General features: G+C 41.3%; 2 protein-coding genes across 2 annotated transcripts; one reads left to right on the top strand and one right to left on the bottom strand.

The window, feature by feature from the left end:
* The first annotated feature begins 35218 nt into the window (after window positions 1-35218).
* HNF1A (HNF1 homeobox A) lies at window positions 35219-68772 on the top strand. Its single transcript, XM_074296011.1, has 10 exons — window positions 35219-35652; window positions 57100-57299; window positions 59208-59394; window positions 60631-60866; window positions 60983-61146; window positions 63132-63333; window positions 65211-65402; window positions 65753-65874; window positions 65966-66059; window positions 66356-68772. The coding sequence occupies exons 1-10, from the start codon at window positions 35336-35338 to the stop codon at window positions 66481-66483; spliced, it is 1842 nt and encodes a 613-aa protein (XP_074152112.1). The 5' UTR covers window positions 35219-35335; the 3' UTR covers window positions 66484-68772.
* Window positions 68773-68780: 8 nt separating this feature from the next.
* C1H12orf43 (chromosome 1 C12orf43 homolog) lies at window positions 68781-71833 on the bottom strand. The gene is given in 7 exon segments (XM_074295997.1): window positions 68781-69504; window positions 69765-69858; window positions 69959-70032; window positions 70642-70691; window positions 70693-70741; window positions 70840-70885; window positions 71680-71833. Coding segments are annotated over 7 exon segments (765 nt in total). The 5' UTR covers window positions 71810-71833; the 3' UTR covers window positions 68781-69182.
* Window positions 71834-72089: the final 256 nt, after the last annotated feature.

Raw genomic sequence — 72089 nt, 5'->3', positions numbered from 1 at the left:
ACAATGTTTGTCTCAGTTTGCTCATCTATAAAATGAACAAGAGAAGGAAATGGCCAACCACTCCAGTGTCTTTGTCAAGAACTCCAAATGGGGTCTTGAAGAAATTGACATGATTTGACTGAGCAACAAATATTTCAATATTTCTATAGCACCCTAAGATTTGCAGAAATTTCATTTGAGCCTCAAAACAAACCCTAGGTTATTATTATCATTATTATTCCCATTTTATAGATGAGGAAACTGAGACAGAAAGAGGTTAAATTACTTGCCCAAGGTCACACAAAGTAAGGCAATATTGGAGCTTGGTCTTTCTCACCCCTTAAGTCCCATACACTATCACTTTTGTCACCTAGTGGCCCAGTCGAAGATATGAACAGATATGTATAAATAAGCTGCTTTCAAAGGAAAAAATTCAAGTTATCAGCAACAATCTTAAAAAAACTCTGAGTTATTTGGAACAGGGCTTTTGTTCTGCTTGGGGGGAGGAAGGGGACGCATAACAGAAAGAGGATCTCTTTAAAAATAAAATAAAGATTATTTAGCAAATTTTTTAAAAAGCAGAAGGGAAGGAAAATAAAAAGAGAAATATAAATCAAAACATTTTAAGGTTCTAGCTCATATTCATCAGATTGGCAAAGACTACAAAAAAGGAAAATAATAATTGTTGCAGAGCAGGTAGGAGGACATGTAAAATAATGCTACGTTGGTAGAGTTGGTGGACTGGTCCAGTCATTCTTTGGAAAGCAAATTGGAATTATGCCCAAAAAGCTATTAAACTGTGTATGCCCTTTGATCCAATGATACCACTACTAAGTCTATACCTCAAAGAGATCAAAGAAAGAGGAAAAGGAACTATATGTATAAATATATACAGTAGCTCTTTTCATGATGGCAAAGAAATGGGAAACTGAGGAGGCTGCCCATTAAGTGAGGGAATGGATGAACAAGTTGAGGGTATATGAAGGTAATGGAATATTACTGGGCCATTAGAAATGATAGATGGAATTTTTCCATAAAAATCTGGAAAGATTTGTTTAAGCTGTGGGAAAGATTTGTTTGAATTGTGGTAGTGGAGTGAAGTGGGTAGAAATAAGAGAATATATTATATAACGAGAATATTGCAAAGAGAAACAACTCTGAAAAACTTAGTTAATCTGATCAGCACAATGACCCACTACAATTCCAAAGGACTCATGATGAAACATGCTGATGAACTCAAGGTGCAGATCGAGTCATATTTCTTTTGGACATAGCCCTTGCAGGTATTTAGTTTGCTTGACCAGACATGTTTGTAACAGGGTTTTTATTTTACATCTTTTCTCAGTGGGAGGAGAAGGGGAGTTTAGAGGTACACAGAGAGGAGTTTTTTGAAAAATACATAAAAGTAAGGGAGGGGAAAGACAAAAATATGTTTTAATAGAATTTTTCATCATAGCAAAGAATTGAAAACAAAGTAGTTGTCTATCAACTATTGAACACATTAGAGTATATGAATTTAATGGAGTAATATTGTGGCTTAAGAAATGACAAAGTGGGGTAGTTAGGTGGGAAAAAGTATCATCTCTGGAGTCAGGAGAATCTGAATTCAAATTGGGCCTCAGATATTTACTAGTTGTGTGACCCTAGGCAAGTCTACTAATCCCAATTGCCTCCCTGCAGGCCAAATCTAGCCCACTATTTGTTCTTGTATGACCAACCAAAAAAATGTGATTAAAGGGATGGATTCAGAGAAATCATGAATGCCATATTTAATTTTCTTCTAGGTTCTGCTTCTGACTTCTTGGTACCTTCTTCCTCCCTCCTCCTTCAGTTCTTTTTTAAGTATTCCACCCCCCCCCCCCCCCCAGGCTTGCCCAGGGTCACACAGCTAGGAAGTGTTAAGTGTATGAGACCAAATTTGAACTCGTGTCCTCCTGAATTCAGGGCTGGTGCTCTATCCACTGCGCCCCCTAGCTGCCCCTTTTTTAAGTATTAAAAAATTTTTAAACATTAGAACATAAGCTCCTTGAAGAGATAGAATGTCTTTATTTTTGCACTTAATACAGTCCCTGGCACACAGAAAGTGACTAGTAAATGACAATTGCCTATTGCTGACTATCTTCCCCTTGAGAACAGAAGTTCCTTAAAAGTAGGTATTTTTTTTCTTCCTTCCTTCCTTCCTTCCTTCCTTCCTTCCTTCCTTCCTTCCTTCCTTCCTTCCTTCTTCCTTCCTTCCTCCTTCCTTCCTTCCTTCCTTCCTTCCTTCCTTCCTTCCTTTCTTTCTTTCTTCTTTCTTTCTTTCTTTCTTTCTTTCTTTTCTTTCTTTCTTTCTTTCTTTCTTTTTTCTTTCTTTCTTTCTTTTCTTTCTTTCTTTCTTTCTTTCTTCTTTCTTTCTCTTTCTTTCTTTCTTTCTTTCTTTCTCTTCTTTCTTTCTCTTTCTTCTCTCTTTCTTTTCTCTCTTTTCTCTCTCTCTTTCTTTCTCTCTTCTTTCTCTCTTTCTTTCTCTCTTTCTTTCTTTTCTTTCTTTCTTTCTTTCTTTCTTTCTTTCTTTCTTTTTTCTTTTTTTTTTGCACACAGCAAAGGCACACAGTAACTGCTTACTTAAATAAACGCTTTACCTAGCTATCTCTTGGAAGAGAGTTGGAGTAGACCAGGTAGTGCTTCTTAACTTTTTCCAATCTTGGCCCCCTTTTCATCAAGAAATTTTTCTGTGATTCCAGGTATATAGGCATATAAAGTAGGTACCAAATGTTTACTGATAATAAATCACAGTTTCATGCCACCCACATTCAGTTTAAGTTTGTTTAAGATTGTTTAACTTTAAGAAACTTTAGACTAGAGCAGGGATTGGCAAATTATAACTAGTGCCAAATGCTGCCTGCTACCCTTTAATTATTTGTTTATTTATTTTGTGTGAACTGTGAGGTAAGAATAGTTTTCATATTTTAAAATAACTTTAAAAATAGTTCACTGGTCATATAAGAACAAATTGTGGGCCAGATTTGCCCTGCAGGCTATGACCTCTATTTTTGGCATGTCACTGTGCAAATTTGTTTTGCTTGACTATTCCTTATTTGTTATAAGGGAGGGACTTTATTTGAGGAAGGAAGAATCGATGATTAGGGGCCAAGTAGTGGCAGAGATACAAAAAAGAAAGAAAAAGAAATATATCATAGAAATATCAAAGAAACACACAGAAGAGTGAAGAAGGGGACAGTGACAAACAAGGCAATTCTGATACTACCATGTTAAATTTAATATATATATATATATTATATATATATATATATATAAAATAAATCACTTATATACAATGTTTAATATTTCATATCAGTCTCCCTCCCTCTCTTCCTCCTTCCTTCTCTCCCTCCTTCCTTCCCACCTTCCTTTCCCTCCTTCCCTTCCTTCCCTCCTTCCTTCCCTCCTTCCTTCCTTCTCTTCCTTCCTTCCTTCCTTCCTTCCTTCCTTCCTTCCTTCCTTCCTTCCTCCTTCCTTCCTTCCTTCCTTCCTTCCTTCCTTCCTTCCTTCCTTCCTTCCTTCCTTCTTTCCTTCCTTCCTTCCTTCCTTCCTTCCTTCTCTCTTCCTTCCTTCCTTCCTTCCTTCCTTCCTTCCTTCCTTCCTTCCTTCCTTCCTTCCTTCCTTCCTTCCTTCCTTCCTTCCTTCCTTCCTTCCTTCCTTCCTTCCTTCCTTCCTTCCTTCTTCCTTCCTTCCTTCCTTCCTTCCTTCCTTCCCTTCCTTCCTTCCTTCCTTCTTTCCTTCCTTCCTTCCTTCCTTCTCTTCCTTCCTTCCTTCCTCTCAAATTAATATAAGGGAGAATATTCCTGCTACCCCCACGCACAATCGATACTCTCAGAAAGCCCAGAAAAAAAATCAAAATTTGTTAATGAGGTATTAGATTGTAGGGATGCTTTTATTATGTTGATTCCTTTATGAGGTGTGAATACTTCTTTGAAAGAACCGAGAAAGAGAAAGGAATAATTCAATTAGTTGAGCAAACAAATTAGTCCAAACCATTGATAAGCCCAAGTGCAAGTGTGAGAGGAGTTAGCTGTTGCTTTGGGGAATTTTTTTTTTTCCTATTTCCTCAGGTGATAGTTATCTAGCAACACTTTAGGAAGAGCCAGGTTTAAATCTTGATTCGGATGCTTAACTGATCAAGTCACTTGGCTTAAGTATCTTAGTTTCCTAATCTGTAAAACAAAGGGATTGGATTCCATGGCTTTTGAATTCACTTTTAGCTGGGAATCATTTTATTCGACAGCTTGAGAGGTCCTTGGTTGGAGAAGATTTAAAGCTTATTTAAAGGAGTAGAGAAACTTACTCCATATAGATAAAATATAGAGAAATAGTTGAGTAAAGAACGAAGCAGCTTCAAGGAATAGGATCCCAGCAACAGAGAAATTGTCTCCTGAAAGGTGAGAACCAGATGAGCTTTGTAGCCCAAGCTCAGCAGGTAAGTTGTGTAAAGTGACATAGAAACAAGATTTGTGACTTGTCTGAATTACACACTGCTACTACACATGAGCTGTACTACCAATGAATTCTCACTTTCAACCCACTCTTTCTTTCTTTCTTTCTTTTTTTTTTTTTAAATTATAGCTTTTTATTGACAAAACATATTCATGGGTAATTTTTCAACATTGACCCATGCAAAAACTTCTGTTCCCACTTTCCCCTTCCTCCCCATCCTCCCCTAGATGGCAGGTAGTACCACACATGTTAAATATGTTAACATATACGTTAAATACAATATATGTATACGTATTTATACAATTGTCTTGCTGCACAAGAAAAATTGGATTTAGAAAGAAGGTAAAAATAACCTGGGAAGAAAAACAAAAATGCAAACAAACTATAACAGAAAGAGTGGAAATGATATGTTGAGGTCCACGCTCATTTCCCAGAGTTCTTTCTCTGGGTGTAGCTGGCTCTGTTCATTACTGATCAATTGGAACTGATTTGGATCCTCTCTTTGTTGAAGAGAGCCACTTCCATTAGAATTGATTTTCATATAGTATTGTTGAAGTGTATAATGATCTCCTGGTCCTGCTCATTTCACTCAGCATCAGTTCATGCAAGTCTCTCCAAGCCTCTCTGTATTCCTCCTGCTGTTCATTTCTTACAGAACAATAATATTCCATAATATTAATATACCATAATTTACCCAACCATTCTCCAATGCTGGGCATCCATTCAATTTCCAGTTTCTGGCCACTACAAAGAGGGCTGCCACAAACATTTTTGCACATACAGGTCCCTTTCCCTCCTTTAATATCTCTTTGGAATATAAGTTGTATACTACAAAGTATTCTTTGACCCAGTAGTAACACTACTGTTATGCACAGTTTGATAACTTTTTGCGTATAGTTCCAAATTGGTCTCCAGAAGGGTCCACCAACAATGTATCAGTGTCCCAATTTTTTTCACATCTCCTTCAATAATTGTCATTATCTTTTCCTGTCATCTTAGCCAATGTGAGACGTGTATAGTGGTATCTCAGATCAACCCATTTTTTCTATGGATGCTCTATATATTTATGTCAGATTGGGACTCAGGTTTGGGTCAGGGAATGTTTTGTAACTATTTTTCCCCATTTTCTTCGACTCAGCTTCTTGTCATGGAGTAGGAGGAGGTAGATAGGAAAAAAGGGACCTATAAAGGATTTATTTCATCATCTTAAAGTGTGAGACTGAAGTTTGAAGTTTAAATTACTAGCTGTGTGACCCTGGACAAATCATTGGGTCTCAGTTTCCCCATGTGTAAAATGGGAATGATGAAAAGGATAGTACCTATTTCAGAATTTTGCTGTGAGGATCACATGGGATCATGTGTCTAGAGAGTTTAACAAACATGAGACATCTCATTGAGGGCTGAAGAATTTAGGGAAAGCTTCTTAGGAGAGGTTGACTTAAAATGGGCCAAGTTTGGACCAATGGAAGAAAGGATACCGGAAAGAGATGGTAGGGAGTATGAGCAAAAGATGAACCTGGAATTCATGAGAAACCAGCAGCCAAGAACTCATTTGAAAATCATCAGAATAAAATGAGGTAATAGTGTGAAAATGCTATACTAGTGTCAGGCATTGTTAAATAAATCTTGGTGGAGGGGTCCCCAAAGATGATTTTCATATTTCAAAATATCTCAAGGTATTGCTTCTTCTGACAATAATTTCCCCAAATCTTTTTAGTTTTAAGGTACTCTTCTTCCTCAAATTTTTATGTATTTCTTTCTTTGGGCACATGCTTTTCCCTTAGTAGACTATATGCTTCTTGAAGTCAGGGACTGATTTCAATTCTTTTCCCATATTTTTTTTTTCCTTTAAATTGCTACAGCCCTGAACATAGTAAATGCTAAATAAATCTGTCAACAAATTGATTTGATTCAAAGAAGTGATATGATGAAAGATAGTTTAATTTCATCAGATTTCATCAGCAATTTTGGAGTTACTCCCTCTACCTACATAGTCAAATACCTCCAGGCTAAAGGAAGATCATATAATCATAGTATTTAGAGCTTGGAAGGACCTTAAGAATCATGTCATCCTTATTTGACAGTAGGGGTGGGGTGGATGAGAGGGAGGTTCAGCGATTAAACATTTTTCACATGTTGTTGTAATACCCCAAATTAATCAACCAGTGGCCAACCCTTGGGGGTTGAGCCTCTTGGAATTTGGATAAATTAATCAGATAGACAAAGACTCCATCTGTGATTTGCACTCAAAATCTTTCCAGTGTGTTTGGACTTGTCAAAGATTCTGCTGTTCTGGCAGAGTCTTGGAAAACAGGGGGCCAGAAAAAAAGAAAATAAAGCATTAAATGAAGCATTGAAATCAATGAAGCATTAAAAAGGAAAATACACATAAGAGAGAAGAAGGAAATTAAAGAGTGCAGACACTTCTTTTTCTCTTCCCCCTCTCTTTCTTTTAGTAACAAACATTATTTTCTCATCCCCTTGCCCTCCCCGTTGTGACCACCTCTTCCCCTCCCTCTCTCACCAAAAAAAAAGCAAACCAAAAAAAGCAATCTTCTAACAATATACATGATTAAGCAACACAGATTCCAGCATTGGCCATGTCTAAAAATATATGTCTCAATCTGTACTCTGAATCCATAATCTCTCTGTCAGGAGGTGGGAAACATGTTTCATCCTGGCTTCTTTGGAATTATGGTTGGTCATTGCATTGATGAGAATTAAGTCTCTTAAAGTTGTCTTTACAAGTGTAATCCTTGGCTCAGAAGTCCATGCGTATAAAACTTTCTTCACTGATGGAGAATGATTACTCAGTGCTCCTTGCTTTGAGGTGTGAGGGATAGAGGTGGTGAGAGCTGGAGAAAAGAAAAACCTTAATCTTTTGGCTTCTAGTTTCTTTTCTTTTCTTTTCTTTTTAAAATTACTTTTATAATTATAACTTTTTTTTGACAGTACATATGCATAGCTAATTTTTTTTTTACAACATTATACCTTGTACTCCCTTCTGTTCTGAATTTTCCCTTCCTTCCCTCCACCCCCCCCCCCAAAGGCAGGCATTCCCATACATATTAAATATGTTATAGCATATCCTAGATACAATATATATGTGCAGAACCGAATTTTGTTGTTGTTGTTGCAAAGGAAGAATTGGATTCGGAAGGTGGCTTCTAGTTTCTAGAGAAAAAACAGAATTCCAGAATCTCTTTAGATCCCTGAAGGGAAAGAAAGACTCTTGGGAAAAGTTGACATTCTGAGGGGCAGCTAGGTGGTGCAGTGGATAGAGCAGCAGCCCTGAATTCAGGAGGACCCAAGTTCAAATCTGATCTCAGACACTTAACACTTCCTAGCTATGTGACCCTGGGCAAGTCACTTAACCCCAGCCTCAGGAAAAAAAAAACAAAAAAAAACACACAAAAAAACAAAACAAAACAACAAAAAAAACAAAGACATTCCGAACCTACCTCTCTCTTCTCTCCAAGGTAGAAGCCAGAAAAGCTGGATCTCTGTTCTCAGCTCTCATTAATTTCCCCCTTCATGAAAGCTTGGAACCTTGAGTAATCAACCTCTGCCAATGAATAGGTCTTACACAAATGGGTTCCTCAATATTTGTTTGACAAACAAGTTACCCAGTAAAATATATACTTTATAAACAAACTGTTCAGAGCTAGAAACTTGAAGTTTCCTGTATGTTTCTGTGTTCTTTGTATATTGAGATTTTCATATTTGTTGATATTTAAAGTCATAATAAAAAAAAGAAGGAAAGAATAGAAAATTCAGATCCACTCTTGGTCATAGTGGGACATTAACAGAAGATAATAATAACAATGAGAATTATGGAGCATAATGGCCAGAAAGTCAGAAAATCCTCGATTCAAGGCTCATTTTTGTCACATGTTAGCTACAGGACTCTGGCCAAGTCTCAGTATCCTAAGAGGTAGAAGTGGAAGAACAATTGCTGACCTTTTTTTTTTTTTTAATAGAGGGATTTTTCCTCACTGGGACTTCCCTATACCTAGAAATCACAAGCCAGTCAGTCAACAAGCATTTACTCGGGGCAGCCATGTCCAGTTGTCCTGATCTATATCTTGCCATTGGATCCAGATGGTTCCCGAGGAAAGAGTGACTCTGGTGATCTTACATAGCCCTTCCTTACATCATTCCAATTCACTTGCATGTGTCAGGACATTACTTTCTGAAACTAATGATGTTACTCTGAAATCAGAGGGAAGAAAGAGATACTAATGGAAGATGTCTGAAAAAAAATTAAAATAGCTGACATCATGTAGAGTTTTAAGATTCTCAAAGTGATTTATACACATCCTCTCATTTGGAGCCCTGTTTTAATTCTGGGAAGATGAAAAAAAAAAAAGCAAAACACAGTCCCAGTCCTCAAGTAACACTTCATCTAATTGGGGAGATTGTATATAAATAACAAGATGTATAAAACATATACAGAGTAGGTGAGGACAATCTGAAAGGGAAAGCAGTGCCGTTGGGGACAACTGGGAAAGGCCCCTGGACAAGGAAGGATTTGAGATGAATCTTGAAGGGAAACTCCAAGGGGAAGAGGAGAAGGGGCAGAGGGTTCCAGACAAGATAAATAGCCAGAGCAAAATCATGGAGTTGGAAGATGGACAGTTGAGTTCAAGGTGCTGGAACTTAGAGTTTGTGGAGCTTAAAGTATAAAAAGACTGGAAAAGTAGAAAACAGCCAAACTAGGAAGAGCCTGAAATGCCAGAGGACTTTATATTTCATCTTGGAGGTAATAGGGAACTCCTGGAGGAGAGCCAATAGAGAGCAGTGCCATGAGAACCTGGAAAGGACACACTATCCAAGATGAGAAACTGATTGACAAGTGTTAAAGACTACAGAGAAACTCAGAAATATAATTGAGCAAAGGACCGTAAAGGTGACATTGAAGAGATCATTAGTAACATTGGAGGGTCCCATTCCAGTAGAATGCTGAAGTTAGAAGCCAAATTGCAGAGAATTGAGGAGTGAGAGAAGAGATGATGTATGAAAGTTAATGAACATGGTCAGATCAAATAAGGATGTTTTCAAGGATAGAGGAGACAAGGGAATATTTGTAGATCTCGGAAAAGGAGTCTTTAGACAGGGAGAGATTTAAGATAAAGGTAGAGAATGGAGGTGAGAGTGGAGATAGTTTATTGGAGAAATTAAGAGGAGATGGGGGTCATATAGATGAATCTGTCTTCTTAAATAGAAAGGCTTCCTCTGATACCAGAGTGAAGAAGAAGATAGTGGAGGGCAATATCTAAAAATTAGCTGATGTCATTTCAAGGCTTGCAAAGAGAGTCACACACCTTCTCTCATTTGAGTCTCATAAGAACTCTCCCAAGTAAATCTTATAAATATTGTACCCATTTTATAGATGAGGACACTGAAGTCGCAGAATGGGAAAGTGACTTGCTCAGCTAATAAGTGTCAGAGGCAGAATTCAAATCCAATTCCTTACTATCTCCCAGTCTAGCCCTCTGCTTACCATCCCATGAAATAATAGAAATGATGATGATGCTAAAGAAGAATGAATATTGGCTCACATTTACTAAGATGTTTTAGAGTTTAAAAAATACTCTCTCAGAAAGGAAAAGTTGGAACAGAAGTGAGTGCAAGGGATAATGTTGTAAAAAATTACCCATGCATATGTACTGTCAATAAAAAGATATAAAAAAAAAATACTCTCTCAAAACAGCCCTTTGAGGTAGGTAAAAAGTGTCGCAGGGCCTGATGTAATTGGAAGAGCTTCTTGGAGTCCTGAAAGGTGAGAACTTAAAAAGAGACCTTATCAGTCTGTCTTTAGAATTGGCAAGGGGAGAAGGTAACCAGATTGGAGCCCCTGGTCAGCAGCTTGAGAAGTTTAACTTGCTAAGATTTCCCTGATTTTGATTCTACAGAAGCCTTTGAGTCAGCTTAATTCAATAAAGACTTAATTGTCTACTAAATAGATAATAGATAAATAAATCTAGTATATAGACAGATCTATCTATAGATATAATAGATACAGATCTATTACATATATGTAAATAGAAAATAGATAGATAAAGCATTTATTAAGCACCTCCTGTATACCTGAAAATATGTTAAGCACCAAGGAGACAGAGATAAAACAAGACAGTCCCTGCCCTCTGGGAACTTACGTTCTTCTTTTTTAATTTATTTATTTTTATTATTATTATAGCTTTTTGATTGACAAAATATATGCATGGGTAATTTTTCAACAGTGACCCTTGCAAAAACTTCTGTTCCAACTTTTCTCCTCCTTCCCTCCACTCCATCCCCTAGATGGCAGGTAGTCCAATACATGTTAAATATGTTAACTTTTTAAAAAATGCTTTTTATTTTTCAAAACATATACACGAATAATTTTTCAACATTGATCCTGGCATAACCTTGTGCTTCAGATTTTCCCCTCCTTCCCCTCCTTCCCTTCCCTAGATGGCAAGCATAGTATATGTATGTTATACATATACTATATATATCATGTTATACATGTTAAAATATATGTTAAATTCAATATGTGTAAGCATATTTATACATTTTTTTGATGCACAAGAAAAATCAGATCAAAAAGGAAATAAAATGAGTAAGAAAACAAAATACAAGTGAACAACAACAAAAAGAGTGAAAATGTTAGGTTGTGATCCACGTTCAGTACCACATTCAGTTCCCACAGTTCTCTCTCTGGATGTAGATGGCTCTCTTCATCACAAGATCATTGGAATGGGCATCAGTCATCTCATTATTGGAAAGAGTCACGTTTTCATCAGAATTGATCATCATATAGTATTGTTGTTGAAGTATATTAGGATCTCCTGGTTTTGCTCATTTCACTCAGCATCAGTTCATGTAAGTCTCTCCAGGCCTCTCTGAAATCATCCTGCTGGTCGTTTCTTACAAAACAATAATATTCCATAACATTCATATACCACAATTTACTCAGCCATTCTCCAACTGATGGGCATCTACTTAGTTTCCAGTTCCTTGTCACTACAAAAAAAGCGGCTACAAACATTTTGCACATGTGGGTCACTCTCCCTTCTTTAAGATCTCTTTGGGATATAAGCCCAGTAGTAACACTGCTGAAACACTGCACAGTTTGATAACTTTTTGAGCATAGTTCCAAATCGCTCTCCAGAATGGCTGGATGTATTCACAACTCCACCAACAATGTATCAGTGTCCCAGTCTTCTCCCATCCCCTCCAACATTTGGCATTATCTTTTAGGAACTTACATTTAATGAATAAAGGCAATATATAAAGGGGAACTAGAAAGGGATGAAAGAAATAAACATTGATTAAACTATTCTGTGCCAAGTACTGTACTAATCATTTTACAATTATTTATCTCATTTGATTCTTATAATAATTTTGGGAAGTAGGTGCTGTTATTATCCCCATTTTACAGTTGAGGAAACTGAGGTAGAGGTAGATTAAGGGACTAGGCCAAGGCAAATACATTTAGAGTTAGTAAGTGTCTGAGGCTGGATTTGAACTCGGGACTTCCTGACTTCAAACTGCACAGTTTTGTCCATCATGGATAGGATGGGATGTGGAGACCTGGATGCTGACATGTTGAGTCACTCACTAATCTGAACTGGGGGACTAGGGGGAGAGTTCAAGATTGCAGTGAGAGAAGTTTCAGTGGGGAAGGGGAAATGACGATGAAAGTCCCCAATGTGATACATATAAAATATAAATAAGTATTTCTGCCCTTAAAGCTATCCCTTCTGTCTGCAGTTGGACAGCATGTTTCTTTTTTAATTAATTTTATAATTATAACATTTTTTGACAGTAATATGCAGAGATAATTTTTTACAACATTATCCCTTGCACTCCCTTCTGTTCCGAATTTTTCCCCTCCTTCCCTCCACCTCGTCCCCTACATAGCAGGCATTCCCATACATATTAAATATGTTGAACATTGATTTAAAAATTTTATTTTTTGGTTCTAAATTCGGTTCCTCCTTCCCTCTTCTGGGCCTTTCTGATGCAATAAGCAATTTGATATAGGTTATACATGTGCAGTCATGCAAAAGATATTTCCTTACTAGTCATGTTCTAACAGAAGACACAAACCAAAAAAAGAATCCATGAAAAAAATGACAAAAGTGAAAAATAATATGCTTCAATCTGCATTTAGACTCCATCCGTTCTTTCTCTAGGGACGGATAGTTTTTGTTTGTTTGTTTGTTTGTTTGTTTTTTGTTTTTGTTTTCATCATGAATCCTTTGGAATTGTCTTAGATCATTGTATTGTGGAGAAGAACAAAGTCACTGTTGATCTACATACAACGTTGCTGTTTCTTTGTAAAATCTTCTGGTTTTGCTCATTTTATTTTACATCAGATCATGTAAGTCTTTCCAGATTTTTTCCCCCTGAAATCATCCTATTAGTCATTTCTTAAAGCACTATACTATTCCATCACAATCATATACCATAGATTATTCAGCCATTCCCCTATTGCTGGGTATTTCCTCACAAAAAGAGCTGCTATAAATATTTTTGTACAAATAATCTTTCCACCTTTTCCCTTATTAGTTTTTTTTGGTAATATAGACCTAATAGTGATATTGATAGGTCAAAGGCCATGCACAGCTTCATATTTTGGGCACAGTTCCAAATTGCTTTTCAGAATGGTTGGATTGGTCTGTTTATTCCTTAAAAGCTTCTCATAATTGGGTTCCTTCTTACCTCTTCATTCTTCTCATAACTTACTCTCCCTCATATATTCTATGAGTCAGGGCTACTGGCCACCATACTGTCTCTTGAACAAGATATTCCATTTCCCAACCCGGTTTTTTAAATTGGCCGTCTCCCTTGCCTAGAATTCTCTTCTTCCTCATCTTTACCCTCTGGCTTCCATCATATCTCAGGTAAAATCCTGCCTTTTATAATTAGCCTTTCCTTTATTCCTTTAAGCACTATTGCCTTCCTCTGAGATCATCCCCACTCATCCTGTATGTCTTCTGTATATAGTTGTTTTTATATGTCTGTATTTTCTGTTTCTACATAGTTATTTGCTATTATCTCCTTCATTAATCTTTGAGCTGCTTGAAAGCAGGAACTGTCTTGCCTTTTCTAATAATCTCAATATATATTTTTAAATATATTATTTTCATTTTATTTTTTTCATGGCTTTTTCCTTTTATTCTAGGTTTTTTTTTTTGGCTGAGGCAATTGGGGTTAAGTGACTTGCCCAGGGTCACACAGCCAGGAAGTATTAAGTGTCAGAGTTCAGATTTGAACTCAGATCCTCCTGACTTCACAGGGCTGGTGCTCTATCCACTGTACCACCAGCTGCCCCTTAATCTCAATATTTAACACAGTATCTGGAGCAAAGTAAATACTTTAAGAATATTTATTAATAAATTGACTTGAAAAATAAGTGTACAAACCAAAAATCCTGATGAGTGACCCCAAAATTGGTATGATTGCCATCAGAACACCTACTCTTCCATTGGCATATGAGCATCAATCGACCACCATGATCAGTTTTTAAAAAAATTAACATATGCTAATATTATTTTTTTTTGTTGAAGATGTGCAATTCTTCTAAATATTTCCACATTTATCATGCTGCACACAAATAATCAGACCAAAAAAGGGGGGAAAATGAGAAAGAAAACCCCCCAAGCAAACAACAATAAAAAAGTGAAAATACTACGTGGTGATCTATGTTTAATCCCCATAGTTCTTACTCTGGATGCAGATGACTCTCTCCATCACAAGTCTATTAGAATTAACCTGATTCACCTCATTGTTGAAAAGAGCCATGTCTACCATGATCAGATTTTGATATTCAAGAGACACTGAAATGACCATTCTTTTAAAAATTACTTGCTACCTATAATTATAAAATGATTATCTAGAAATTATCTCTCTCGAATTTTTGATGAATCATACATCTAAATTATTATTTTAGCACACCTGTGACAAATAAAACCCGTTGTATGAATAAAGTATTTCTGAAAATGAATACGTTTATAGATATGAGGGGAAAGGGATCAAGTGGGTATAATCTCCACTGGTCTTGGTCAATTCTTATTCTTTCAGTGTGTGACCATAGCACAGTACCCTGATTGCTGGTTTCCTTCCTCCTAAACACCTCTGGTTTGTGGAGGTGTTCAGAGGAGAGGAGAGAATTGGATGAGGGAAGCTTGATAATGGGGACCCAAAGGAGCTTTTCTTGTTTGTTTGTTTGTTTTTAAGAGACAACAGGGCATAATGGATGGAGCACTGAGCTTGAAGTCAGAAAGATTGGTGTTAAAATCCCACCTCAAGTGTTTATTAGCTATGTAATACTACACTAGTCACTATTTTTCTAACCTATAAAATGTGGATAATAATAACACCTAACTCACAAGGCAGTTGTTACAATTGATGAGATTATGTTAAGGGATTTGAGAATCTCTGTAGAATCATAGAATTTGACATCTGGAAAGGACTTCAGGGACCATGACGTCCCTGACAAGGGGTCAATTAGCTGTTGCTTATATAAACTTGGAACATCTTTATCCCTATTCCCAAATCATGATTCCTTTTTTTCATTCTATCAGCTCTAATGTGTGAAATCTGATAGGGATCACTTCAGACCCAGTGTGATGCTCATGCTCACTAAGCCTCTCACTGACTAGTCCCTTGTTACACTCACAAGGAAGGGAACCCACCACCTTCCAAAGCAGCCTATTTCATTTTTGTACAGTTCTTCTCATCAGGAAGTTCTTTTTTTAAATGAAATTTTATTTTTAAAAATTTAATGATACTCTACCTTTTTTCCCCTTCTCTTTTTTTCCTAATTGAAAGAGAAAGAAAAACAAAATCATTAAAACAAATATGTAAAGTTAGCAAAAAAAAAAAAGTCATATCCAAAATCCCCTCAGTTTGAAATTTGTCTCTTTTAAGATTTGCATTATGACTTCCTTTGTGCTCAGTATGCCTTGTGTGTGTGGGAGAACCAAAGTATTTGTGAATATTGTCTCTATTCATTGGTTCTTTGTGAGCTTGGAGTTCAAGTTGCAGCAAGACAGAGTCAAAAAGACTTGACCTCAGTCATTTACTGAGTGATCCTGGGTAAGTCATATATGTTTCTCAGTTTTCTTCTCTGTAAAATGGGAATAGCTTCTATTTCCTAGGGTTATTATGAAAATAAAATGAGATTACTTTATTATTATTATTATTATTATTATTATTAAAATTACGATTATAACTTTAAAGCACTATATAAATCACCACCATCACCACCACCACCACCATCATCCTTACAACACTTTTTTCAATTTCCATCTTTCCTTTTTGCTGATCAAGAATTTTATACTGAGTGAATCCAAATGTTATTTTGATATCACCACAGAAAAATTACATGAGATGAAGGAGACGTTGAATTTGTGTGGGTAATCAAAGTTTGATTAAGAAGGAGCTAGGTGGTACAGTGGATAGGGTGCTGGGTCTAAATCAGGAATCAGAAAGGCTCATCTTCCTATGTTCAAATTGGCCTCAGACACTAGCTGTATGACACTGGACATGTCACTGAATCCTATTTGTCTCATTTTCCTTATCTGTAAAAATGAACCAGAGAAGTAAATGGCAAGCTACTCCAGCATCTTTGCCAAGAAAACCTCAGATGGGGTCATGAAGGGTCAGAAATGACACTGAATGATATGTTTTGAAATGATTCCTTTAATTTGGACTCCATACTAAGCTCTTTTTAGGAGATTTGATATTGGGCTTATGGCTAGATGTGAATCTCAATGGACTAAAATAGTCCCTGAAAAGTGTTCCATTTCATATTAATTTTTTGACATTATTATATTGATGGCATGTATTAAATAAAGAACAGTTTTCTATGTGTATATCAAATACGAGTTCCCACTATGCTTGGGTCTATTTTATAGATTTGTGGTATGTGAAGAAACTATGAGTGTGGACTTGAATGAAAGGCTTTGTGATAATTATCAAAGATGTCATATATGTTTATGGGGCTTTTGGCTATCTTGTTTAATAATTCGTTGGTCAGTCATTTTCAGTATGTCTGACTCTTTGTGACCTGATTTGGGATTTTCTTGGCAAAGTTACTGGAGTGGTTTACCATTTCTTTCTCTGGTTCATTTTTACAGGAAAGGCAGCAGTAAGTGTCTGAGGCTGGATTTGAACTCATGAAGATGATCTGCCTGACTGAGTTTGGTGCTCTATCCACCGTGCCATTTGTGCCACCTAGATTTTACATTGTTGTAAATGTTCCATTATTCTATTACATGTAGAAATGTTCTTATTTACTGAGCTTTTCTTTAGGTCTTTTTTCTCCTTGCAGCATATTCACTCCCTGAAATGTTCTCACATTTTCCATCAACTTAAAGGTTAAGGAAAGAGCAGAACAGATCTCACAGTTTTCCTAAAACCACCAAATATTTCATGACTTTGTTTCCTTGGATTAAATGCTTGTTTTATGTAAAAACAACACCTGGCATTTCATTGGACTGCAAGGTAAAACAAAATCAATTAATCAATAAACATTTATACAATTCCTCAGGGAATTTACATCCCAATACTGGACAACAGGGACATAGGAAATATAGGAATAGGTGGCTGTGTGTGCATGGCTTTAAAAGTAGATCTGTAGGGTCCACAGAAAGACTGGAGCTCCATCTTTGTGGGAAGCCTGCAGGGGATGACCTTAACTAATTAATCACTCTCAGTCTCGTGTCTCCAAGAAATACATGGGGTGTAGAACAATAGCTATCTTTCACTGTCAGAAGTTGTACTCTAGGGATGTCACACTTTTTGGGGTTGAAAATAAAAACCACTTTCTAGTAGGCCTCAAACCTGGAAGGTAACAGCTGAATCACAGTCTGCTCAGCTCCACTTCTACTAATACTTAATAAACAAAAGACAATTATGTAGAGCTAGGAAGCATATTTATTAAAGCTAGCAAATAAAACAGCAACTGGGGAAGCTACACAAGTGTAAGTAAAGGAATATACAAAATTAAAGGAAGGCTTTGTGGCCTGGGATTGAGATGAAATGTCAGCTCAACTGGGTAGTTAATGATCTTGGAAACACTTAAGACACCAAAGACAAACTTGGAGAGCAAGCAAACACATTTATCAAAACAAGCAAGTAAAACAATAACTGAGGAAGCTACCCAGAAGAATTTGGGTCATAGAATACACAAGATTAAAGAGGGGCTTTGTGAATTGGGGTTTAAATGAAATCTTAACTCAACCAGGTTGAAAATGATCTCATCTGAGAAGGCTTTTCTTGGTAGTAGCTGGAGGTACAGGCACTATTAAACAAGGGACATGTTAGCTGCTAGATTTCCCTCCTATTCTGGGAAGTCCAGGAATTTCCAATTCATGATTTGAATAGTATATGGTACTTTCACTGTCTTCTCTGCCTGTCTCCCCAACTCGTCTCTCTCCCCCTTCTTTCCCCCCATTCACCCTCTTTTTCCCCTTCTCTTTCCCTCTTCCCTTCTCCCTCCCCTTCTCTCTCTCATTCTCTCTCTCTCTTTTTCTCTCTCCTCTCTCTTTCTCCTTTTCTCTCTTTCTGTCCCTCTTTCTCTCTCCTTCCCTCTCTTTTCTTTCCTCTCTCTGTTTCTCCTTTTCTCTTTCTCTCTTTTTCTCTCTCCTTCTCTCTCTCTTTTCTTTCCTCTCTGTTTCGCCTTTTCTCTCTCTCCTTTTCTCTCTTTTTCTCTCTTCTCTTTCTCCTTTTCTCTCTCTCTCCTTCTCTCTCTTTTTTCTCTCCTTTCTCTCTTTCTCCTTTTCTCTCTTTCCCTCTCTCTCTTTTTCTCTCTCTTTTTTCTCTCCTTTCTCTCTTTCTCCTTTTCTCTCTTTCCCTCTCTCTTTTTCTCTCTCATTTTCCCTCTTTTTCTCTCCTCTCTTTCTCCTTTTCTCTTTTTCTTTCTCTCTCTTTTTTTCTCTTCTTCTCTATCTCTTTTTTTCTCTCTCCTTGTCTCTCTCTTTCTTTCTCTTTCTCTTTCCTTCTGCTGTCTGAAGCCCTTTCCCATCCCCCTTGGTATCTTCCTTCTATTGATTATCTCTGATTTATTCTGGATGTCTTATTAGTTGTCTCCTCCATTAGGCTGTGAGCTCCTGGAGAACAGAGACTCTTTACCTAGGGCCAGACACAAAGTGGGTCTCTATGTTTGTTGAGTGACTGTTATCTCATTGAAAATATCCTAATCCCATCTCTCCACGGGGGACAAATGACTCTTTTGGAGAGAGATGGTGATGTAGCGCCCTCTGCTGTCAGACAGGCCTAATAAATAGAATTGTTTTTTAAGCGTAAGAATCCAAGGCCATCTAGCCCCAACCTCTCTCTTTTTACAGAGGAAGACACTGAGTCTCAGAGAGGTTAATTAACTGGTCCCAGGTCACAGAGCTCCAGCCTCTCCACACAGCTCTTACCTCACTTTAATGAATCAGTATTTACCCAACACCTGGAAGATGCTTTCCTTGCCATTTCTGGTACAGACACCTTCCAGTCTCATGTTCCAAGCTTTGGTTACTTTGCCCCTTCCCTTCTCATACACTAGAGTCACATGACTTGAAGTAGTAGCGAGGCAAGGCGATTTATTGGATAGAACTGTACTTAGGGTCCGGAAAACCTGGGTTCTAATTCTGCCTTAGTCATAAACCAGACGAGGACCCTAGATAACCCCCCTTAACCTTAGTTTCATTAACTGTAAAATGGGGACAATAATATTTCCAATACTTCCCCCACTGAGCTCTTGTGAGGATCAAATGAAACAACATAAGTAAAGCACTTAGGAAATATTAGCACCATAGAAACGTGAGCTATTTGACTTTTCTCCATGGAACTCTAGGATTTTAAGGTTTATATTTATACATTATATCATATTTATATTTATTATAAGGCATATATTTTAAGGTTCTCATCCAACAGTCCTGAGTTAAGTATGTAATTAATTACACACTTAAGACCTGACTTTAAATGCAGCCTTAGACCTTTAGCAACTATGAGACCCCTGGTCAGTTAGTTATCTCCCCCAGCCTTAATTTCCTTTTCTGTAAAATGGAGATCTAAGAGTACTTAACTCCCAATATTGTTGTGAGGAAAAAACGAGGTCATATTTGCACTTTGTAAATCTGAAGAAATTATACAAATGCGATCACCATGTTTTTGTTGCCGTTACAGATGAAGACGTTGAAATCCAAGCAATTACAAAGTCCTGTAGGTAGCACCTTATTCACACCCTTGCCAGGTATGTTTTCTTGTCATTTCTCTAGGATGGACACTATTCATCATGTGGTGGGGTCTGGCAGGAGATCCTTAATGGTGTATCCTTTTGTGACCTGGCTGGTAGGGAGCTCACTCATGGGAGACATGTAAGGAAAGTGCTTTGGCTAGATACTAGAACATGTTTAGAAATAGTTCCGATGTGCTAACCACATGGTGAATAGGAGGCCGAGGGCTGTGGGAACATTCATAAAGGACTAGGGACCAGAGCTTTGGTTATCTTCTCTTGAGCTCTTTCATTTTCTCTTGGGTTTTCTGTTCTTCATTGGACTCCTTTGGTGACAATTCTAAAGATATACTATTATAAGGGAAGAGGTTTCGAGCCTTCTCCATTGAGATCAATATATGATGTCATGGAAATGTGTCTTAGTCCCTTTGCATCCCCATTTATTCTTTTCCATTTTAAGAGAAGGAGATTGGAAACTATGACTTTGTAAATTTGGAAAGATCAGGAGAAAAAGTGTCTGGACATGGCAGCATCCTAGTATCCCACTATCTGGATTTTCTAATTAGCTTGACATTGGTTTCCTGAGGACTAAGGAATATAGTCCTTAGCTGAGATAAGGATTCATGTGGCAGCCATGCTACATCAGGATGTGAACTTGGTGGGTGTTAGGATTACCAGGTGAGAACTCACCTTGTCACTGTCCAGACAACCTGAGTTCTCACCTGGTAATCCTAACAGGTGGGCCCAAGACTGAGACTGATTTAAATTTGTGCTCAACCTCAAGAGACCAAAGTGGAATAGGAGAGAGTATAACTCTGAGGCACTGGGCGGAAATGTTCATATTCTTTATTTCTTTATCTTTGGAAAAAATATCCCTTTGTAAAAATGAGCAGATGTTAAGAAGTTAAATGGAACGGGTGCATTAGTTGCTGGCACTTAATATTGAAAGGAACACCACCAGTGGAAATTTGAGCCAATGATGGTAGAAAAGAGATGCTCCTAAACCTTTCAGGATAGCCCTAGGGATCCTTTATGGGTAGATGTCAGTCACACTGGGAGAAGGAGCCAGAGTAAACTCCCCACAGTTAGAATTCGTCAGATTTTGGCTGTTTAATGTTAGATTATTTTAGTCATTGTACCTATTATTCTCTTGCTTCTGTTTTCTTCAGTTTGTGGCACTTAATATAAGTTTAAAAATATTTCTGTGAGTTCTTTATATTTATCATTTTCCTCCTTCTCTTCCCACCATCACTACCCTAAGGCAGACATTCACTATCATTGTTTGGACCAGGATAATAGTCATATTTCAGATCTTCTCCCATCCACCATTTTTCTGCCTTGAATCCATCTCTCAGACTACCGCCAGTCTGATCTTGTTGGTGGCATTGGGGCAACAATTGGTGACAAGACGGAGGACTTCCTGAACAAGCAAAAGAATTATTAGTCTGAGCTTCTGGGACATAGGACAGGAGCTTCTGGACAGCACTGAGTTCTTTGATCAAGTGGGAACTGGAGCAAGGGGCTATGGTTTGGTCTATTATTCAGCCTTCAAGAAGCTACTAAGCACTTACTAGGTGCCAGGCACTGTGTTAAAATAATATAACTAACATTAAGATCTCACAGTCTAAGGGGGAGACAACATGCAAGCAGCTTTGTATAAACATGATATAGACAGGATATCCTGGGGACAATTAATAGAGGGAAAGTGCTCGCAATAAGAGGAATTGGGAAGAATTTACAACAATATAGAAGGTGGGGTTTTTGAAGGAAACCAGTGAAATCAGGAGGAAAAGAAAGAAGAGAGAGAGTTCTAAGCAGAGGGGAAACAGCCAGTGAAAATGCTCAGCATGGGGCAACTAGGGGTCATAGTGGAGAGGACTGATATTAAGTCAGGAGGACCTGAGCTCTAATATAGCCTCAGACACTTGGTATCTATGTGGCTCTGGGCAAGTCACTTAATCCCGATCGCCATCCCCCAGCTCAGAGCTGGGAAGACATCAGTGCAATAGAGCTCCTTTCCCCTCCCCCTCCCCTAGATGGCAAGTAATCTAATCTATGTTAAACATGAGCAATTCTTCTATACATATTTCCACATTTATCATACAACGTAAGAAAAATCAGAACAAGAAGGGAAAAAAATGAGAAAGAAAACCAAAAAAGCAAGCAAACAACAACAAAAAAGTGAAAATATCATGTTGCGATCCACACTCTGTCCCCTCAATCTTCTCTCTAGATCAAGATGGCTCTCTCCATCACAAGACTATTGGAACTGGCCTGAATCACTTCATTGTTGAAAAGAACTACATCCATCACAGTTAATCATCCTATAATTTTGCTCTTGCTGTATACAATGTTCTCCTGGTTCTACTCACTTCCTTTAGCACCAGTTCCTGTAAGCCTCCCCAGGCCTCTCTGAAATCAACCAAGCTGACCGTTTCTTACAGAATAATAATATTCCATAACCTTCATATATCTCATTCAGCCATTCTCCAGCTGATGGGCATCCACTCCACTTCCAGTTCCTTGCCACTACACAAAGGGCTGCCACGAACATTTTTGCACATGTGAGTCCTTTTCCCTTTTTTTTTTTTTTTTTATCTCTTTGGGATACAGACCCCGTAGAGACACTGCTGGATCAAAGGGTGTGCACAATTGGATAGCCCTTTGGGCGTATGAACTCTGCTTTCTTGAGTCTGCTTCCCTTCATACAAATCTATGATTTCTATTCATTCCTCATATGTATCATTTCTTATGGCCCAGTGATATTCCATTACATCTAGATACTGTGATTCATTCAGCTGTTCTCCGGGAGTTGGAGAGGACTTGTAATAGAAATCCTTAGGAGAGATATTGGATTATGTTTAGACATTCCACTTTGCTGACTACATGGTAAATAGGAGGCTGTTTGATTGGCTGTGGAGGCATTCCTATTTGCTTTCTATTTTTTTTTTCCGCTCCCACAAAGAGCTATGAAAAAGATTTGTTATGGAAAAGACCCATTAACTGACCTATGGCATGCACTAGGTAACAGGATCACGTTCTTTGCATAATTCTCAGTTGTTTTCCACAATTTGCAGCTTTATCAGGAGTATATTAGTGCGCCTATCTTCCTACAATCTCGCCAATATTAACTATTGCCATTTTGACTGAAATGAGTTCAAACTTTGGCGTTGTTTAGTGAACATTAGTGATCATTTCTCTTATTATTAATTACTGATTATAATGGATATTATCATTGGTAATATTAACATTGTTATTGGGGTATAGGTTTTGGTCAGGGAAAACTAGGGCTGTTGACCCTTTTCAGGGGGTACTCCCAACTTTGGTGTCTACCTAATTCACCTGACTACGAGAAGTTCAATATGTAGGGCCACACTCTGGTAAACCATTTTTGTTCAGGGAAAACTAGTACTTCTGGTACTAGGGCTACTGACCCTTTTCACAGATACTTTCACCTCTGGTATCTACCTGATTCACCTGACTCTCACATGACTAGAAGTTCAATATGCAGGGGCCACACTCTGGTAAACCATTTTTGTAGACAGGTTAACCCAGGTTGAGGGTAATCAAGGGAGTTCAAACCCATTGGTGAGTTAGGAGAGTGTCTGTCCCAAGTTTGTAAAGACTTCCCCTGGTTGAATGGGCAAATGAGAACAATTTGCTCCAATAGCCAGAAAGACAGCTGAAGCAGATGCTGTGGAGTGCTTAGAGCTTGGTTAGATATTGAAGACCCTAAGGTCATTTATTGTAGCTCAAGCCATCTTGAGTCTGTCCTGCTACTGGTCATTGATGACTCTGGAAGAGAGAGGTCAATAACTGGGCAATTCTGCTTCATTGAAATCCAATTTATGCACAAATCAAAAGATGTCATTCATACTATTTCTGCCATTTTTTCACATGGACTATTTGTGCAAGATGTGCACGTCCCAAACATTCATAGAGTCAATTTGTGTCTTACCTGTGGTAAAGCATTCCAAGCTCATATTGGTCTGATCACCCATGGTTGGACACACTGTAACTTGACTCTGATATGAGGATATCATTTTGGTCCTCTTTGAGAATGAAGGACAACAACCAATCAAAATATGATTATTCTCTTTTTCTTCTCTTGTAATTTCTTTCCATGGTTGTTCATCATTTTTGTTTCTTCAGAAAATAATACCCTTGGATGTTGGATGGATCTGTTGTGAAATGGTTCATACATACATATATGTATCTATTGGCACACACACATGCCAATTTCTATTATTCCTTAGATGCCGGACTTTTATCAAATGTAATTAATGCAAGAATTTTTCCTCACTCAATAGTTTCTCTTTTTACTATGGCTGCATTGATTTTATTCATGCTAAAGCTTCTAAACCATAAGTGACTGAAATTGTCTATTTTATCTTTTATCATCATTAAGATTTAGTCATTTGATTCTTCTGCTCAAAATCCTTCACTGTTTATAGAGTGCTTTTTTTTGTTTGTTTATTTTACCTTTATATTTATCTTTATTTTTTTATTATAGCTTTTTATTTACAAGATTTGTGCATGGACAATTTTCCAGCATTGACAATTGCCAATTGTTCCTATTTTTCCCTTCCTTCCTCCCACCCCCTCCCCCAGATGGCAGGTTGACCAATACATGTTACATGTGTTAAAGTATAAATTAAATACAATATATGTACATAGTCCAAACAGTTATTTTGTACAGATTGATTTTGAAAGAAAACATATCGATCAATCCAATGATTAATTGACTTCAGAAGACAAATGATGGGGACATACCTGCTTCCTCTTCATAGGGAAGTGGTGGCTATAGATGTGGAATGAGATACATATTTTCAGGTATGACCTTTGAATGACATTCAAGGCTTTCCCAATCTCTCTTCTTCTGTATTATATTGCTTCCCTTAAGTTTTTCTATGGTGCAGGCAAATAGACATTTATTGTTTTCCTACTCCCCCTCAAGAGTAGGGTACCAGGTCTGGAGTTAGGAAGATCTGAGTTCAAATCTGACCTTGGATACTTACTAGCTGTGGAAAGTCACTTCATGGATGAAGTTTGCCTCAGTTTTCTCATGTGTAAAGTGAGCTGAAGAAGGAAATGGCATCCTATTCTAGCATGCCAAGAAAACCCTAAAAGAGGTTACGGAGTCAGACATGATGAAAAATGACTTGATAATAAAACTCTTTCCTAATATACATCCTGGAGCTAATTGCTTCATAAATTTGACTCATGGTATTCCATGGCTTTGAGTATTCTCTGTCTCTCTAGCTTTCTCCATTCCCCAGTAGGTGGTGTAGTGGACAGATCACTGGATTTGGAGTCAAGGACATCTGAATTCCATTTCTGTCCCAGAGAAGTGGCTGATCCAGGGAAGTTACTTAACATCTATTTGCCTCAGTTGTCTCATCTGTAAAATGGGGATATCAATAGCATCTACCTCCCAGAGTTGTTGTAAGGATCAAATGAGGTAATATTTGTAAAATCCCTGGCACATACTAATTACTTATATAAATATTTGCTTGCTTGCTTGCTTGCTTCCTTCCTTATTCTTTAAAATTCTTTAAGGTAAAACTCAAATGTCACATTTTTGGGGTATGTTTTTTCCCCATATTAGCCATGACCATTTATCCCTTGCTCCCTACCCTGACCTTACATAGCACTTGTTTTGCACTTATCTATTATTTGTTCCTCAAATTAATTATCTGAATATTTTTCAATTATGGTATAGGGTGATTATTTGGAATCAGGAAAACCTGAGTTCATATCTGGCCTGTGACACTTAATAGCTTGATGACTCTGGTTATATCACTTCACCTCTATGTTTTCACATTTGTAAAATGAAGATAATCAAAGTACCCAAATCCTGGGGTTGTTAGGAAGACCAAATGAAATGATATTTATAAAGTGCTTTGCAAATCTTAAATTGCTATCTAAACACTACCTATAAAATAATTATTAAAATAATACTCTTATTAATTACTAAAATAATATCACAATTATATTAATATGTTCTTGTCAGTATTAATATTGACAATAGTAAAATAATATCATATGATATGATAATTACCATATTAACATGTCATTAATAATAATATATTATTATTTCTTCATTGTCATAAACAAAAGAGAGGTTCTTAGTGGACACAAGTTCGTAACGTCATATGACAAACAAGATTTGAATGAGGGAAATAGCATAAAGCATTGGTCCTCAAAGTTTTTAAATAGGGGGCCAGTTCACTGTCCCTCAGACTGTTGGAGGGCAGGACTAGAGTAAAAACAAAAGCTCACACTCTGTCTCCGCCCCTCAGCCCATTTGCCATAACCCGGTGGGCTGCATAAACATCCTCAGTGGGCCGCATCTGGCCCACGGGCCGTAGTTTGAGAACTCCTGGCATAAAGGATGTCATTAAGGGAGATTTTTGAGCAGAAAGGAAGGTGAGCTGATCATAAGGTGACAGCAAGAGCTGAACAATAGACATTCCCCAGGGGGTTCCATCAATGTTGTACAATATCAGGAGATCTAGAGGAGGCTCCCAGATTACTGGCAGATTTACAGGTAGACATAGACAAGTATTTCAAAGGATTAGAGGGTACAGATGGGTTAAGATCTGGGTTGGTGGGGTACAAACACTGATGAGCTCCCAATCCAATCCAGTGTATCTATTCATTTACTGATTCTAAGCTCTGTGAGGGAAAGCACCCGACTATTCCAAGATCTGGCCAGTGCTCAGGGCCCTGATGAGTCTTGAAAAATTTTAATTTCATGGAATTGATTATGGATGATAGGAATATAACTGAGAACTGGCAGGGACCTTAGAAACCATACAATTCAACCTGCATATTTTACAGATGAGGAAACTGAGTCACAGAGAATTAAATGACTTTCTCACTGTCACACAGGTTTATAGTTTCATAGATTTAGAGCTAGAAGGGGTTTTAGGAGTCACTGAATCTTTGCTAAAGATCACAGTGACCCTCTGAGGTAGGATTTGATTTTCTGACCCAAAGTCTAGGTCCTTCTCTATTATGCTATGCTATCTCATCTGGAGTTACATTATTAATGGAGCCTATACATCACAGAATAGAAGTGATAGGGACTTCAGTGGTCACTTAGTCCAACCTAGATCTAAATATCCTCTACAACATTCTAGCCTTTGCAGTAAAGTGGCACAGAAAATAAAGTGTGGGACATGGAATCAGGAAAAACTGAGTTCAAATTTCACTTCAGATTCTTATTAGCTATCTGAGTCTGGTAGAATTTACTTAAGTCACTTTTGGCCTCAATTTCCTTATCCATAAATGGAATAATAATAGTGGTTATCCTAGAGTTGTTGTGAGAATCAAATGAAGTAATTTGTTTTTTTTTTCAAATCTTAAAATGCTCTATGAATGTTAGCTATTACTGTGATGATTATTATTAGCTTGGTGATCACCAAGGGAAGCCACTATCTCCTAAAGCAGTCAATGAGTCAGTCAACTAATGAGCATTTATTAAGCATCTACTTTGTGCAACCACTGTGCTAAGCATCGGGAATATAATCACAGGATTGCCTCTATAATGAGAGAGATAGTTCACTGCGTAACTTGGCACATACCACACAGTGGTAGATGGAGGGAAATCTGAAAGGGGAAAGCATTAATGGTCTGGGGGGGACTATGAATACCCCTCAAAAATGAGGGTTTTGAGATGAATCTTATAGAAAACTACTAGATGGAGATGAGGGTGGAAGGTATGTGGGCATGAGAAATGGTCAATGTAAAGTGGGGAATGCTGTGTTGGAGGAATTACAAGCAGACTGGCATGGCTTGAATGTAGACTATACAGAGAGCAGAAAAGAGCAAGAAAACTAAAACTGGTAGGGAGGAGCTGGTTATGAAAGACTTTATTTTATTTTTTCTAGGTTATACATATATATTCTTTTTTTTACATATGAATCAGGTTGGAAGAATAAAATCAGAACAAAAGGGAAAAACCACGAGAAAGGGGGAAAAAAGGTGATCTACCATAGGTCTCTCTTTGGTTGCGGATGGCCTTTTCTGTTCATAATTTATTGGACAACTGAATTGTTGAGAAGAACTAAGTTTATCATAGTTGATCATCACACAATCCTGTTGTTGCTGTGTTTTCCTGGTTCTACTTTCTTCACTCAGCATCAGTTCATGTAAATCTTTGTGAAAGACTTTAAATACCAAATATACCAAAAGATTTCATTCTTAGGTAAAATTTTTCAATTGAATGAATAAATAATAAACACAAGTTAATTAAAATATTTTATTGATTTGTTTACAACACTCCTACCTCTCAATACCTATCCCCCCACCCGTACCCCAATTGCCAAAACTATATCTTGTAAAAAATAAGCCTCGTTAAGCAAGATTGACCAACATATTGACCGGGTCTGGAGATGTAGATTTCAATCCATACCTGTAATGTACCACTTCTCTACTAAGGGGAGGAGGATGTGCTTCATCATGTTTTCTGAAGTCAAGATTAGTTCTTGCTCTCATCAAGGCTCTATTTTTTCCTATGTTGTTTGGGCAAGTTTTCTTTGACATCAAGCGTGAGTACTAAGACTAAGATTTCTTTTGCTGCATCTTCTACTTATCGTTGTCTAGAATGGACTCATGCAACAAGCATTTATTAAACGCCTACTGTATTACAAGCCAACCAATTTGTTGGTTATTACTATGTATCAGCACTCTTTTAAGCCTTGGGGAATACAAAGACAGGCAAAAGCAATCCCTGCCTTCGGGGAACTCACCTTCTAATGGGGAGAGACCATAAATACACACCAGATCCATACAAAGTAAATGGAAGTAAATATTAGAAAGAGAAGTTCTAACCCTTCCTCCTCCCCTCCTTCCTGTAAGATTTTTTACTCCTTTTAAGTCTCAGCTCAAGTACCAGCCTCTACATGGATTTTTTTTCTGATCCTTTCAGATACTAATGCTCTACCCCAATTATTTTATATTCATTTTATATATAATTTATTTGGTAAGACAACATGATGTGGCGGATAGAGCGCTGGCCAAGGTCCTGTCTGTGACACAATGCTGGAATGGTGCCGGTCAAATCTCTCCCTCTCCCTCTAGGCAGGAAACTCTTCAAGACTATGTTTTAGAGAGGGTCCTGACTTGCATTGGTAGGGCAGGTTGCTAATCAGACAGTTCTGTGCATGAACATTTGTATATGTATGTATGAGTTCATATGCATGTGCACAAATGCAAATGTGCAATGTACATGTAATGTACATGCATGCATATGTATGTATATGTATGTGTATACATACATATATAAACATATACATGTATATATATATATATATATATATATATATATATATATATATATAAATAAACACATGTGGGGGGCAGCTAGGTGGTGTAATACATATATATATATATATATATATAAATACACACACATATGTGTATTGTGGAGCAGCTAGGCGGTGCAATGGATAGAGCATCATACCTAGAATCATAAAGACCTGAGTTCAAATCCAGCTGCAGATACTTAGTTGTGTGACCCTAGGCAAATCACTTCATTCTATTTGCCTTAGTTTAATCATTTATAAAATGAACTGGAGAAGACAATGACTAACCACTCTAGTATGTTTGCCAAGAAAATCCCAAATGGGGTCACAAAGTCAGACACGACTGAAATACAAATTTGTATATGTATAAATGTTTATGTATATATCGTTTTTATTCAGTCGTTCAGTTTTGTCTGACTCTTGATGATCCTGTGGACTATAGCATGTCATTACTGTTCACGGAGTTTTCTTGAATGCAGTTTTATTATGCTGTTATATACAATAGGGAATTTTGCTACCTGGTGCAGGGATCTTGCAGTAATTGAAAGCCAGCATCAGAAAGAGTTGAAGCATCTACCAACTCCCTCAACTGACAATGATCCAGTATCAGAAACCAACAATTGGGCATGGAAAACAGAATTGTATTTTAAGACATAGGATTCACCTCTGTGACGTACTTGTATACTTACAAAAATATTATATTTCTTTCTTTCTTTCTTTCTTTTTTTTAAATTTCCCTGAGGCTAGGGTTAAGTGACTTGTCCAGGGTCACACAGCTAGGAAGTGTTAAGTGTCTGAGATCACATTTGAACTCGGGTCCTCCTGAATTCAGGGCTGGTGCTCTATCCACTGCGCCACCTAGCTGCCCCCAAAATATTATATTTCTTTTTGTTGTTGTTCTGGATTTTAATGGTGAGGGAGAATGGAAATTCCCTTTAATGGTGAGGGGAACACAAAGGATGCAGATTTTAAACTCATCTGTAACATAGTCTTTGCCCCCCTAAGTAATAAAACTTAGAAGCTCAATAAAGAGCTTCTTTTAAAAATTTCATGCCACTTCCAAATAGTCAGTGAACAGAGGACGAGGCTTGAAGTCAGCAAACTCACCTTCCTGAGTTCAAATGCAGTCTCAGATTAGTGTGACCCTGGGTAAATCACTTAGCCCTGTTTATCTCAGCTGCCTCATCTGTAAAATGAGCTGGAGAAGGAAATGGCAAACACTTCAGCATCTTTGCCAAGAAACTCCCAAATGGAATCAATAAAGGGTGGGTCATGACTGAAATGATTTCTCTTATAAAAAAAGGTTCTTTGGACGGGTTCTATTGTTATTTTCTGGTCTTGAATTCTTGTAAATTCTCTTATAAATAAAGGAGTGAGGTTCAACAAAACACACCAGCCCATTCACTATCTGAAAATGTACCCCTCATTTGCTCAGAGACCAAAACATGCTCCACCATCATATCTCTTCTCATGAATAAATATTTCTAAAGTGTCAGCTGGTTTTCTAGCATCCCATGGGAGAGCATCTCCACTGACCCTTCTTCTGACCCATTCCATGCCGCATGGCCACCTGTGCTCTTGTCATGATTAGTGATCACACTGATTAATAGTAATGATTATTGAGGTGCACAAGTGCAGCACATTACATATATTTAGGGACTCTTTTTTTTTTTTTTGGTAAATGGCATTTTACTTTTTCCAATTACATAGAAAGACATTTTCAACATTCGTTTTAATAAGATTTTGTATTTCAATTTTTTCTCCCTTCCTCCTTTTCCAGGGAAGTAACCTGATACTTTTACAATGGATTGATCAGTTTTGCTAACTTCCACCCCTTCACCCTGAACAAATACTATTTGTCATATGGAATGATTCTAGAGGAAGGGTAGGGGTAACATATGAGATAATACGATGATGCAAGAATTCTAATTGTAGCTAGCATTTATATAGAACTTCTAGGTTTTTCAAATTGCTTTATAATATCTCATTTTATTCTTAATATAACCATGGGAAGCCAAGTTTTACTATTATTTTCTCCTTCATTTACAGATGAGGAAACTGAGGCTGACACAGGATCATAAAGCTGTCTGAGGTTGATTTTTTCCCCCCCGCAGAGGCTGGGGTTAAGTGACTTGCCCAGGGTCTCACAGCTAGGAAGTGCTAAGTGTCTGAGATCAGATTTGAACTCGGGTCCTCCTGAATTCAAAGCTGGTGCTCTATCCACTGAGCCACCTAGCTGCCCCCTTGAGGCTGATTTTGAACTGAGATTTTTCTGACTCCATGGCCACTAATTTTTAATCCAGCTATCTCTTTACTTTTTAGAATTTTTATTTTTTTTAAAGTTCTGAAGTTTTTCCAGTGTTTTTCTCTATATTATTTTGCACAGCTGATTGGTTCATAGTGGGCTTCTTATACCTTTTAGAGAACAATGAATACTTGGGGCTTTGAAGGGTTGAGTGATTTATCCTTAGTTTCTGTTGATTTAAACGAACCACTCATAACTAACAGAGCCTTAGAGAGTTTGTACTCAGTAGTTAAGCATTTTGCTGAGAGGCAGCCTGTCAGAAGTAAAAACTCAGGTTTTCCTATTCCAAAGTCCATCCTCCAGCCAAGATGGCAGACTTCCTGTCATCTGACATTTATCCAGTACTTTACAACTTAGAGAGGCAGGATTACATAGTGGATGGGAAGCTGGCCATAAAGCCAGGAAGACACATGCTAACTGTGTGACTCTGGCCAAGTCGCTTTGGTTTTAATTACTTCTTTAGGTTAGACTATAAGTTGAAGAAACAGAGCTAACCTGCTTAGGAAGATGGAGCTTTCTTACCTGGGAGATCCCTGTAGCTAACATTTATATAGTCTTAAAAAGTAGCAAAACATTTTACTTATATTATCTCAGTTGATGCTTACAACAACAGTGCCAGGTAGTCCATAGTGTTATTCCCATTTTGTGGATGAGGAAACTGAGATCAATGAAAGCACTGATTTTAGTTAACCCCTGTGTTTATATTTTAAAGTTTGTAAATAAACAAACAAACCTGTAGATACGTTATCTCCATTGAGTGTTAGCACAACCCTAAAAGGCAAAGCACGGCAGGGTATTATCATCCCCATAGTACAGAAGAGAAAATTGAGGGTCAGAAAATGTAAATGATTTGCATAGGGTCACACAGCTGGTATAATTCAGAAGCAGGACCTGCATCCAAGTCTTCTAATTTATTACTTCTTGAACGAATTCAAATTTCTTCCACTTCCTCTCACTGGGCATTGGTTTCAATATCTGAAAAACGAGGGGGCTAATCCAGGTCCCATCTAGCTCTTGAAACTGATAATAGAAAAAAGTGGAATCTGGGACTAAGATGATTTAAAGGAGAATCCTTTTCTCTAAATAAAGCTAATTAAAACAAATAAACAACAAATAACAATATAAATAAACAAATTACAAATAAAGCTATTTAAACAAATGGAGGGCTATCTTCCATTGCAGCCACTAAAGGGAAGGGAAATTCAGTCCCTTTACACTTCATTGCTCACTTCACCTCCCTCTCTCATTGATGGTTTTCCTTACATCCAACTCAAGTTTCTCCTGTAGCTTATTTAAGGTATTTTCCTCTTTTTAGTGTTCAGAGTGAGAGTTCTCCAGCTTGGGGGAGTGCTTGGCACAGTAGGGTAGGAAGGTGGTGAAGTGGATAGAATGGGGGGAGGACTAGAGTCAGGAAGACTCATCTCTGTAAATTTAAATCCAGCCTCAGACATTTCCTAGCTGTGTGATCCTGAGCAAGTCCCTTCACCTTGCCTGCCTCAGTTTCCTCATTTGTAAAATGAGCTGGAGAAGAAAATGGCAAGCCTCTCCAGTATCTCTGGCAAGAAAATTCCAATTGGGGTCATAAAGAGGCAGACATGATTGAACAGTAACAATATGGTGCTTAGCCCAGATTGATTGACTTGGTGGAGATGGAGTCAATGTGACATCCAAAGAGACTACAAATTCTGACTCTTGGGACTAGGAGTACAGCAGAACAGATAAAGACCCTGCCTTAAAATCAGGAAGACCCGGGTTCAAATCCTGCCCAATCTGACACATTGTGAGACCCTTGGCAAGTCACTTAATCTCTTTTTTGTTCTTAGATAGCTCTCTCAAGAGTATAAATTAATTTGAATTGCCGATTTGTATCTGAGGAGGAAAATTTCATACTATGAGTTCCTTACACTGATGAGCTCCTGGGCCTATGTGTGTTAGAGCAAAGAAAGGAGAGAGAGACAGAGAGAGAATGAGAAGGAGGGAAGGAGAGAGAGAGACAGAGAGAGAGAATGAAAGAGAGAAAGACAGAGAGACAAAGAAAGAAAGAGACAGAAAGATGGAGAAACAGACACACAGAAAGACAGACAGAGAGAGAGACAAAGACAGAGACACAGACACAGAAAGAGACAGAGACAGACAAAGACACACCGAGAGATACAAACAGAGAAAGACAGAGACATCAAGAAGAGAAGGGAAGAAAGAGAAAGGCAGAGGGGGAGAGAGAGAGGCAGATAGAGATAGATACAGAGACAGACAAAGACAGAGAGACAGAAACACAGATAGAGAGCCAAAGCCAGAGACAAAGACAGAGAGACAGAGATAGATGAAAGAGAGAAGAGAAGGAGAGAAAGAGAAAGGCAGAAAGAGAGAGAAACAAAGACAGACAGACAGAGAAGAGACAGAAAGAAGAGAAGGGAAGAAAGAGAAAGAGGGAGAGAAAGACAGATAGACAGAAATAGATACAGAGACAGATAAAGACAGAGACACAGAGACAGATAGAGAGCCAAAGGCAGAGACAAAGACACAGAGAGATAGGCAGAGACAAAGAGAGATGAGAGAGAGAGAAGAGAAGAGAAGGAAAGAAAGAGAAAGGCAGAAAGAGAAACAGACAAAGACAAAGAGAGACAGAGAGACAGAAACAGAAAGAAGAGAAAGGCAGAAGGAGAGGGAGACAGAGACAGAGAGACAAACAGAAAGAGACAAGGGAGACAGACAGAAAGACAAAGATGGAGAGAAGAAAAGAGAAGGGAAGAAAAAGAAAGGCAGAGGGAGAGAGAGAAAGAGAGAGAGAACTTAAAAAAAACCACAAGGACAAAATTCTCTTGGTTTGAGGCATTAAATCAGAATTTGTAAGCTCTAGAATATCTTAAATATCACATATCTCAAACTGCTTCATTTTTACAGATCAGGAAACTGAGTTCCAGAGAGGAGGGATGTCTTTTCCAAGGTCATGGGTGGGGGAGTACAAGTAGTAAGTGGTTCCACATTTGAATGGAGGCCCTCTCCTCCGGCTTTAGGCCACTCCTATTTGTTTCCCTCGCTCCTTCCTCTCAGTCACCTTCTGGAACATTACTGGGCAGAGTGGGGAGAGGGGACAGTGAGGGTTTAGCTCTAGAGGCTGCCGGGGTGGAGAATGTCTTTGGTAGGAAGAGAAGCCTGGTACGGCCTCTCTGCTGCCCACTCTGTGTTCTTTCCCAAAGAGGGCACAGTTACCCACTTTCCGGCCCAAGCTGAGCAGAAGGCGCTCTCTCACCCTTTTATGAATTTATATCCCAAGGTCCAAATCCAGCAACTTTTCTCTGCTAAATCCATAGAATTTAGAGACCTCAGGGATCTCTCACTTTTCAAAGGAGGAAACTGAGACTCAGAGAAGGATCGTAGTTTAGCCAGGGAAGGGATCTTAGAGGCTATCTAGATTAATTCTTGCCTTTCCCCCTCCCCATTTCACAGATGAGGAAACTGAGTCTTGGAGCCGTTAAGTGGCCTGTCTAGTATCACAACAGAGATACAATTGGACATTTCTTTAGATTTGAATTTAGGGGCTCTTTAGACCCTGCATTGCCTCTCTTCCCAGCAGTACTCTCCCCCCTGGGTTTTCTAACAGCCCCTAGTCCAACCTCCCCCCTCTCCCGCCCTAGCTCCCAGCTTCTGTCCTCCCACCCTCACCCTCCCACCTCATCCACCCACTCCCATCCTGCCGCATCCCTTGTTCCCCTCTCCTAGCCCGGTGCACTTTGCGCGCTGCTTTAGGGCTGAAGTCCAAAGTTCAGTACCTTGCTAAGCACAGGGATAAATATGAACCTTGGAGAATTTCCCTAGCTCCAATGTAAACAGAGAGCCAAGGGGCCCTGAATCACCGGCGGGCTAGGACAGGGGTGTGGGTGGGGGGGCCATAGGGCTTGGTAAGTGAGGTTTTGGGGGGAATTGGAAGGGAGGAAGGGAGGCTTGTTTCTGTTCTCTGGAGGACAGCTTGGCCGGCCATGCTTTGAGGAAGCCTAGGGAGCTGGGCAGGTGGAGGTAGCGTGGCCCACTGGCCTCCATTCTGGAGCCATGGTCTCCCAGCTAAGCCAGCTACAGACAGAGCTCTTGGCTGCTCTATTGGAATCAGGACTGACCAAGGAAACCCTGATCCGGGCCTTGAGTGAGACAGGACCCTATGACCTGACGGGAGAGGCCTCTGTGGACAAGAGGGAGCCCTGTGGCGGCGAGCTGGCTGAGCTCCCCAATGGGCTGGGAGAACCACGGGGGTCTGAGGAGGACACGGACGATGAGGGGGAGGATTTCACGCCCCCTATCCTGAAGGAGCTGGAGAACCTCAGCCCAGAGGAGGCAGCCCACCAGAAGGCTGTGGTGGAGACGCTCTTACAGTAAGGCACCTTTCCCCCCTCTGGCATGGTCCTGGGTCCACTTCCTCCACCCTGCTTGCCCTGCCTTAGCGTTGTCCCTGTCCACCGCCTGTTCTCTCCCCAGCAGTGGGACGGGATCTGCTCTGACTTAGAATTGCCGTATATGGTCTTCAGCAGCTTGGTGGTGGGACTTTGGAGGAGCTGGTGGGTCCGGGCTTAGAACCTAAGTGTGGCTTGAAACTTAGAGGGGGAAGAAGCAACTGGAACTGGGAAATCTCAGAGTCTTCCCTGAGAGAACTTGGAGTGTGTGTGTGTGTGTGTGTGTGTGTGTGAGGAGTGGGTATTTCTAAGCTCTGGAACCATCTTATCCTGAAATCCAAAAAAAAATTCCTTGGAATTCTCCCCCCCCCTCCTTGAATCCCCCTGGTCCCCAGTTGAGTGAACATCTGAGTTCTAGAGAGGGAAGCCTGGGTGCAGAAGCGGGATAGTGGTGGAGACTCTTCTGAGCTTTAGGAATAGGGCAGCCTTGGAAAGGAGGCCAAGTACCCCATCATCAAGGGAAGGCCTGAGGAGTTCATTCTTACCTCAAGGCAGGTGGATTCCTAGGGTCAAAGCTGATTCCTCCTCTTCCCCGCTTCCTCTGCCCTTATAGTCCCCTTCCCCCCAAGCAATGGCCACTTTCCCTCTTCTTCCTTGCCATCCCTACCTGAGCAGCTTCCTTCATCTGCTACATCCCATCTCTCTGGCTCCCCATCCCTGGAACTGTGTGGGACCTGGGGCTGGGCTGCTCCCCCCTCCCCAGCCAGCTTTGCCTGGTTACTAATTATCCAAGGGGCTTTATTATTTCTCTCTCTCTCTCTCTCTCTTTTTTTTTTTTTTTTTTATAAATTTATAAACTGAAAAGTTCCTGATAAGCCATGTGATCATTAACTTCTGATAATTGTGTCCTGGGGAAGACATGGCCAGACACCTGGCTCCAAAGGCCTTGGGCAGATTTCCCAGAGGGAAGGAAAGAGGGGGTAGTTATAGAGGGGGCACTAGGGGCTCCAGAAGCCTTCTGCTAGAGTTCTAGCTTTTCCTATTTGAGGAGCACGGGGTCCAGGGACTTGGAGATTCGGCCTTCTTCCAGCTAAAACTTTTAGATATTCTCCCTAAACTGGTTCCAACGGGAATTGGGGTTGAAATATTGACCTGAGCAAAGACCCTCCCTTCTGTCCAAGGTCCTGAATCTGGGGGCAGGGGGGAGATGGGTGGAGATGGGGGAGAGACATAGCTGGAGATGGGGTTCTGTATAAGGACCCTCCATTTAAGACTGTTTTTGGATGAAAGGTGGATAGGTAGGGAATCGGCCGTCCATCTGGGTCAGGGTCAGAGAAATATTTGGCCTGTGTGTGGAGTCTTTCTCTCTCTGTACACACACACACACACACACACACACACACACTCACACTCACACACACTCACACACACTCAGTCACATACACAATCACACACACACTCACACACACACACATACTCACACACACACACACACACACACACACATACACACACACACACACACACACATCCGGGAGGCAGACTTTTACCCATATACCCAAAGGACCAACTTTAGGAACCTAAGAGAAGGATTTCTGGGCCTCGAGGGGGTTTGGGATGGGGAACCTGAAGATAACCTGCTGTGGAGGGAAGAGCATGGGAGAAGGCACCTGCGGACTGAACCAGACTTCTAGTTTTGGTGCTACTGTGGGACTACTATGGCACTTTCTATGGGGCTTTAAGCAAATTTCTGCTCTGCTCAGGGCATCGGTTATTGTTTTTTTCCCCAAGCCCATAAAATCCAAGGGTTGGACTAGGTGATCTCTCGGTGGCCTCCCAGATCTGACTCTCAATGCCTGTAAGGGGCCCCCTGACTTGGCAGGGAAGCTATGGGGCAAAGGGTAGATTCTACCGAGCGGGGGGAGGGGCAGAAAGGCACAACGTCCAGGTCTAAAGAGAGGGTGGAAAGGGAGGGGGGAAGAGTGGGGAGTGGAGCTCCTGGTTGAGGCTAGGCCAACCCTGCTGGGGAGCCTGGGATGGGTATGGAGGCCCCAAGGAAGGCACCGTCCCTCCCTCCCTCACCAGGGGCCATTCTTACCTGGGTGGGGCCTCCGCCAGTCAGCAGCCTGGTGGGGGGTTTCAGTGAAGCACCCCACGGGGAGGGGAGTCATCTGAGAATATCATAAGTTGAAGTCCAACTACTGGGCTATCCTGGAATGGAGGAAGGGACCTGAGACCTGAGAGGGAGAAAGAGGGAAACAAAGAAGGAGGGTAGATATAAGTGCTGGAAGTAAAGGGAAAGGAAAAAGGGGATGAGAAGAGGAAGGGAAAGAAGGCCTAAAGGAGGAAAGCAAGAGGAGGTGAGGAGTAAGGCCCAGAGAAAGGAGAAGAAGGAGCTGAGGAGCCCCGTTGAGGCCCAAGTGTGGCAGCCAGGCTCGGGGATTGGGCTTTCTTTAATGCTAACAGGTTGTTATTTGCTTTCCATTTAAATTTGAGATGTTGCTATAAATTATCAACCAGACTCTTGTTCCTGCTGGAGTTTATAACTAACTACCCGGGTTACTTATTGTTCAGGTAACAAAAGGGAGGTGAAAAACGCCCTTCAAAAAAGGGGGGGCCTCCATCCTGAGGGAAGGGGGAGGTGGGGGGGAGGAGAAGGAAGGGCAGCCTTAGGTGGAGGGCAGAGGCCAAGGGCCAGGACCAGGAGGATCCAAGGCCAAGATGATCTAGGATAGACCCAGGCCCCATATATAGGGATTGTCTGAGCTCCCTGAGGCCAGGTCGCTGTTCTTGACTTGAGTGTGGTCCAATTCATGAGTTCATGGTGGATCCCTCTATTGGGAAGATCATTTGGAATCTGTTAGGGAGGATGCCAGAGTCAAGGGGATATGGCGTTCAGGGCACAGTCCAGGCTGGAGACTGGCTGCTAAAGTGGGGAGCCAGCTTTCTCGTTTTAGGAGTCCTTGCCTGGAACGAGAGACTCTCAGACTTGGAAGAACTCAATTAATTCAGGGAGACCCAACTCTTTTGAAGATGAAGATTATTATTATTATTTTTTTCATGTCAAAAACCTAGACCTCAGCACGATAGTGGTGGATTTTCTTTTCTTTTTAAATTAATAAACATTTATTTTTCCCTCTTCCCTTCAATAGAAAAGAAAACCCAAGTTTTTGTAACAAATCTTCACAGTCAAGTAAAATGAATTTCCCCTTTATACTTGTCTCATTTAAAACAATGCATATTGATTCCACTGGAGGTGGGTGGTCTGGGCCATCATCAGTCTTCTGAAGACATGATAGTAGTGGTTCTCTTACAATGTAAACTCCTTGAGGGTAGAGACTATGATATTTTCACATCTCCACACCTGGCATATGGTCTGGACATGGGATTTCATCATTATGGCACATGTTAGTAGGTGCTTAATAAATACTTGTTGGATTCAATGGAATCACGTCAACTTGGTTTGTTTGAACCCTATCTGAATATAAGAATCATTCCTGACAAAAGGTCATCCATCTTCTGCTCAAATCACTCATGTTATTTATTAAGCTCCTACTGTGTACCATGTGATGTGCTAGACAATGGGGATACAAGATTTTTAGGTAGCATTAGAACTGGACTCTTGTCTCATTGCTAATGTTAATTTGTAGTCTGACTTTATTTTTAAATTTTTAAATTTTTTTTTTTTGAGGCTGGGGTTAAGTGACTTGTCCAGGGTCACACAGCTAGGAAGTGTTAAGTGTCTGAGACCAGATTTGAACTCGGGTCCTTCTGAATTCAAGGCTGGTGCTCTATCCACTGTGCCACCTAGTTGCCCCCGTAGTTTGACTTTAAACAAGCGACCCTGGTTGGATCTCATTTTCCTTATCTGTAAAAGGAGGGAACTGGGTTCTTTGGTTTTCCCCAGGCCCAACATTGTAGGTTTTATGTATAGCTAGCATTTATATATTTCTTTTTTAAAAACATAAAGCGATTTACAAATATTGAGCTAGCTCATGGCTTGGTGGAGAGAGTGTCAAAAAACTCCCCCACCCAACAAAACCCTAAAGAACTCTCTTTGCCTCAGTTTCCCCATTTGTAAAATAAGAATAGCAATAGCATCTACCCTCATAGGGTTGTTCTGAAGATCAAATGAGATAATATTTGTAAAAAGAGCTTAGCACAGTGCGTGACATATAGCAAGTGCTTATTCCCTCCCTCCCCCTATCTCATTTGGCTCTCACAAGAACTGGAGGTGCTATTATTTTCCTCACTTTACAAATGAGGAAACTGAGACAGAAAGAAATTAAACTTGCCCAAGATTACATGGCTAGGAAGTGTCTAAGGCAGGATTTAAAATTTGTTTTGCTAAATTCCATCTACCTTGCTGCCCTGGTGGGATTAGGGTAGACAAGACTGGTTTAGGAGGCGTCCCAATGAGAAGCCAGGCTTGTTAGCATTTCTCGTGCCCTTCCCCCTCTTCCAAACAGCTCCAAACCTAGCACATACCTGTGTTCACCAAGAAGCAAGATCTCGGCTGGCCGGACAGATGAAGGTGGAGAGGGGGGTCAGCAGGTGGACTCCAGAGCAGCTAAATAGAGACTCGAATCTAAAATCTCTTGTTCTAGAGAGTTACTTATTCCCCGAAACTCTCCTCCAGCTTCTCTTAAGATCCTTTCTTCGTTAGCTAGAATCATAGAATAGGAGGTCTAGAGCTGGAATCAGTCAATTATTAATTATTTTTTAGTGATAATAATCATTAACATTTACATAGTGTTTCAAAGTTTGCAAGGCACTTTTTATAGATTATTTTCGGCACCTACTATGGGCTAAGCACTGGGTTAAATACTAGGGCCATAGACATAAAAGGGAAATCATCCCTGCCCTATTGGGAGACAATGTGTGCACATGTGGGTATAGACAAATAGTTACAACGTAGTTCTGGGGGGAAGGAGTTTCTGCCTTATTGGGGATACAACGTGTACAAATAAGGATATAGGCCAAATAGCTCCAAGGTGATTCCTGGGGGGTGGGGAGGTGAAGTTATGCCTTATGGGGATACAATGTATACACATATGGGTATACACAAATAGCTACAAGGTAGTTCTGGGGGGAAGTTGTGTTTTATTGGGGTCATAATATATACACATATGGGTAGAGATCAAATAGCTACAAGGTGATTCCTGGGGGGAGGTTATTCTTTATTGGGGACATAATATGTACAAATCTGGGTATACACAGATAGCTACAAGGTAGTTCTGGGAGGAGGTTGTGTTTTATTGGGGACATAATATGTACACATATGGGTAGAGATCAAATAGCTACAAGGTGATTCCTGGGGGGTGGGGAGGTGAAGTTATGCCTTATGGGGATACAATGTATACACATATGGGTACACACAAATAGCTACAAGGTGATTCTGGGGTGGGGGAGGGTATGCCTTATGGAGATACAATGTGTACACATATGGGTATACACAAATAGCTACAAGGTGATTCTGGGGTGGGGGAGGGTATGCCTTATGGGGATACAATGTGTACACATATGGGTATACACAAATAGCTACAAGGTGATTCTGGGGGTGAGGGGATGCACAGGGAAAGTGCTGACAGATGAGAAGGCGCCACACATAGGAAAGCCCTTAAAAGAAGTAAGGGCTCCCCCAAGGCATCAGTGAAGAAGGAGTGCTTTTCAAGTATGGGGGTTAGCCAGTGGAAATACAAGCATGGACATGATAGTTAGAGGCCGCCTAGTTCAAGCGCTTCTTTCCCAAATGTGGAAACCACATCCCAGGGAAGTTAAGTGACTTGTCCCAACTCACACAGCTGATAAACACAGGAGGTGGGATATGGACCCAGCTCCTTAGATTGAGGAGCCAGTACTTGCTACCACACCCTATTACCAATCCAAAGTTAGGCTCTTGAGCCTGCTGGCCATGGAGAGCTACCCTGGCCTAGTCTCTCCTTTCCCTTCATTGGATAATAGGACGTGCTCTCTATGTTGGGCTGTGGGTGTTTATGGAGCCCATACTGTGGTTGGAGTGAGAGGGGAAAGGATGGCAGCCTTCTAGTTCATTCTCAGTTATAGTCTGTGATTTATAATCAGTAGGTGGTAACAGGCTGATATCAGTGTTAGGCAGTGAGCTCCCATCATTCCTTTTCTGTGCATCTCAGGTTAGTTATCATTTTGTGTGTGTGTGTGTGTGTGTGTGTGTGTGTGTGTGTGTGTGTGTGTGTGTGTAACATTAATGTCTCCTTCTTGGCAACTCAATGTTCACTTTTGAAATTTGTCTAGATACTATATATTGTTTTTGTGAAACTTTTATTTATTTATATTTCCCCACCCAATAAGTTAATTAATCTTTGTAAAAAAGAAATATTAAAAGAAATCAGTAAAGCCAAATGACATACCAGCTATATCCAAGTATATTTTGAGGTTAGCTTGAACCATTTTGGAGAGTTAACTATTAAATTTTCAGTATGAACACTGAGACTTGGGAAACCAGCAAATCCCACAAATCAAGGTTTGATTTGTGGTTTGCTTGATCATCTATCTTTAATAAAATGATGGAGAAAGTGTTAATATTTCAGATTAAATTTAAAAGCATATTTTCAGCAGAATGTTAGCATCCTCTTGACCAGTGGTCCTCAAACTTTTTAAATAGGGGGTCAGTTCACTGTCCCTCAGACTGTGGGAGGGCCAGACTATAGTAAAAACAAAAACTCACCCTCTGTCTCTGCCCCTCAGCCCATTTGCCATAACCCAGCAGGCCTGAGGGCTGTAGTTTGAGAACCCCTGCAGTCTTGACTCTATCTAACATTATGTGACAAATCACACTGATTATCTCACCCCTTTTGCAAGAATGTGAGAAAGGCATATTTTCAGAACTCTTCTGTCGGGTCAAACTGTCACTGTCATCATTACATAGTACTGAGGGTTGTTGTACGTGTGGGGTTTTTTTGGGGGGGGAGAGGAGAGAATTTCTTTCCATTTATTCTGTTTTATTCATTGTCTATTTTGTTTTCTTAGCTCTTCTTACTTAAAATTGCATAAATTCACAAAAGCCTTTACGCACTCTTCTGAATTGTTCATATTTGTCATTTTTTTTATAGTATAGTAACATTACATGGATGAATAAATGAAAAAGATGTAGTGAGAGTTTCCTATGTGCTAGGTACTATGTTAAGTTTTGGACATACAAAGATTCAAAAAGAGATAATATTTGTCTTCACATTGTTTATATTCTAATGTAGAAAGATAGCATATCTGAGGAAGAGTGATCAAGGAAGGGAGTTTTGTTTTAGGAAGTCATAAGGGGAGAGAAGAGGGTCAAAAATGCCCCCAGAAAATAGCCTGATCTATGGCTGGATATGAAACTTCATGTACCACAACTTGTTTAGTGATTATTCCACAATCCACGGGAACTTCCTTTGTTTCCAATTCTTGAGGAGTTCTCAGTATTCATTATGACTCCATTTCATAGATTTTGTTGACTCATAGAATGTCTGAGCTGAGAGAGTCCGGCTAACAGGAAATGTCAGACTTGGAAGGGATATCAGAACTGAGAGGGATGCTACTATAGGGAATGACGGATCTGAGAGGGGTCTTAGAAAAGGGAATGATGGGGCTAGGAGAGACCTTAAAACAAAGTTTGTTAGGACTGAATATAGCACTTAGCAATAATCTGTTTTTCTTTTGATACCAATTTTAAAAAGATTTTTATTCTCAAAGACAAAACAGATTCTCCCTTTGTTACAATCTTGGAAAAATGCCATATTGTTCACCTTTCTGCTTTGTATACTCCAAAGACCATTAATTTACACCACATTTTAGACATAATTATTTTTTATTTTTTATATTTTACTTACTAATATTATATTTTATATTTATATAATTTATTAAGCACCTATTTTGTGTTTTTTTTAACAGAAAATTAAGTGTTTTTTATTATAGCTTTTTATTTACAAGATATATGCATGGGTAATATTCCAGCATTGACCCTTGCAAAACCTTCTGTTCCCCTTTTTTCCCTCCCCCCCTTCCCCAGATGGCAGGTAGACCAATACATGTTAAATATGTTAAAATACATGTTAAATACAATATATGTATACATATCCATAGACTTATTTTGCTGCACAAGAAATAAGATAAAATTAACCCGAGAAGGAAATAAAAAATGCAGGTGGACAAAAACAGAGGGAGTAGAAATGCTATATAGTGGTTCACACTCATTTCCCAGAGTTCTTTTGCTGGGAGTAGCTGGTTTTCTTCATTATTGAACAAATGGAACTGTTTTGGTTCATCTTTAGACATAATTTTTAAACCATCATTGCAGTTTGATAATGATGGGGTGGCAGCTTTTCTTTGATTCTTTCTGATGATGATAAGATTCTTCCTCTTTGGCCATCTGGTTCGTAACCAGCCTTTGTCAACACCCTTGTGATCTTCATCACCAGTTTTGCCTTGGAGTTTCTCATCTTCCACCATAGTCTTCAGCTGAATTCTTTTGGTATTTGTGAGTTCTTGGAAAACATTTTGTCTCTCTGCTAGTCAATCTTCAGCTTGGGACTTCTCAGCTTTTTGGACTGTGTGTTCAATGTTAGACAAGAATAATTTATAATAGGTGCTGGAGTAATCATTCAGGAGCCAAAGAAGGCAAAAACCCTAATCTTTGACCTCGGGGAGCTCCCTGTGTTTTCTGTTGGAGGGTCTTTTGTACTTGGGATGGGGATCTTACTTTCCTGCCCATGCAGATACATTGAGGATGCCATTTGCCTCCATGTCAAAGTCATTTCAATTCAAGGAGCACCTCAAGGGAGGAGGGGCATTTCTTATGAGCTAAATTGACAAGGAGCTCATTAGTCTCTGTCATAGCTTTCTCACCTTCATAAACCTAAGTAAGCACTCCATTGCTGCAGATCTGAATAAGTGGTGAGTGTCTGTGTCTGCACAGGGAGTGGAGAGGGAGATGACAGTATTGCATTGGATGAGAACGGTCATAATACTGTCAAGAGTTTCAATACTCAGGGGAAAAGGGATGATACCAACAGAGCAAGTCCTGAACTTTTCTGCCTTATTTCCAGATAAGATGGCAGCCTGAAAAGCTGCGCCATAAATAACAGCCTCATCAGGCTTTGACCTTGAAGAAGTCTTTTTTTAATTGCTTTTTTAAAATTAATTTTTATAATTATAACATTTTCTTTTTTTTATTAATAGGTAAATTTTTTTTAAAATTTAATTTTAATTTTATTTTATAATTATAACTTTTTTTTGACAGTACATATGCATGGGTAATTTTTTATAACATTATCCCTTGCACTTACTTCTGTTCAGATTTTTTCCCTTCCTCCCCCAACCCCCTCCCCCAGATGGCAGGCAGTCTTATACATGTTAAATATATTACAATATATTCTAGATACAATATATGTGTGTAGAACCGAATTTCTTGTTGCACAGGAAGAATTGGATTCAGAAGGTAGAAATAACAGTTTACACTCATTTCCCAGTGTTCCTTCTCTGGGTGTAGCTGATTCTGTCCATCATTGATCAATTGGAATTGGATTAGCTCTTCTCTATGTTGAAGAAATCCACTTCCATCAGCATACATCCTCGTACAGTATCATTGTTGAAGTGTATAGTGATCTTCTGGTTCTGCTCGTTTCACTCAGCATCAGTTGATGTAAGTCTCTCCAAGCCTCTCTGTATTCCTCCTGCTGGTCATTTCTTACAGAACAATAATATTCCATAACATTCATATACCATAATTTACCCAACCATTCTCCAATTGATGGACATCCATTCATCTTCCAGCTTCTAGATAACATTTTCTTTGACAGTACATATGCATAGGTAATTTTTTTTTTTACAACATTATCTCTTGTACTCCCTTCTGTTCCGAGTTTTTCCCCTCCTTCCCTCCACCTAGATGGCAGACATTCCCATACATATTAAATATCTTATAGTATATCCTAGGTACAATATATATGTGCAGAACCGAATTTTGTTGTTGTTGTTGTTGCAAAGGAAGGATCGTATTCGCAAGGTAAAAATAATCTGGAAAGAGAAACAAAACAAAACAAAAAACCAATGCTCTCAATTTATACTCATTTCCCAGTGTTCCTTTTCTGGGTGCCTTGAAGAAGTCTTTAGGGGTTTTAGGGTTTTGGGGATAGGAGTGGGACCATGTACTAAGATGATGCCATAGATATGTGACTTTACATCCCATAGTGCCTTTTCCATAGTATTCATTGTGCCATGGAATTGTTTGTCATTCATTTCTTTAAAGAGAGGATGAGTGATAGAATTCTAGAAGTCAATACCATGACAAAGAGTCTGGATACTGGAAGAGAAGGTACATGACTGGAAGGGGTGGACAGCTCTCCTGTTCTCACTGATGTTTTATGCTTTCATTTGTACCTAGAAATGACATGGTTGCCCCTGTAATTGTCAAAATCCTGCTTACCCAAATAAGTGCCCTCACCTATGGACTTGATTCAGATGCCATCTTTAATGATGGAGAAGCTACTTCCAAAGTCAGCTGTTCAACCCTTTAATCCAGCAGTGTTTCTACTGGGCCTATATGCTAAAGAGATCATTAAAAAGGGAAAGGGACCCACAAGTACAAAAATATTTTTAGCAGCTCTTGTTGTCATGGCAAGGAACTGGAAACTGACTGAATGCCCATCTGTTGGGGTTGAAAAAGCTATGGCTTTCAAATGTTATAGAATATTATTCTGAATGATAGGCCACCAAAAGTATTGGAATCATCTGGTCTCAATGTACTTAGTCATCAATGAGGTAATGATTACTATTATTGCTTATGGTTTGGAAAAGAAGGCTATGACAAGAGTTGTGTATTGATCTTTAATTTTTTGTTTGCATAAACCCTTTTTAATCTAATATATTTAAAATTAACCATTTTGTATTTTATAATGTTCTCTAGTTCTTATAAGGCCATAAATTTCTTTCTTCTCCACAGATCTGAGAAGTAGTCTATCTTTTGGTCTCCTAATTTGCTTATAGTTTCACCATTTATGTCTAACACAGTTCAATTTCATTTTGGCATAGGACATTAGGTGTTGATCAATGCCGAGTTTCTGCCAAACTATTTTCTGATTTCTCCAGTAATTTTTTGTCAGATAGTGAGTTCTTATTATAGAAGCTGGAGTTTTTGAGTTTATCAAACACTAGATTACTATAATCATTGATTTGTGTCTTGTGAACCTAACCTATTCCATTGATCCACTTAGCCAGTACCAAATACTTTTTAATATAGTTTTAGGTCTGGTACAACTAGGCCACCTTTATTTGCAGTTTTTCAACAATTCCCTTAAAATTCTGGAGCTTTTGTTCTTGTTATTAATTTTTCTCAGCTCTGTAAAGTAATTTCTTTTAATTTTCTAATTAATTAATTAATTAAATTAATATTTACAAAAATTTTATGCACAGGTAATTTTTCAGCATTGACAATTGCAAAATCTTTTGTTCCAACTTTTCCTCTCTTTCCCCCCTACCCCTTCCCCCAGATGGCAGGTTGACCAATACATGTTAAACATGTTAAAGTATAAGTTAAATACAATATATGTATACATGTCCAAACAGTTATTTTGCTGTACATAAAGAATCAGACTTGAAACAGTGTACCATTAGCCTGTGAAAGAAGTCAAAAATGTGGGCAGACAAAAATAGAGGGATTGGGAATTCTATGTAGTGGTTCGTAGTCATCTCCCAGAGTTCTTTCGCTGGGTGTAGCTGGTTCAGTCCATTACTGCTCTATTGGAGCTGATTTGATTCATCTCATTGGTGAAGAGGGCCACGCCCATCAGAAGTGATCATCATATAGTATTGTTGTTGAAGTATATAATGATCTTCTGGTCCTGCTCATTTCACTCAGCATCAGTTCATATAAATCTCTTCAGGCCTTGTAAAGTAATTTATTGGCAGTTTGATTAGTCTGACACTGAATAAGTAGATTAATTTAGTTACAATTGTCATTTTTATTATATTAGCTTAGCCTCCCCATGAATACTTGATAGTCTTCCAATTGTTTAGATCTGACTTTATTTGTGTGGAAAATGTTTTGTAATTGTGTTCATATAGTTCCTGACTTTGTCTTGGTAGGGAGACTCTGGGAAAGACTTTTTGTGGAATATGGGACCTTAACTGAGATTTGAATGAAGCCAGGGAAGGCACAAAGGATAGTGAAAACAGGAGAGTTCCAAGTATGGCAGACAGTCAGTGAAAAGCTTGTAATTGGAAGAGGGAGAGTCTTATACAAAAAACAGTTAGGAGGTTAGTGTTATTAGATATGTGGAGGTAATGTAGGGTATAAGAAGACCAGAAAGTTAGGTAAGAAGGAGCCAGGTGGTGAAGAGCTTTAAAAACCAAACAAAGGACTTTGTGTTTCATCACAGAACCAATGGAGTTTATTGAGTGGGAAAGTGATATAGTTAGACCTGCTCTTAGGAAGATTACTTTGGCAAATGAATGGGGGGAATGGTGGTTGTTATTTGTCCTTTGTTCTCGAAGAGGACCTTGACATCAGGGAGGTGATACCATGACCTGTAAATGAGTTGGATTTCAGTGTGGGAGGCCTGGGCAAAGTCACTTGCCTCACTTTCCTCTTCAGAGCCATCTAGATCCAGATATAGATCATGATGACTAGAAATGGCCCTGGATAGTGAGAGACTTCTTTGAGGCAGTCCCATCAGGAGGTAATTGCAGTAATCAATGCATGAGGGACAGTGTCAGGAGGGAGAAGGTGGTGAATATAAGAGATGTTCACCTTTACAAGAAGGGTGTTCCACTAGGTCAAAACAATAATTATAGTTAACGTCTATGTTTCAAAGTGCTTTATATATACTATTGCCTTTGATCCTCATTCTACCAAGTAACAATAACAATAAGAGCTAACTTGTATGTTTTCAAAGCACTGTATTCTTCATTCTTAAGGTAACTAGGTAAAAACAATAATTATAGTTAACTTGTATATTTTCAAAGTTTTTTATATATACAATTGCATTTGATCTTCATTCGACTAGATAACAATAACAATAAGAGTTAACTTGTATGTTTTCAAAGCACTGTATCCTTCATTCTTAAAGTAACTAGGTAAAAACAATCATTATAGTTAACTTGTATATTTTCAAAGTTTTTTATATATACAATTGCATTTGATCTTCATTCCACTAGGTAACAATAAGAGTTAACTTGTATGTTTTCAAAGCACTGTATCCTTCATTCTTAAAGTAACTAGGTAAAAACAATCATTATAGTTAACTTGTATATTTTCAAAGTTTTTTATATATACAATTGCATTTGATCTTCATTCCACTAGGTAACAATAAGAGTTAACTTGTATGTTTTCAAAGCACTGTATCCTTCATTCTTAAAGTAACTAGGTAAAAACAATCATTATAGTTAACTTGTATATTTTCAAAGTTTTTTATATATACAATTGCATTTGATCTTCATTCCACTAGGTAACAATAAGAGTTAACTTGTATGTTTTCAAAGCACTGTATCCTTCATTCTTAAAGTAACTAGGTAAAAACAATCATTATAGTTAACTTGTATATTTTCAAAGTTTTTTATATATACAATTGCATTTGATCTTCATTCGACTAGGTAACAATAACCATAAGAGTTAACTTCTGTTTTCAAAGTGCTTTATATATACAATTGCATTTGATTCTCATTTGATTAACAATAAACATAACAGTTAACATATATTTTCAAAGCACTTTATTTATACAATTGCATTTGGTCCTCATTTGATTAGTTAATAATAACAATAGTTAAGTTGTATATTTTCAAAGTGCTTTATATATACAATTGCTTTTGATCCTCATAATAAGTCTGTGAAGTAGGTGCTATTATTGTTCCTATCATATTTTATAGATGAGGAAATTGAGATTGAGTAGTTAAGTGATTTGTTTTAAGGTTACACAACTAGTTAAGGGACTTTAACCTTAGTGCTATGATAGAGAAAAAGAGAAAGTCAGATGGATAGAGAATTAATGAGCCTTTTTTAACTTGGGAAAAGAACATTTTTTTGGAAAGAGTGGGTAGTTGTCACACTCATAAAAGTGATCTCTTTGGTCCCATGTTGATTTAGAAAACCACAAATCAATGTTTTTAATGTTGTATTGCTTTTTAAATAATTTTAATTTCTCAGTTACCTTTTAATCTGGTACAGGTTTCCCTCTGGAGTTTTGCAGGCAGCTTGCACCTGGGGGTTATGAGTTGACACCTCTGGTTTAGGGGATAATCAAAACAAGGGTATATTGTGTATAAAGAGGGTGTAGTCCATCCCACAAAGAGTCCATTGTAAGGGGGAATCTCAAGGTAAAGCTATAACAGTCATTGAAGGAAGGAAGGGTGACACCTCCCTTTCTTCCAGCTCTCAGTGTCCTGGAACAAAGCCCCTTTCATTCTGAGCCAGGGAGGATTGTGGGATAGGGAAAAAAAGCTAGCTCTTTGACCTGAGACCTTAGCATGGCATGTCCAAAAAGGAAAGGATCCATAGTCTACAAGCTAAAAGACTGAATTCTTCATTCATACCCATGGGAAAGGCCGAAGCAGGGGGAGAGGAGAGACTATATTATACAAAAGGTTTCTTGGTCCCAGTCAGGGACTGGGACTGAGGACAGCTGGCTTTGGGGTGGAGATGAGATAAAGGTGTTTGCCTGACCTGGAGCACAGAAATGGACTTTGTCCTTTTCCTATCATCTAAGAGCCTTACCTGGCAACCACAGAGTCAACACAGCCAATATGGGAAGGAGGGGAGTCATGAGTGACCTTAGGGGGCAGAAGTAGAGGAGAATTAGAGGGAGGATTTAGAGAGACACAGAGAGGTGAAACCTAGGGGCCCAGGCACCTCAGAACAGACTTTTTTGAGGGATTTTTTTTGGTGTGGGAAGGAAGTCATTTTTAAAATTAGAGATTTATTAACCTTTGACAAACACTCAAATATCCAAAAATTGAGATGATAAAGTTCTAAATTGATTGATTTTAAAGTGCACGCTAATTTTGACAAAAACCAAAACTTGAACAAATATGTTCTTTTTGCTTCAGTGTCCTTTTCCAATCCTTTTATTCCACGTATTTCCCCATTTTTGTTGCTCGTTATTATGATTTTTAAAGAAAAGATATGAAGTCAGCATTTTGATTTTGATTTTGATTCTTCTCTTTGCTTCAAATGAGTTTTCCTATATTTCTTTGTTTCTTCATTTTTGTTATCTCTCAAAGTAGCATGGCAGATAGATAATTGGCCTTAGACGTTCAATTCTTACATATAAAAGCTGTAGGACTGTGGGACAAGAGACTGGACCACTTTCAGCCTCAGTTATCTCATCTATAAAATGGGGACACTAATATCTGTCTCATTGGATTATTCTGGGGGGCAAATATGCAAAGCACCGTGAAAATCTTAAACCACTACATAAATTATTAATATAAGCTACAGATGAGTTACTTATCTGCCTTAGTAAAAGGAAATTATTTATTTGTATCCATGCAATTACAAATTTGGACCAAAAAATAATGAAGACAAGATAAAATAAAGAGAAAATTAACATTTCAGAGCAAGATCTAGCTCTGTGCAGTCTTGGAAAAGAAATTTAACTTTTCCTTCCTTCCTTCCTTCCTTCCTTCCTTCCTTCCTTCCTTCCTTCCTTCCTTCCTTCCTTCCTTCCTTCCTTCCTTCCTTCCTTCCTTCCTTCCTTCCTTCCTTCCTTCCTTCCTTCCTTCCTTCCTTCCTTCCTTCCTTCCTTCCTTCCTTCCTTCCTTCCTTCCTTCCTTCCTTCCTTCCTTCCTTCCTTCCTTCCTTCCTTCCTTCCTTCCTTCCTTCCTTCCTTCCTTCCTTCCTTCCTTCCTTCCTTCCTTCCTTCCTTCCTTCCTTCCTTCCTTCCTTCCTTCCTTCCTTCCTTCCTTCCTTCCTTCCTTCCTTCCTTCCTTCCTTCCTTCCTTCCTTCCTTCCTTCCTTCCTTCCTTCCTTCCTTCCTTCCATCATTTTTTCAGGGCCAGATTCATTCATCTCATCTTCCTCCCCTCCCCCCCATAAACAAGTACAATCTTCTGAACACAAAAGTCATAAGCCCTCTGTACAACAGATAAATAAATCCCTATGAGAGTCAGCTCGGACCAAACACAAAGGAGGACAGTGGAATGAATGTGTCTCTGGGTCCCTTCCGAGTCTGTGCCTGGCCCTTCTGAGTCTCTCTCCAAGGCCTTCTGAGTCTGTTTCTGGTTCTGATTCTGGCTGAGGTTGTTGCAGCTTTATATGCTCTATTTTGAGTATAAACCAATCATTATATCACTAGGAAACCATTATTTGTTGTAAGATTAAATTAATTATACTGAACTAATCACCTGGTTATCACTAGATAATCATTGTCTCATCAATTCCACTGAATTAGCACCTTGTAAGAATCTTGTTTTAAGTACAGAGTTCTGGCCCATGACACAAAACTTACCTTCTTAATCTGTAAAATAGAGGAAAATGATGCTGACATCACAGGGTTATAGTGAGGATAACATTTCATGAACTTAAAAAAATGTTATTGATATTTTTTTGTTTTTCCATTACTTCTATTTTCCTCTAGATCTCCCTTCTTCCCCTTCCCAGGCTGCCATCCCTTATAACAATGAATTAAAGTGAAAAGAAAAACAAAAAAGAGAAAAAGTAAAACAAATCAATATATCAGTGATAAGAGATGCAAATAAAAATCCTGATGTCTGATCTAACAAATTGGCAAAAAATGACTCAAACTGGAATAGTCAATGTTTGAAGGATTGTCTAAGGGTAGTAACATTAATACCCTGTTGATGGATTAACTCAACCATTCTGGAAAGCAATTCGGGATTCTATAAATATAATTGATATGGCACATCCACAGACAATTGGAAAAAAAAACCTGACAATATATGTAGGGTTCTATAATTATGGATTCTACTCTCCATTCCACAAATACAAAGAAGTGGAGGGAGGGAGGTATATGGGGCCAGGCTTGTTCTGTGAAATTCAGCAACATTCATTTTTGGTTATTCCAGGGACTTTCAATTTCCATCATTATGGTCATTGTGTATGTTGTTTTCTTGGCTCTGTTCACTTCATTTTGTACCAATTCACATTTTCCATGGTTCTCTTTATTCATTATATTTGTCCATTTTTATAGCCCAGTAATATTATATTACATTCATGTACCACAATTAGTTTAATCATTCTCCAGGCAAAGGGCCTCTACTTTATTTCTAGTTCTTTGTTACTGGAAAAGATGGTGTAGATGGGGACTTATTCTTTTAAATCAATAATTTCCTTGGGATATATACCTATCAGTAGAATCCATGGACAAAAGAGTATGGATGTTTTATCCACTTTATTTGTATAGCATTAACTCTCTGGCTCCCTCTTCTAGAACCAGGAAGGCTACATCTTCCTTTTAGTATTCCACTAAAAAAGGTTGGGAATTCTCTTCTTTTTCCTATCATCTGCTTGAGATCCCATCATTCATCTTTTCAATTTTGGGGCTGGTAACTAGTACTCAAGTTTCATTGAATCGATTTGTATTGATTGCTACAATCATGTCTTCCAATGTCTCTAGGGCATACTTTTTCCCTATACCAACTCAATCTTTGGGGAAATAGGCCTAAAATTTAGATCAGTTTTTTTTTTTATAGTATTGGTTTTATCAAGCTCAGTTCCAAAGACAGGATTGCTGATGGATGAGTCCTCAATTTAGATTTGACCAATCTGGGCTCACAAGGTCATACTTTTCTCCTTGGGGTATCAATGTTGAGTTTGCTGCAGCAACCAGCCTGGATACAGACTCTGGAAAATCCTAGAGACCTTCATGAAAATCTTTTGAGGTCACTAGAATGTAAAACTCCACTCCTTTCACCTAGAAACAAAAAGACAAATGATTTAAGTCTTCGGGTTTCTTAGGGCCAAATGGGAAGGAAAAAGTCTGCAGGCCTATGTTCTTACTGTATGGTCTCTCATTGGATACCATAGATAGGGGAGTTATGAAGATCTTTTAAGGTTGACTAAGGAATAAGAGGAAGGAGTCAAAGCTGAAAGGCCCTTTGGAATCCTCCATAGACAAAGAGCAGATTAGAACCATTTACAGGAAGTCTGAACATGTTTTTTTTTTTTTTTTTTTTGAGGCTGGGGTTAAGTGACTTGCCCAGGGTCACACAGCTAGGAATTGTTAAGTGAGATCAGATTTGAAATCAGGTCCTCCTGAATTCAAGGCTGGTGCTCTATCCACTGTGCCATCTAGCTGCCCCCTGTGCAATCAACTTTTAACATATTTCTATAAGAGCAACATATTCTAAATTAAATTTTATATATTTAATTTGGAATATGTTGACTATATATGTACCTAAGTATATAAGTATATATATATTTGTATATGTGTATATGTATGTATAAAACCTAACATATTTTTACATATTTACCCACATTTATCTTTGAAATATTTAAACATATATTAATCCATAAAAATCAAACCTCAATTAATTAAATAATCTAAATGCTGGGGTGGAAAAAATCTTGACAATTAGAACAACAGATTAAATCCAGTAAAATGAAATGTAATAAGCATGCTAATTCTTGCATTAGGTTGAAGAAATTAACTAGAAAAATATAGGACAGGAGATACATGGCTGGACAGTACTTTATGTGAAAAAAAAACTGGGGGTTTTAGTGAACTGTAAACTCAATTGGAGTCATTAATATGATAGGATAAGAACTGGACAGCTGTGATTCATTGATGCAAGAAAATTCCAAATGAGCAAACCCTCCAAAGAAAGACAGCTAAGTGGGATAGTGAATAAAGAGCTGAATCTGGAGAAAACCAAAGATCAAATCCTTTCTCAAATATTTACTAGTTGATGACACTGAGTAAGTCATTTAACTTCTACCTGCATTGATTTCCTCAACTGTAAAATGGGCATGAGAATAGCACTTATCTTCCAGGATTATTATGAAGATAAAATGAGACAAAATTTGTAAAAAGATAGTGCTTATTTTCATAATTACTGTTATGAGACTATTCTGTATAAGAAATAGATGAGTCAACTAGGAAAGTTTTAATCTGGAGATGAAAAGCCTTTGGGAAGAAAACATGATAGCTTTTAAAAATTTCTATTTAAAACTATTTTATTTACGCTCTATTCTTTTGTTATATCACTATCACTGACCAATAACTCCCCTACTCAACCCTCATCAGAACCTTCCTTTGTAGCTGAGTTGCCAGGAAAAATAAATCAACATATTTAATATGAATAAAAATATATGCCTCATTCTATACCTATTGTTCATCAACAACTTTTTCACTAAGAGGCAAGACGCATGCTATATAATTTTCTTAAGAGTATTTGAAGGATTGTCATTTAGAAGAGGGAGTTAGCTTGTTCCATTTGGCTCCAGAGGAGAGGACTAGGAAAGATGGAAGAGAACGCTGAGGTAAGTAAGGTGAATGCAAAGGAAAACTTCCCAATAATTAACTGTCCCAAATTGAACTAGGTTGTCATGGAAAATAATAGCTTTTTCAAGCAGAGGCGAGGTGAGCTCTTGGAGAAGTTGTAGAGGGAATTCTTTGTCAGGTATGGACTAAAATGGGTGGCTGCTGAGTTCCCTTCTGAAGCTCAGACTTTCTGATTCCATGGGTTTAGAATATATATAAATATATATAAATAAATATATATATATACATATATATAAATATATATATATATGATAACTCTATGGAAAGTCAAAAATATCTTAACTATGGTCCAATTCAATGAATATGGAAATCTTGAATATTAATGTACCTTTATTCTTGGGGTTCAGGACAAACAATGGAAATCTAGGAGGTGTAGGAGATTGAACTGGGGAAAAAAAACAACTAAGCTTTGTGATGGAGAGAACCATCTGCATCCAGAAAGAGAAATGAAAATTGACTAAATGTGGATCACAACACAATATTTTCACCTTTTTTGTTGTTTTCTTGCTTTTTAAAATTTCCCCCCTTTTTCTTTTTTTTTTCTCTCTTCTCTTCTCTTCTCTTCTCTTCTCTTCTCTTCTCTTCTCTTCTCTTCTCTTCTCTTCTCTTCTCTTCTCTCCTCTCCTCTCCTCTCCTCTCCTCTCCTCTCCTCTCCTCTCCTCTCCTCTCCTCTTCTCTTCTCTTCTTTTTTTTTTTTTTTTTTTTTTTTGCTGAAGCAATTGGGGTTAAGTGACTTGCCCCAGAATCACACAGCTAGGAAGTGTTAAGTATCTGAGATCGTATTTGAACTCAAGTCCTCCTGATTTCAGGGCTGGTGCCCTATCCATTGCTCCACTTAGCTGCCTGATTTGATTTTTCTTGTGCAGAATGATACATGCACCTATTTAATACATATTGGATAACTTGAGGTCTAGGGGAGGGGATAGAAGGAAAGGAGGGGAAAAACTTTGGAACATAAGGTTTTATAAGGGTGAATGTTGAAAACCAACTTTGCATGTATGTTAAAATTAAAAAAAACTACCATTAAAATTTTTAAAAAGTACTAAATTTAGAGTATCTACAAAGTATTTCTCTCTTATTTTAGTTCATTTTATAAGTTTCTATTGGCTGTGTGACTATATCCTTGTCTATTGAACAGGAGCATATTCTTCTGTAGTGGTTGAAAGAGAAAAATGAAGATCTGAACTTCTGAACATTTCAATTTATTAAGCCTTGTATGGCAATTGCCTAACAAATTGAGTTTCCTATGCTTAGAGGGGAAGACAGATCTTTACATGTAAAAAACAATTAATCAAATAAGGCCAATTAATTAAAAGGAAACAATTAACCATCATGAACATTAGTCTATTTGACTTCTAATTAGAGGAAGGATAAGGAACTTTCTAAGGTGAGAGGGAGAGAATGAACAGGTACAATTTCCTAAAATCGGAAGAAGAGGTTTCCCAATTCCCCAAGTGTCTAAATCAGGGCAACGTGAAAACAATAATTGAGTGACCAATATGGGGCCAGTTTGAGATGGATAACTGTGAGAAAACTCCTTGTGTCAATCTCTGGGTCTGACTGGGTTTCTGGCCAGCCTAATTAAGGTCCTTAGTTAAAGGTCTCTAAATAGCAGGTAGAAGTGGTCCAGCTTCCCAGCCATACAGACTTAAACAATATTACAATTCCCCCTCCCCTAATTCTCACAATTGAATAATGTTGCAGATAGAAATTAGGATGGATCCATAATTGAATAGAAAGAGAAATGAGTTAAATCCAAAATTAAATCACAAGATGGAGTCAGTGTGGTTCACTAAAATCTCACCCTTATACCCTTGATGTCCTAATCCCTTTAATTGCCTCATTTCTCAGGACCCAGCTGGCCCCAAGAAACCCCAGTGCATCTTGGGAGTTGCCGGGGAGAACCTTACTGGACTCGATCTCCTTCAAGCTTGCGATATTAATTTTCTACTCTTCCCAGGGAGGATCCATGGCGTGTGGCAAAGATGGTCAAGTCCTACCTTCAACAGCACAACATTCCCCAGAGGGAAGTGGTAGATACCACTGGCCTCAACCAGTCCCACCTGTCCCAGCACCTCAACAAAGGCACCCCCATGAAGACCCAGAAGCGGGCAGCCCTGTATACCTGGTATGTCCGCAAGCAGCGGGAGGTGGCCCAGCGTAAGTAACAACCGTTGGTATCATCATATGGTGCCTTGAATTGCTTGCTTCTTTTGTGTGTATGTGTGTGAGTGGGGAGGCAGAAGAGAAAGAGCAGAGTGGCAATATTCAACATCAACCAAATCAGTGAACATTATTAAGTACCTACTATGTTCCAGGCATTGTGCTGGGTGCTGAGAATATGAAGACAAAAAGGAAGCAGTCTTTACCTTCAAGGAGATTATATTCCATGGAGAGGGTAGGGGGAAGACAGAACAAATACATATAAGTATAGTTATTCCTTCCACATTATAGTTAAGAGTATGGCACCCCCATGAACTGGAAAATCCATGTACAATTTTTTGGCTCGCCCTTCACATTAGAGAAGAGGTCTGATTTTTTTTTCTCTTATGGGGTGCTTACATATCTTATAAAATTTGGATTGATACTATATGATATTTTATATATATATATATATATATATATATATATATATATATATATATATATATATATATATATATATATATATATATATATATATATATATATATATATATATATATATATATACTTTATTTTTATTTTTTGCTAAGCAATTGGGGTTAAATGATTTGCCCAAGATCACACAGCCAGGAAGTGTTAAGTGTCTGAGGCCAGGTCCTTCCGACTCGAAGGCTGGTGCAATATTCACTCTGTCATCTAGCTATATTTTTGAGTTTCTAACCAAGGGTTCTCAAACTATGGCCCACGGGCCAGATGCAGCCACTGAGGACGTTTATGCACCCTGGGTTATGGCAAATGGGCTGAGGGGTGGAGACAGAGTGTGAGGTTTTGTTTTTATTAAAGTCCAGCCCTCCAACAGTCTGAGGGACAGTGAAGTTTAAATTTTTTTTTTTTTTAGGCTGGGGTTAAGTGACTTGCCCAGGGTCACACAACCATGAAGTGTTAAGTATCTGAGATCAGATTTGAACTCGGGTCCTCCTGAATTCAAGGCTGGTGCTCTATCCACTGCACCACCTAGCTGCCCCGAAGTTTAAGTTTAAGGACCACTATTCTAAACTTTTTAAATGTCATCTATTGGCATTCACAAGTCATCTGCAGCTTCTGCAAAACTCCCTCTAAATTCTCATTTAATTTCTTATACTGACCTGTGATACATCAAACCGTGATGAGGAAAGTGGTGATGTGGAAGGGATACTTGTATGTAATAATAAGAGTTGTATGTAATAATAATGCAATTAGGAAGCATTTATAATAGAGCTTTAAGATTTAGAATGCTTTAATGTTACCCAATTTGAACCCCACAACAATCCTATGAGGTAGATATTGTTATTATCCCCATTTTAAAGATGAGAAAATTGAGCCTGAGAAATGTTAAATGACATGCCTGGAGTCATGTAGCTATGTATCTGAGGCAGGATTTGAACTCAGATGTTCCCAACCCCAAGCTCAGTCCACTATGCTTCCTACTTGACTGGCACATAGTACAAAATTAATTGGTGGGAGGGCAGCAAATGGCATGATAGTGGAATTTCATGCAGAGAATAGGTTAGGTGGGGGGATATTTGGAGGCTGGGAGCTCTTTATTGTCCCTCCATGAATATTTCCTATTTCTTCTACTCAGGCAGTTTGGAGATGGGACTAAGAATAGGCAGGGTTCAAGGCCCACCGCTGTATCTCTAGGGCCTGAATCCACTGTCCAGAAACTATTTTCAGTATTCCTAACTTGTGGTTGCTTATCCCTCTTTAGGAAGGAGCAGAAGAGTTAGGTCTTTCTCTAGAGATGATCTGTCTGATCTCTTTCTGGACCTTCAGGAAAAAGATGGGCAGATGTCCACCTTATTTAAAGGCCCATAGGTAGTGGAGGGCAAACAGGGACCCAAAGTCCAGGGTCTAAGGTCTGCTCACAATTCCACATGTCCACAGAATTCACGCACGCGGGACAGGGCGTACTGGCTGAGGAGCCCATGGGAGACGAACTGCCCACCAAGAAAGGGAGGAGAAATCGTTTCAAGTGGGGTCCGGCCTCTCAGCAGATCCTGTTCCAGGCTTATGAAAGGCAGAAGAATCCCAGCAAGGAGGAGAGGGAAGCTTTAGTAGAAGAGTGCAACAGGTAAAGGCTTGCAGAGCTTAAGGATCTGGTCTTCCTTCTTGTCACTGTCCCTGGTGCTGATCCACTTATTGTCTGAGTTCTTGAAAGAACGAGGAATTACTCACACTCTTTGTTTGTTTCTTTCTTTCTCTTCCTCTCTTCCTCTCTCACTCTGTTTCTTTCCTTCTTCTTTTTCTCCTCCTCCTCCTCTTCCTCCTCCTCCTCCTCCTCTTTCTTCTCCTCCTCCTCCTCTTTCTCCTCCTCCTCTTCCTCCTCCTCCTCCTCCTCTTTCTTCTTCTCCTCCTCCTCCTTCTTCTGACTTACACTTTCTAGAAAAATATTCCAGACACAAATCCAGAAGAAGCTAATTTCTTTTTTATTTTCTAGTAAATTTATTCATTTTAACACATTTAATTGAATATAACACACAATTAACACACACACATTTAATACACATTTAATAACATGAGAGAAAAATCAGAGCAAAAGAGGAAAACCTTGGGAGAGATGAAAAAATGGGGGAAAAGTGAACATAGCATGTGTTTATTTACATTCAGTCTCCTTATTTCTGGATGTAGATGGTATTTTCTGTCCAAAGTCTATTGGGATTGCTTTGGAGGAAGTTAATTTCTAATCTTGGGATCTCTTTGGTTTTTTTCCCTTCTCTTCCTGCCTCTTTCCCCCATTCCACCCCCAAATTCCCAACAGGGAGAACTGACAATTTGTCAGCCCATCCACTTCTCTTCTAGAGAAGGAGTGGGGTCTCCTCCTCCCCCTCTGCAAGTAGTTATCTTACACTTTTCAGGTCCCTGCATACAAGCTTGCTGGCATATAATCCTAAACCGTAGCTGTCCTGATGATCCAAGGTGCTCTGTTTGGCCCCAGAACCAGAACCAGAACCAGAAGGATTGGAAGGAACTTATTAAAATGTAGTTTTCCTTACTATAAGAGGAAAACTTCCTAACCCCAATCCTGGTCTTCTTTAGGAAATAATAGACTTTCCTTCCCCATTTCCCAGGGCTTCTTGATCAGATTAGGGTTAGACTAGGGAGCCTCTGAAGTTCTTTCCCAAGCTGAGGATCTGAGAATCTCAAGTGAAAGGAGTGAGAAAGGAATAGGAAGGGCTCCAGCAGTGAGGTGTCTATCTAGGTAAGCTAAGGACAGGTTGATGAGGGGGGGTTTGCCCCTTTCCTCCCTCCTCTGTCCTTCCACAATTCCCACTGTGGAGCTCACTGGGCCTGGTTGATGCTCCCACAGGGCCGAGTGCATCCAGAGAGGGGTCTCCCCATCACAGGCCCAGGGTTTGGGCTCTAACTTGGTCACCGAGGTGCGTGTCTACAACTGGTTTGCCAACCGGCGGAAAGAAGAGGCCTTTCGACATAAGCTAGCCATGGACACGTTTAGCGGGCCTCAGCCTGGCCCTGGCCCTTCACTGTCAGCCCATGGCTCCCCGGGCCTCCCTCCCCCTTCCATCTCTCCCAGCAAAGTCCATGGTAAGTGCTGACATGGTAATGTGGAGGGGGGGACATTTGTGTGGAGGAGGTAGACATGGGTCTGGGAAGGATGGATAAGAGATAGGCTGAGCGTCATCTTCACCCCTCCCACTCAGCTACAGGTGTACGATATGGCCAACAGCCGACAAGCGAGGCAGAATCGTCGGGGGGCAGCGGCCACGGAGGGGGCAGCATGGTAACAACCCCCACCGTCCTGCACCAGATATCCCCCCCAGGACTGGAGCCCAGTCACAGCCTGCTCAGCACAGATGCCAAGCTGGTGAGTGCCAGCTCACCCAGAGCCTTCCTTCTGGCTTACTTGGAGCCAGGATCACTCCCTCCCCCTTCCTCCGCTCCAGGAATAATAAGGCCGCTTGGTGCACCTGACACTCCTTTGAGGTAGGTATCAGCTTTTTACAGATGAGGAAACTGAGGCTCAGAGAGGGCAGCTGGAGGAAGAGGTCAGATTGAGTTCCGTACTGACTGCCAGGATCTCATTCCTTCTCTTATATCATACTTATTATAGAGGAAGCGCTACCCATAGCACCTTTTTCTGCTCTAGTAGGAAGGCCTGGGACCGTCTAGGGGAGCCTCCTTGGCAGACCGTTAGCTCAACTCAATTCAACAAGCATTTAAGAGCCTACTGTATACAAGTCACTATGTGTGCAAGGCAGTGCCTGCCCTTAAGGAACTTCTGTTCTCCTGGGGTTCGTAGATAGTTATTAAAAGGAAACATCAATCATTCGTTCACTTAGTCGTTCAATGAATCAATAAGCATTTGTTAAGTTGTCCCATAGCTGTGCTAGGGGGAAAAAAGATAACAAATGAAACAGTGTTAGCCCACAACGAGCTTACTCAAAAATGTTGGCTTGTGCCCACAACTGCAGAATGTACCTACCCCAGTTCTCGGGGCTATTTCTAAGTCTGGCAATCTGTTCCTTCTCTCTAAAGGAAACAAAGAGGCAGAGGGCTGTGTCCCCTTAGCTGCTCTACACTGGGGCAGTCACCAAAGCAACAATAATTATGTAAGGAAAAATGATATAAGAAAAATAAATTTTTTTTGGTATAATAAAAATAGCTTTTAGGAAAAAATAAAAGAATGAAATAAATGAAGGATAAAATTGTTGTGGAATAAAAAGAAGCTTTGAGAAAAAAAAGGATAAAGTAAAAGAGAAAATAAAAAAATATATATATATATTGCATAATAAAAGTAGCTTTTAGAAAAGCAGATTAACAGATTGGTAAATGTATCACCAGGGGGGTTCTGGTGAGAGCTTCCCTTTAGTAACATAAATTCAGCACCTAGGCTACAACACACGCTCTTAAAGAACTAATACATGTCAGACATAGGACTTGAACCCAAACTGTGAGGTCATATTGTCTCCCAATAATGTCCTTTCTAATTTTAAAAGTACTTTTCTTTCAACAACCTTGTGAGAGACACAGTAAAAAGGCTGATTATTCCTGCATTAGAGAAAAGAACATTGAAATACAGAGAACAGAAGTGACTTGGCCACAATCATAAAGATAGTGAGCATCAGCAACAGGAATCAAGAGGCAGATGGACCTTTTGGGCCATGTCGGGTTTCATAGGGTTGTGAGAGAGAAAGGATCCTAAAGAATTTAGAGCACCACTAGGGGCACCACACTGCAAAGTCACTAATCTTCCTGAGTTCAAATCCGGCCTTGGACCCTTAGTACCCTTGTGACTCTGGGTAAGTCATTTCACCCTTTTTGCCTCAGTTTCCTCATCTGTAAAGTGAGCTAGAGAAGGAAATGGCAAAACACTTTGCCAAGAAAATCCCAAATGGGACCACCGAGTCAGACATGACTGAACAATAAAGAACACATAACCTAACTCTTTACCCATGAGGAAACTAAAGTCCAGAGACAGAGGTTTGTCCAGGGTCATACAGATAGTTGACCTGGAGTTTGAACCGAAGGCTCATGTCTCCAAATCCAGTGTTCTTTCTATTGGACCATTCTTTCCTGCAAGGGAAACTCTCTTAAAGGGTGGTATTGCCCCAGAGCAGGGTTAGAAACAGGCTTGGAGTTAGTGGGCCTGGGAGAAGCCCCCCCCTCAATCCCCAATTGTAGGCACATGAAGTGTTCCAAAGGAAAGAGGTTGTAAAGTGGGGGAAAGAGAGGTGCTGGGGAGATGGTGGGCATGCCTCCCTTGGGTCTTATGAGCTGCACTCCTCTCCCCCCCTCGCCATCTTGGTGGTTCTCCATATTGATTGTGGTGCTCTTTCTCTTCCTGTGCAGGTCTCAGCATCTGGGGGGACCCTTCCCCCTGTCAGCACCCTGACTGCTCTGCACAATTTAGAGCCAACGCCCCCAGGGATCAACCAGCAGCCCCAGAATTTGATCATGGCCTCCCTCCCTGGGGTCATGGCCATTGGGGCAGGAGAGCCTTCTTCCTTAGGCCCCACCTTCACCAACACGGGAGCTTCTACCTTGGTCATTGGTGAGTTGGAGTCAGAATGAGGGGAATAGAGGGGTGAAGACACAGCTTCCCAAAGATCTAGCTAGCTAATATGTAGACTATCAGAGCTGTGAGGGGCCTTTAGAATATGGGATGTCAGAGCTGGGAGGGATCTTAGAACAGGGAATATCAGGATTGGAAGGGCCTTTAGAACAGGAAATGTCAGAGCTGGGGGGGGGCCTTGGAACAGGGGATGTCAGAGCTGGGAGGGATCTTAGAAGAGGGGATGTCAGAGCTGGGAGGGGCCTTAGAGACTATCTTTTAATATTAAAAATAAAGAAACAGAAGCCCAAACAGTGGAAGTGACTTTTCTCAGATCACACAGGAAGCAAATAGAAGAGTTGGGACGCCCACTCGTAGGCCAGTGCTTTTCCTTTACACCATACAAACTCTTGTTTCTCACACTTGGGAGAAAGGAAAGTTGAAAAAAAGGCTTTTCCTGGACACGAGGTCCCAATGTAAAAGCCCTCAAAACAGGGATGGTGGACTACTGTGGACCAGGAGACAGAACTTGTTTTGAGGTCAAAGGATCTCCGTTGCATCCCAACATGGCCGTTTAATCTCTCTGGGCCTCAATTTCCCCATCTGTAAAATGAGGGAGTTCTTGGAGGTCTCTGAGCAAAGGCTGGATGGTGATTTGTTGGAGAAACTGAGAAGGGAATTCTTGCTCAGGCCTGGGTTGGACTCCGTGACTTTCAGAGGCCTTTCTGACACAAATTCTGCGATTATCCATGAGAAATCCAGATAAAGGGCTTCAGGGAGAGAGACCACTTCCAGCAGGCTTCAAGGGGGAGCTTTTAATGTTGAACTTGGAAGAAGAGGATTGCCCCGTGTGATATGGTGGCCAGCCAAGCTGAGGAGACCTTGAACTGCACTCAAAATGTCTTCCTCCCCCTCCTTCTGGGTGCTCCCTTGGTTTGCTCACCTACGGAGGACTGTTAGTTCTGGGCTCTATGGCTTAGGGGAGAAATGAGGAGTCAAAAGACCTTGAGCTTTTCATATCCTATGAAATTCAATGAGAGAATCTGGGAGTGTTTAATTTTCTAGAAGAGAAGGCCTGAGTGGGGGTGGGGATACAAGGACTGTCTTGCAGGATTTGAAGAGCTGCCATGTCATTGTTGGGGAAAGGCTGGAGTTGCTGGGTGTAATGTAGATATTTTTCTTAAGGTACATGATGGGCTAGCTGGTTTCTGATTTTTTTTTTTTTTTTTTTTTTTTTTTTTTGCTGAGGCAATTGGGGTGAAGTGACTTGCCCAGGGTCACACAGCTAGGAAGTGTTGAGTATCTGAGAGCAGATTTGAACTTGGGTCTTCCTGATTTCAGGTGCTCTATCCACTGCACTCCCTAGCTGCCCCCTGAGATTTTCTCCAAGTCTGATACGCTAGGATTTCAACAGGCAGAGACAAAGAGAGGTTGCCTTCAAGATGTTTAAACCATTCTGGGGAGAGCTAGGACATGGCTGTGAAAGGGAGTAATGGGAGATTTGGCTCGAAAGAGAGGTTGAGTCCATACTGAGTCTTCTATGTCAGACTAGAGAATCTGGGTTTAATTAGGAGAAATCAGGAGCCACTGAAGGTAATTGAGCCTCAGAGTGACCCAGTCTATGCCTTATGAAGACAATTTTGGCAGCTGTATGAAGGATGATTTGGAAAGAGGAGAGAATGGAGTAATTACGTTATCCAGATTTCCAGGTGATATTAGATTGTTCTAAATGATTGCAAGTTGCGCCTGGGGGCTCCTGCAGGGGCCCTTTGGGTTCTGGACTCTAGAGTGTTTGGATATACCTGACTCTGCTGGATATGAAGTCAGAAGATGAACAGAAGTGGGTTCTACTTCTCTTTGTCCCTCTTGTGTTCTAGGTTTAGCCTCTAGCCAAGCTCAGAGCGTGCCCGTCATCAATAGCATGGGGAGCAGCTTGACCACCCTGCAGCCTGTCCAGTTCTCCCAGTCACTGCATCCCTCCTATCAGCAGCCTCTCATGCAGCAGGTGCAGGGTCACATGGCCCAGAGTCCCTTTATGGCCACCATGGCCCAGCTTCAGAGTCCTCATGGTAAGGGCCCAGTCCCCCGACTCCCTTCCTCTTCCTCTTCCAGTGATGGTTGTGGGGAAGGGCTGCGAAGTCCCAGGAGTCTCAGTGATAGAGGGTGCCCTTTCCCACTTGAATCAGTCCAGTGCTCGAGTGGGATTCTGGTTCTTAGTGCCGGACAAAATTAGAAGTATTACAAAGGACCATTGCTCAGTTCCTTTAGGGATGGTCGAGGGGCTTCATCTCCAGCCCTCTGCCAGCAGAAAACTCTTTGGGCCATTCATTGCTTGGATCCACTCAGAAAAAAACATGGCGCCCCTGCCAAAGCGGGGCCTTGGGTCCCCATATTTTCTGTAACTTTCGTTCCTCCACAGCCCTTTACAGTCACAAACCGGATGTTACTCAGTACACACACACGGGTCTCCTCCCCCAGACCATGCTCATCACGGACACCGCCAACCTCAGTGCACTGGCCAGCCTGACGCCCACCAAGCAGGTAAGCCTGAAGGGCCCACAGTTCTCGCCCCGGCCGCTGCCCACAGTCCTGATGCCCCTGGCTCCTGCCTCAACGGCCTCTTCTTCCTTAGGTGTTCAGCTCAGACTCGGAGGCCCCCAGCGAGTCCGGCTTACACACGCCTGTGTCTCAGGCTTCCACCATCCACATCCCTAACCAGGACCCAGGTATCTAGCGCCTGCAGCGGGGACATCGCCTCAGCACCAGCCCGGCTGGTGAGGGATGTTCCATGTGCCCGCCCGGCCCCTCTGCTGGGATCGCCCAAGGGCCAGACGTTTGCTGGGAGGGAATCAGGAAGAGCTGAGTTCCAACCAGTCTCAGATATTTAGCTTAAGGCTGTGGGGAGGTTGTGTCATTGTGCCTCAGTTTCTTCCTCTGTATAATGGGTGGCAGGAGGTCCGGCCTGGGGAGTGGGCAGGGGTGCAGGGAAGCTGCAGCTCACCAGCCACACTTGCCTCTACAGTCTCCTCCAGCAGCCTGGTGCTGTACCAGGGCTCGGACTCCACCAACAGCCACAGCCAGCTCCTGTCCTCCAATCACGGCGTCATCGAGACCTTCATCTCCACACACATGGCGTCTTCCTCTCAGTAACCACGGCAACCACTCCCAAGGGCCTGGGCTCTGTTGGGGATGGGAATTGCTTGCTGAAGGGGCTGAGAGAAGCCAGAGCCCCTTGGACTCTCCTAACCTCCATTGCCCCGTGGGACAAGGACCTTTGGGAAAACTTTAAGAAGCTCAGTGGCAGAAGGGAATCCTGCAGACCTTGACGCCAACTCTTTCCTGCCAACTTTGAAGGGTCATAGGGTGTGAGAGCTGGAAGCAGCCTCGGGGATCTAGTCCCACTCCACCTCACAGAGGGGGTGAAGGTGGTTGTTCCTTGGGCCATGTGGCTGGGACCCCACCGGGGCCTCCGATCCTTCCCCTCACGCCCCACCACCTGGGGGATCCCATCAGCAGGTCTCTGGGCCCACCTGTTTCCTCAAACTCAGTCTCCCTGGCCAGTGTCAGAGCCAGACCAGGTGACAGGGCAGGGCAGGATGCGGCCATCCAGGATCCAGGTGCAGCCACCAGCCTCGTGCCCACACACGAGTCTCTGAGCTCGGCCCAGCCTCCCCAGCCGCAGGCAGACAGGGTGGCTCAGGGGGCGGGCCCCTGCCCAGGCACGTTCCGCAGCCATCCGGCCAAGTCTGGCCGCTCGCTTTCTGGATGGCTCCTGGGCAGCCTTATTCTGCCATCTCCTTCCAGCCACGGCTTTTTGTTCCTCTGCCCAGGCCCATCGGGCACTTCTGTGTTAACCTTGGCTCCCCTGGCAGAGGGAGGCCCCACTTCCCCCCTTCACTCCCCGTGGGCTCCCCTGCCAGGAGCCCAGGCCCTGGCAACATTGTGATCGAGGGAGACCTGGGCCGGGCATGGAGACTGGACTATGTGGGGAGGCAGCTCCAGCTGGGCTGAAAGCAGAGGAGGGAGTCCCCAAACTGAACCTCTGCTCCCAGAAGCCAACATTGCTCCCGAATGGGAAGTGGCCATCCATCCTCAGGACTCACAGCGGACCAAGGCCTGCCTTTGGGGCGAGGCTGCTTGGGCTCTGGTCACATTCACAGCACATACCACCTGTGCTTGTGGGGACCTACGGGGCTTGTGGGGACCCCCGGCTCCTGCACGGGCACAGGAAGGGAACGAATAGGACACAAATCTCTTGCTGCTTGCTCCCAAGCAGGGGAGGAGGAGTCTATAAATCTATGTATTTAACTTTCAGCTGGAGTGCTGTGTTCCTTCAGCCTGCCTTGGGAGGTGGGGGCAGGAGGTAGGGCTGGGGGGAATTCTGGGGGGGGGCAGGAGGCAGGGCTGGGAGGGGATTCTGGGGTGGGAGCCATGCTCAGAGGGGGCCCAGGGAAGTTCTCAGTAATGAGAACAGCCTGATTTCGAAACAAGCCTTTATAAGCTCCCATGGTGCTATGCCAGACTCCTTACAGATATTCTACAGTTATTTCTCATACATTACAGTCTGGGAGGCGGAGGGGAGGTGACTTGGCTAGAGTCACCCAGCTAGGACGCATCTGAGGCACCATGGTGCTCCCTAGCTGCCTCAGGGGAAGATGGTGACTCCATGAGGTCATGGACCAATCCCAGCGACAGGGTCCCAGAGAGCCCCATTGCACACAATAATCCTTCAGAGTCAGTTATCCCGACCCCCAAGTCTTGCAGGATCATACTTTCAGGGACTCCAGAAGCCCAAGACTTGCATTATTATTATTATTATTATTATTTTCTAGTTTTACAATTGAGGAAACTGAGGTTGGCACAGGGTTGCACTCGCCAACTGGATTTCAACTCAGACCTTTCTTTCTCTGGCCCAGCAGTCCCTATGGCACTCCCAGGCCTTACTGCTGGTTTCCAAATGTCTCTGGGGTATACAATGCACCCTCCATGCTGTCTGATTGGGGCACAGGACAGGGGGACTAGCCTCTCCCTAGTTCTGCACTCGATGCTTCTCTCAAGGTAGTTTAAGGCTTTAGGAGCATTTCTCGTGTCACCCTAGGGGTGCAGTATTTCCACAAGTTCCAAATCATGGGAACAACCCTTTATACTTTTTTTTTTTAAGAATGGGGAAGGTGGACGGCTATGAGAGAACAAATGAACGTAAGGGAAACCTGAGCAGATGCACAGCCCCTCAGGGGTCAGCGGGCCTAGAGTGAATCGCTCAGCAGAGCGCCGAGCCAAGAACCCATGGGGGCTAGGACTGGATGACCCAAGATCCAGGTCCCCTGATTCTTTGCTTGCATACTTATGGTTGACAGGGAACTCACCTCCTTTCAAGGCAGCTCTGCTCTTGCTGTATTTCTTGTCTTTATAGAATTAAACACTTCTAGAAAATGAAAAGCTGGAAGTTTTCAGAAAACTCCTATATTTTTTTCAGAAAACAAATTTTAAAAAAGTCCCTGGGGACTTGTAGGGCTGGGAAGTGTGGGGAGGAGGGGGAATGTCCCTAGTAATGTCAGAGATTCCTGCCCCAGGCACGGCTGCTCAGAAGCCTCTCCAGCCACTTCCTCCCCACCTCCCCCGCAATGCTCAGAGAAGCAGCTGCTTGGAGTTGGTGTGCCAGGTGCCCAGGCCAATCTCGTGTGGCTGAGGGCTGTGAATAGTCCCAAGGGTGCAGATGGTGGCCCAAGGTGGCCTCCTGGTGCTTGGCTACGCCTGCGGCACTGTCAGAAAGAGAAGAATAGCCAGAGGCCAGAGGCACACAGGGCAAGGTTCCCAGGGCTGGAGCAGCGGGGGCAGCTTGACAAGAGTCACTCGGTGGCTACTCTGGAGGCCTGGCCCTTCTGCCTAGGGCAGGGCTCGCTCTCCTTCCAGTTTTTCTTCTTTTTCTTTTTCTTTTTCTTTGTGGGGAGTGTTGCATGGCCCCCATTGGGCCGGACCTTGCTGCCTGGCTGCTCCTCCGTGGTCACTCTAGGACCCGCTTCCTTGTCCGGCCTGGCCTGCGGCTGCTTTGGCGCTTGTTCCTTCGCTGCGGACGCCAGCATGGGCTGAGCTCCTTGTCGCAGAATGTCCCCAGCGGACACAGCTGCTTCCTGGCATCGCCTCCATTCATCCCCGCTGTCCGACTCACTGCTATCAGAGGGTTGGAGTCAGGTCTTTTGGAGAAGAGGTCGGCCCTCCTGGCCCCCTGGCCCCCCACCCCATGGGTTGAGCTGGGCCCTTCATCTGGGCTGATCACCCAGCCTGGCAGACCCTTTATCCTGCACAGGTCTCATGTGAGGCCTGTGGGGAAAGCGCTTTACCAAGCCCCAAGTGTCCCAGCAATGGGGGCTGCCAGGACGACTTCCTTAGGCCGGCTCTGAGCGGGGGCACATGGAGCGACGGGCACTCACCTGGAACTGGACGGAGGCCGCTTTCTGCTTATGGTGGGAGGACCGGCCTCCTTCTTTGGGCTGCCCGGGACAGACGTAAAGAAGAGGCGGAAGCCTGCAAAGAGCAATGTACCAGAGTGAAGCCTGAGGAGGGCTGGGGCAGGCTGGGCACCAGGCCCGGGTCACAGGGTCCGAGCTCGGGAAAGGGCACTCACCATCGTCCTCCCCGGCGTCCTTCTGCACGGGAGCCCGCAAAGGTCTGGGGCTGGATTCTGAAATGGTGATGCAGCTAAAGGGGAGAGAAGGGCAATGACTGAGCTGGAAACCCTTAGCCCAGGCCTGGCTGTCGGAGGCCAGACGAAGAGCTGGTGGTCAGCAGGGCCCCTGCCCTCTGTGCCTGTCTTCAGGGTGATCAGACAGAGCAAGGGGAGGGCGAGCAAGCGCTCGGTCAGGGCCAGTCCCAAGAAGGTCTGAGTGGCAAAAGGAGACGGGGATGGTCTTGCAGCTGGCCCCAGAGCCGGGACAAGCAGCTGCCAGGCCTTCCTCTGAGCTGCTGACCTTGGCCAGGCCCTTCTCAGGGGCCCGGAGCGTTCTAAGGCTGCGGAGTCAGGCGGGTATGTGCCCCCAAGGGGCCCTTCCGACCACTGGGAGGTCCAAAACGGAAAATGGCAGGACGGCTCCTCTCTACAAGCAGAGGCAAAGCAGCTGCGAGTTCATCCCCACAAGCGGGTCCTGCCCCGAACAGTGCGGGAGGTTGGGACCCAGTTTGGCCGGGGCACACGGTCAGAAGGGGAGGCCCCTCCCACCCTCCATCGGAAACCGCGCTGCCAGCCTCTGGGTGCCGGGGCAAGGGTTGGGGGGGAAAGACCAGGCCCCTCGGGGGCTCCGTCCTCGTTACCTGTCCAGAAAGGCTCCCAGCTTTTTGGCCACGTGAAGCCGGAACTCCGGAAGTGGTCTGCAGCTCGTTCCCATCCTGCTCGTGCTCGTCCGCCTTCTGTCTGTGAGGTTCATAAAGGAGCCTCCTCACCCAGGGGCTCGGGAGACCCTCCCACACCGACCCCTCCCCCTCCGCACACCAGAGACCCCGCGGACGCACCTGAGGCTCGGGCGCGCTGCGGCCAAAGAGTCCGGAGCTGGGACATCTGCGGGAAGAAGAGGAAGTGAGGCGGCTGGGAGGAGGGCAAGAGGACCAGGCTGTTCCCCCGCCCCCGCCCCAGCATTCTAGGTTCCAGAACCTGACAGCCGCTCGTGCCCCGCCCCCCAATAACAGCCTTTTATTTTCAGAATACTTGCACCACTCCCCCTGCAAAACCTCGGAGCCAAGTCTTCTCCTTCCCTTCCCGCCCCCAAACAGCCAGAGATCCCATGAGGACAAACAGGGGCTGCTAGGCTCGGTGCCGGGTTCTAGATGAGAGAACCCGCGAGGGGAGGGGGAGGGGGGAGCCCGTTGTGCAGGGCTCCTCCGGGAGCACCGGAGCCAGGCAGACGCACGCGGAGCTGCCCCGGCGCTCGGACCCTTTAGAACCCCACTTAAGTACGCCGCGGAGCGGGGCACACGGGCTCTACCTCCAGCTCCAGGCCTTGGATCTCCGACAGAGAGGGAAGGGCGCAGGGCAGTCCCGAGCCCGGATCCTGACACTTATCCTTATCCCGGACCTCCCTGCACTCGCGTATCTCACGGCCCTGCCTCAGTTTCCCCATCTATCAGAAGAGAAGGCAGTCCGGCAGGCGCGTCCCAAGGCCCTGCCTCGGTTTCTACCCGTCAGAAAAGAAACGCGGACTTTGCAGCCTCTCCGCTCCCCGGCATTTTCTGGCTCTATCTTCACCTTCCCCAGGGGGAGGGTCCCACTCCCCCGCCCACCCAGCAGCTCGATCGGCCTGCGCAGGCGCATCAGGCTCCTTCTCTTCTCTTCCGCCCGTCCTCGGGGATCCCTACCCTGTGTCCGCTCCGGGCGCGGCCCCAAGCCCCAGGCCGGCAGGGCCGCCTCCCTGCACCGCTGCAGCTCCTCGGCGTCGCTGTCCTCGCTGCTCTCGCTGTCGCTCACGCTACCCCTGGGCGCAGCCATCTTGGTCCGCTGCAATGCATTGTGGGTCACTTTTCCTTTTCCTCATATTCTCCCACAGCCCACACGTGAGCGGGGAACGCGCAGTGCATTTTGGGGATTGTAGTTCTCCGGCTCGGAATCCAGGGGCCCCGCGGAGCATCGCAGAGTCCAACTCAGACGATAGTGGTTCGCCATTTCCTTCTTTGGCGCATTTTGTAGATGAGGAAACTGAGGCACACAGGATGAAGAGACTTGCCCAGGATCACCCAGTTAATAAGTGTCCGAGGCTGGATTTGAACTC

This window comes from Sminthopsis crassicaudata, chromosome 1 (genome assembly GCF_048593235.1).
Source record: "Sminthopsis crassicaudata isolate SCR6 chromosome 1, ASM4859323v1, whole genome shotgun sequence".
In the NCBI taxonomy this organism is placed as follows: Eukaryota; Metazoa; Chordata; class Mammalia; order Dasyuromorphia; family Dasyuridae; genus Sminthopsis; species Sminthopsis crassicaudata.
The sequence above is the reverse complement of the archived record's forward strand: the minus strand, read 5'-3'. Positions and strand labels throughout refer to the sequence as shown.

What these genes read in the sequence shown, in the direction of transcription:
- HNF1A (XM_074296011.1), top strand. Translation starts at nt 35,336, where the DNA reads ATGGTCTCCCAGCTAAGCCAGCTACAGACAGAGCTCTTGGCTGCTCTA. An exon ending in GCAGCGGGAGGTGGCCCAGC is followed by an intron (nt 57,300 to 59,207) that starts GTAAGTAACAAC and finishes ACATGTCCACAG; the next exon opens with AATTCACGCACGCGGGACAG. An exon ending in TTAGTAGAAGAGTGCAACAG is followed by an intron (nt 59,395 to 60,630) that starts GTAAAGGCTTGC and finishes ATGCTCCCACAG; the next exon opens with GGCCGAGTGCATCCAGAGAG.